We start from the raw sequence: 72,089 nt of genomic DNA on the forward strand, positions 1-72,089 counted from the left end.
TACAGCTTCCTGCTTAGGCACCTGGATGGCCCAAGTAGTTTAGTCCCCTGCTGCCCACAGGGAGGCCTGAGGAAGTTCCTGGCTCCTGGCTTCAGCCTGGCGCAGCCCTGGCTATTGCAACCATTTAGGTAGTGCACCAGTGTGTGAAAGATTTCTCCCTCTCTGTCACTCTGTCTTTCAAATAAATAAATACATCTTGTTACAAAAAGTGAAATTTTGCAAAACCTATGAGTATATTAAAGCCTCTACAAAGCCCTTGGTAAAGACTTGCCTAAGCTGGTTTAGGTCACATTTCTCACATCCATTTATCCATAGGGTTCCCAGCCCTCACTTCAGTACCTCACAAAGTATCCCAGGGAATGCACTTAGTTAGGCCCTGCTTCTGTGACATAAGGTTAAACATAAGAAAGGGAAAGAGGGACTCCCATTCATGGATAACTCTGGGGCCTTGCTTCACTCTCTGGGCTTTGGATGTACAATTTTATTTGATCCTTACAATAATCTTGCAGAAAAGCAGGCATCTTGGCCCAGTGGATTAAGCCATCACTTGGGTCTCCTGCATCCCATAAGGAGTGCCTGGTTCGAATCCTAGTCACTCTGCTTCTGATTTATCTTCCTGCTAATGTGCCTGGGAGGCATAATGCCTCAAGTGCTTGGGTTCCTGGCACCCATGTGGGAGATGTGGGTTAAGTCCCTGCCCCCCGGCTTCAACCTGGCCTGACGCTGGCTGCTGTGGACATTTGAGGAATGAACTAACAAATGAAAGACCTCCCTCTCCCTATGTCCCTCCCTCTCTCTGTGTCACTTTCCCTTTCAAATAAACAAATAATCCTTTCCTCAAAACAAACAAACAAAATCTATCCTGTGGAACAATATCCTATTATTCCCATTTGACAGATAAGGAAACTGAAAATACATGTGGAATTGATTGGGAAAGTTGCTCACAGTCAAGTGAAAAGAATCAGATTATAAATACAGGCATATATGCATTATATATAGTTGAGAGTTAACATTGTTAACTAACAGCCTACAGGATTTTTTTCCCATTAATAGACATTGACTGTCAATATGTAAAACCTAGGAGATTCCAAATTTAAGAAAAAATCGGAAGCATTAGTGTTAAGGGGCCACTTCTTGGGTAACATCAGCTGCCACTATAGTAGCTGTCTCTTTAGTTGAGAGCTGCAATCCCTACCTCCCCATACCCTACCTGGCTGACTTGACTCATGTCTGTGAGCTGTCTGGTCCAGGCCAACATCCAGGCGCGTGATGTCTGGTCTAGAAGGAGATAAGCAAATGCTCTAATACAGCGCTGTGGGTTGGTCCTAGATTATAAACACTTCAGAACAGCTCCTGCCCTAACAAACAATTAAAATTACTTGTTTGAGAAATTCTCAAATGGGAAAGCAAAAGGATAACTTGGGACTAGAGATAGGAGTGCTCAGGGGAAGTGATTTTAAAGCAGAGGACTGAAAGATTCATAGAAGTTATCTGGCAGAACAGAAAAGATAAAAAGTCTTACAGGAAATTAAGAGTATTATAGGGAGACCCCTATGAGTCTTCTATAGCAAAATCACTCAGACCATCAACAAGGCTGGGAAACTGCAACACAGATTCTGGTCTTCATAATGCACAAGGTCTCTAGGGCAGAGGAAATTGCAGGTGCCCACACCCCACAGCCCTGGGGAGCCCACAAGCAGAGCATGTATGGGACAGATACAGGGTCACAGGAACAGAGGCAGATGAGAGGGCTTTGATGTGGCTGCAGCAAGTGATGCATCTGTCCCTCCACGGTGCCTGAATGGTGGATCCTTTGATCTTGCAGTTATGTCAGGACAAAATACACTCCTGGCAATTTATGTATATTGTCTTATCTAATTTAATTTAATTAGCAAATAAATAATTATGTAGGAACTGATAGCCCATGTTCTAGAAGAGAGAACAGAGGCTCCATAGTTACATCCCTCACTGAAGGATCCATGCCAGTAGCAGGGAGAAGAACCAGACAGAACTTAAATTTTTTTAAACTTTTATTTAATGAATATAAATTTCCAAAGTACAGCTTATGGATTACAATGGATCCCCCCCCCATAACTTCCCTCCCACCTGCAACCCTCCCCTTTCCCGCTCCCTCTCCCCTTCCATTCACATCAAGATTCATTTTCAATTCTCTTTATATACAGAAGATCAGTTTAGCATACATTAAGTAAAGATTTCAACAGTTTGCACCCACATAGAAACACAAAGTGAAAAATACCATTTGAGCACTAGTTATGGCTTTAAATCACAATGTACAGCACATTAAGGACAGAGATCCTACATGAGGAGTAAGTGCACAGTGACTCCTGTTGTTGACTTAACAAATTGACACTCTTGTTTATGGCATCAGTAATCACCCTAGGCTCTTGTCATGAGGTGCCAAGGCTATGGAAGCCTTTTGAGTGCACTGACTCTGATCATATTTAGACAAGGTCGTAGTCAAAGTGGAAGTTCTCTCCTCCCTTCAGAGAAAGGTACCTCCTTCTTTGATGACCTGTTCTTTCCACTGGGATCTCACTCGCAGAGATCTTCCATTTAGGTTTGTTTGTTTGTTTTTTGGTTTTTTTTGTTGTTGTTGTTGTTTGTTTGTTTTTTTGCCAGAGTGTCTTGGCTTTCCATGCCTGAAATACATTCATAGGCTTTTCAGCCAGATCCACATGCCTTAAGGGCTGATTCTGAGGCCAGAGTGCTATTTAGGACATCCGCCATTCTATGAGTCTGCTGTGTATCTCGCTTTCCATGTTGGATCGTTCTCTCCCTTTTTTATTCTATCAGTTAGCATTTTCAGACACTAGTCTTGTTTATGTGATCCCTTTGACTCTTAGTCCTATCATTATGATCAATTGTGAACAGAAATTGATCACTTGGACTAGTGAGATGGCATTGGTACATACCACCTTGATGGGATTGAATTGGAACTTAAATATTTTAACCCCAAAGCTCATACCCTACATCAGGGGTTTGCAAATGACAGGTAAAGACATATTACTGTGCCATGACATCTACTTAGAGGCTTATAAGATAAGCATTTAAGTGAAATAAGTAATATTACAGGACTAAATAATCACATGAAGTATGCTTCCCATACAGTAATGCTAGAATGGCTTTTTGAAAGTTTCATTTCTGATTTACACGTTGCTGGGGTCCCTATGTTTTCTTCTAGTACTTCCATGACTTCTTTTGATAATTTAAATGTTTTGTCTGTTTGGAATTTATCCCACCATAAATGCTGATAAAAAGTTATAACTTCTTCCCCTCAGATATCTAGGCAAATGGTCCAACATTATTTTTTTAATTACTCCATGTACTCCATGTACTAAATTCCCTTTTATATTCAAGTATACTTCTGCATATACCTGGTTATTTCTGGATTTCCTTTCACTTATCTGCCTCTATTTGCTTACCTGCCACACTGTTTCATCTACTTCAAAAACTTCAGTTTCTAAATATGTTTTGATATTTAGTAGTACTTGTCTCATTTCCCCATAACCATCATCAATACTGTTTTTATTGAATATTCTACATTTTTTAAAAATTTATTTTTTTTTGAAAGTCAGAGTTCCATAGAGAGAAGGAGAGGTGGGGTTGGGAGGGTCTTCCATCCACTGGTTCACTTCCCAGTTGGCCGCAGTGGCAGAGCTGTGTCAATCCAAAACCAGGAGCCAGGAGCTTCTTCCAGGTCTCCCACATGGGTGCAGGTGGCAAAGAACTTGGGCCATCTTCTACTGCTTTCCCAGGCCATAGCAGAGAGCTGGACAGAAGTAGAGCATCTAGGACTCGAACTGGCACCCATGTGGGATGCTTTCCCTGCAGGCAGAGGCTTTACCTGCTATGCCACAGTGCCAGCCCCTGAATATTCTATATTTCCTCATATGAGCTTTGGAATTCAAATGTCCAGTTTCAAAAAAGAAATTTTTATTTTTATTTGAATTAGAAAAAAATTAGATCTTTATGATGATAAATATGTCTTTCCACTTGTTTTAAGGTTTTCCAATATACTCCTTTGGTGTTTCTTAAGAATATTTTTACATTTGTTTTGTTTTTTTAATAGATTTTTTTGAATAGATCATTTTTAAATAGGTCTTTCACATTTCTTCTAAAAATAGATTCTTAGGTATTTATTATCTGGGTTGCTACTATAAATACATGAGTTTTTCCATCTTATCTTTGTTCATATATAAAAGCTATTAATTTTTTATTAATTTGTCCTCAGTAATTACCAAAGACACCCTATGTAGTGTTTTTTTCAATTGACTCCCTTGGGGACTCCAGGTGAAAAATTATGTTATAATTGTATAACATATAACAATTTTATATTATATATATTTATATTATATATAACATATATTATATGTTAAAATTTCATAACATAATAATTTTATAATTATATAATAATTATGTTATAACAAATAAGCCCTTTCTTTTCTGGAATCTGCTTTGGCTAGTATCAAATAATGTCAAATTCTATGGTTGATTGTGGACTTCCTTAACTTGCTTTTTTCTTATGGTCTTTAAAAGGAATTCCTCTATTGTTAACATTAAACTTTATTCTGGTTTTTCTACTGAGCCAGTAAGAAAATATTTTTCGGGGCTGGCATTGTGGCACTTGCCTGCAACTCCGACATTCCCTTTGGGCTCCAGTTAGATACCCAGCTCCTTGCTAATGCTCCTGGGAAAGCAGCAGAAGATGGCCCAGGTTCTTGTACCCCTGCACCCATGTGGGAAACCTGGAAGAAGCTCTTGGCTCCTGACTTCGGCCTGGCCCAGCACCAGCCATTGCAGCCATCTGGAGAGTGAACCAATGGATGGAAGCTATCTCATTCACTATCTCTCCTTCTCTCTAATTCTGACTTTTAAGAAAAATAAACTTTTTTTAAAAAAAAGAAAGTATTCATCTATTCCTGTTCTATTGAATATAGGTGTTCATAAATACTTTTTAATGTTTGTCTATTTTCACCTTCTTGAAAAACAGATAAAGAGAGAGATCGTCCATCTGCTGGTTCACTCACCAAGTGCCTATAAAAGCCAGGACTGAGCCAGACCAAACCCAGAGGCCCAGAACTAAACCTTGGTCTCCGATATGGCTGGTAGAGACCCAAGTACTTGAACCATAATCCGCTGCCTCCCAGGATGCATTAGCCAGAAGTTGGATTGACCTCTCAACTTCCAGAACCAGGAGAAACACACTTTTGTTTATAAAGCCAGCCACCCCATGCTACCTCCTTAGAGCAACCTGAACAAACTAAAGCAGCAATTGGGACCCCGAAGTAGGGCTGCCTCTGTAACAATACCTAAAATATGGGGGCAACTTTGGAACTGGGTGATGGGTAGTAGCTGAAAGAATTTTGAGGTTCAAGCTAGAAGAAGCCTACATTGCCATGAACAGAAAGTTAAGGACAATCCTGGGATGACCCAGAAAGGAAAGAAGAGAAAAGAAGAGGCAAACTTGATCTTCTTCGGAAATGCCCAAGTAATTCTGAACAAAATGTTGGTAAAAATACTAGTGATAAAGGCTGTTCTGATGAGATCTCAGACAGAAATGAGAGGCATGTTATCAGGCAGTGGAAGAAAAGGCCATTCTTGTTAAACAGTGGTAATGAACTTGACTGAGTTAATGTTTGGGGCTTTCTAGAAGCAGTGGCACGAATCTCCCTACTGGATGTTCACATGACATGACCCTCCCAACAAACTCTCTCATTCTTTCCAATATGGATAGGCTGAAAATACTCCAAATCCTCAAATGCTGCTCCCCTTTGGATAAATGTTGGGAAAGAGTCTTATATACGCAGTCTTTGATCCACAGCTCAGCCGTGTAAGACAAGGCCTTGAGCCTAGAACACTTCTCTACCAAGAGATAAACTGCCATGTACCCTTCACCAAGCTTAACATCTCTTGTGGGAATATTTCTGCCTGTTTCAGATTCAATACGTGTTAGTTTATTCAGCTTAAGCATATGTGTCAAGGGCCCTCAGGCCACGCCCAGCTTTCAATATTCCAGACTTCACAAGGACAAGAGTTCTTCCTCCATGGCACAAGAGAAGTGTGAATAGGCAAACGGTCTCCAGGAGAGACCCACAGGCTGTGGGGACACAGGGCACACAGTTGAAGCTAATCTTGCTCTGTCTCTTCTCTACACAACAAAGCATCCTATGCAGCACTTGATTGTACTGTGCTTTCCTCAGAAATTCCAATACCAAGATGCAAGGGACAGAGGTGTTCCCCCTGGGATTGGGAACTGGTCTACAGTATTCTGATCAACAATTAATAATTCCTTCTTTAAATCACTTCTGTTTCCTCAAATTTTGTTATAAGCAGTCAAGAGGAAACAGTCTGCTCCTTCAATTTTAATTGGATATTCCCTCAGCCACATTTCTAGCCTGACAGTGCATTGATTTGGACTTCTTAGCCTCCAGAATTATAAGAAATAAGTTTCTGTGGCTTAAACACCACCTAGATTATGGTATGTTTTATGACAGCTTCTTAGGTTGGCAATATAAGAAGCCTCACAAACCTGCAGCTATAACACATAGAGCCCGCATGGAAAAATCATGCTTGGTGGCTATTCTCAATAGTTCCTACTGGATCCACGCTTCGGTCACCCAGCCCTTGCACTGGCCATAGACTGGCTATCCCCTGTCTAAATTTCTATGAAACCTGAGAATTGGATAAAATGCTTCCTATTTTACACCAAAGAGTTTAAAACAGTTATGAAATTATAATATAAAGTAGGAACAAACATTATAATTTGCCTTTCTTTGTCTCATTTAATGTTTTTTGGCCTGAATTCAATTTTGTCATATTTAGTTCATACCTTATTTTGTTTAAATTTGCCTCTTATGGTCATTTAATTATTTTCAACCCTTCTGAATAATTTTTATGTGTTTCTTTTTTTATTTTTTTTATTTATTTTTTGACAGGCAGAGTGGGCAGTGGGAGAGAGAGAGACAGAGAGAAAGGTCTTCCTTTTCCATTGGTTCACCCCCCAATGGCCCCTGAGGCCAGTGCGCTGCGGCCAGCGCACCGCGCTGATCCAAAGCCAGGAACCAGGTACTTCTTCTGGTCTCCCATGCGGTGCAGGGCCCAAGTACTTGGGCCATCTTCCACTGTACTCCCGGGCCACAGCAGAGAGCTGGCCTGGAAGAGGAGCAACTGGGACAGAATCCGGTGCCCCGACCAGTACTAGAACCCGGGGTGCTAGCGCCACAGGTGGAGGATTAGCCTATTGAGCCATGGCGCCGGTCATGTATTTCTTTGAATAAAGCATTGATTAAGATTTTTCTTTAGACCCCAAAGTAAAATTTTTTTTTCTTATTTAGCTGTGGAGTAAAGCTCATTTACAATTTTCAATATAGAACATATATTTTTGTTTCAGTTCAGTTGTATTATTTTGTTTTCTCTTTTTTTTTCGCCAAAGAAACCTTTTATTTAAGGAGTACAAATTCCATAAGTACAACTCTAAGAATATAGTGATTCTTCCAGCTATACCCGCCCTCCCACCCACACTCCCACTCCCCTCCTTCTCCCTCTCCTATTCCAAGTCTCATTCTCCATTAAGATTCCATTTTCAGTTAACTTTATACACAGATCAACTTTATACTAAGTAAAGACTTGAACAATTTGCACACACACACACACCCCTTGAGAAAAAGTTTTACAGTTAATTCTCATAGTGCAACTCATTGAGGACAGAGACCCTGCATGGGAAGTAAGTGCACAGTGACACCTGTTGTTAATTTAACAATTAACACTCTTATATATGATGTCAGTGATAACCCGAGGCTCTTGACATCAGCTGCCAAGGTTATGGAAGCCTTTTGAATCCATAATCTCTGTCAGTATTTAGACAAGGCCATAAGCAAAGTGGAAGTTCTCTCCTCCCTTCAGAGAAAAGTGCATCTTTCTTTGATGGCCACTTCTTTCCACGGGAGTCCCACTCACAGAGATCCTTCATGTAGGCATTTTTTGCCATAGTGTCTTGACTTTCCATGCCTGAAATACTCTCATGGGCTTTTCAGCCACACCAGAATGCCTTAAAGGTGATTCTGAGGTCATTACTTAAAGCGATTGTCATTCTATCAGTCTGCTGTTCCAACTTCCTATGTTCGAACACTCTCTCTTTTTAAATTTTATCTTTTAGTATTGCCAGACACTTCTTATTTATATGATCCATTTAACATTTAATCTTACCTATATGATCACGTTAACACTTTTTTTTTTTTTTTTTTGACAGGCAGAGTGGACAATGAGAGAGAAACAGAGAGAAAGGTCTTCCTTTTCTGTTGGTTCACCCCCCCAGTGGCTGCTGCGGCCAGTGCGCTGTGGCCAGCGTACCGCGCTGATCCGAAGCCAGGAGCCAAGTACTTCTCCTGGTCTCCCAAGTGGGTGCAGGGCCCAAGGACCTGGGCCATCCTCCACTATACTTCTGGGCCACAGCAGAGAGCTGGACTGGAAGAGGAGCAACCGGGACAGAATCTGGCGCCCCAACCAGGACTAGAACCCCAGGTTCCGGCACCGCAGGCAGAGGATTAGCCTATTGAGCCACAGCGCCAACCCACATTAACACTTAATATGATCACTTTAACATTTAAGAGGGCATTTTTACCACCCAGCCTAATGGAGTTTGGGGTCCCATGGCAAGTTTTTAAACTGTACACTTAGAACTAATTCCACAGGAACATATGTAGAACCATACAGCTTTACAGTTACAAACTTCCTCCTCCCCTCTTATTCCCACTCATTTTTTATTGAGAACAAGTTCAATTGACTTTATGCACATATGATTAGCTCTATGTTAAGTAAAGAGTTCAATAAATAGTGTGAAGAAAAAAAAGTTCCTCAAAAATTGAGGAAAGGGCTGTTCAAGTCTTTTCTTCTGGAAGTGTCAGTTGCACTTCTACAGATTTCCTATTAGGTACTCTGTTAGTTATCACAGATCAGGGAGAACATATGATACTTGTCCCTTTGAGATTGGCTTATTTCACCACGTATGATGTTTTCCAGTAATGTCTCTCATCAGGTAACCAGGGATCCCAGAGCACACAGAGCTTCTCACAGTGAGTGCCCAAAGTCCCAGCCACACCCTGAGTCTTCCCACGCAGGCTGTGTTTTCACAGTCCCAGCACACAAGTCTCCCACTGTCACAAGCACCCAGCTCCCTGTTTTCCCCCTACCAGACTCGTGTTCCCACTTGGCTGGTTGCTGGGTGCAGATACAAGCTAGCACAGCTATTACAAATGTCCAAAATGGCGTTTGCTCTCTATCAGCTTGTTACAGGATGCCATTGCAGGGTGATTGAGGAGAGAGAAACCTGCCCCCTTTTGTTTTTTACCCTCTACTAGTTTGGCAGGTGCACTATCCCTCAAAGGGCTCCAAGCCAGATTCCCTCTAGGCTCTTCCTGTAGCTTTTTCACCAGTGGCTTGGACTGCTGCAGTCTGGTCTCACCTCACTCTCCAACACTGGTGCAGAGGCTCTTGGCTGCTGGGGTCCTGAGTTGTGCACATCCACGCACTCCACATAGGTCCACTGTGTCCCTCTAATTTGTGTAGTTTCCTCTGCTGTTTTCTCCCTAACTCTTCCCTGAGACTGTATTCTTTCCATTTCTTCAAAACTATCTTCCCCTAGACCAGAACAGTAAGCGCTCTCTCTGCTCTGCCATCTTAATCCAATCTCCTGTTTTCTCTTTTCAAGTTTAGTTTTTCACTGTATGGTCAACTTTTGAGAAGGAGTCTCACAGGGAGAAACCCTGTGTGTTTAGGTGCATATAGTTATTCTATTGTTTTAAAAAGCTTTATTTCCATCGATTACACTATGAATATAACTTTATAAAATACTCTTGGTCTTCTACATTTTTTGAGATGTAAATGTTTTGGGGATTTTTTTGTTAATATAAAGAGAACAGATTTCATGCATTCCATTGGTACAGTTCCAAGAAGACAACCACACTTCCCTCCCTCCCCTCTGTTCCTTTCATCAGTTTTTGCAAAAACATAATTTTAATCCACTCCGTATTTAAAGCCTTAACTTACCATTAACAATAATATTCAACAAGTAAAAAGACCACAGTTCCACAAGAGATGGGTCTTCTATTTTTAAACATCATTTATTCACTCCTTACCATTTCTTCTTCCCCCTCTTCCTTCTCCTCCAAATCTCTCTCTCTCTCTCTCTCACTCACACACAAACACACACACACACATACACACACACAATGGAACATCAATATTACCTTTGTATGTTTAAGCAACTGTTTCGTTTTTATAGTTTATTTTACAGCTTTAAATAAAGTAGTTTGGTGATCAGTTATTACCAAGGAGGCCTGAGTAAATTTATTCTACTCCCTAATTTCTGTTCAGCTTTATTTTTTCCATTGTAGTTAGTTGTATCATTCTTTCATTGTCACATATACAACACTTGGATTCTGTTCTATCACCCTAATTTCCACAATTTTCTTAGTTTTGGATCCACATTTTTTTTGACAGGCAGAGTTAGTGAGAGAGAGAGACAGAGAGAAAGGTTTTCCTTTTCCGTTGGTTCACCCCCCAAATGGCCACTACAGCCAGCACGCTGCGCCAATCCAAAGCCAGGAGCCAGGTGCTTCCTCCTGGTCTCCCATGTGGATGCAGGGCCCAGGCAATTGAGCCATCCTCCACCGCCTTCCCGAGCCAGAGCAGAGAGCTGGACTGGAAGAGGAGCAACTGGGACAGATTCCGACGCCCCAACCGGGACTAGAACCCGGAGTGCTGGCGCCGCAGGCAAAGGATTAGCCAAGTGGATCCACCTTTAAACACATGAAAACAATGAATTTGGACCTGTATCTTAAACCATAAGCAAAAATTAACTCAGAATGGTTCAAATAACTAAATACAAGAGCTGAAACTAAAAACAGATGGAGAAGTACAAAAAGCAATGTTTCATAGCATTGGATTTGCCAGTGACTTCTTGTATATTATGCCAAAAGCACAAACAACAAAAGAAAAAATAGATAAATTGCACTATGTCAAAATTTCAAAATTATCTGTGAGTCCAAGGCCCAATCAATGAAATGAAGAGATAATCCACAAAATGAGAAACACTAGCAAATTTTATATGTGATAAGTGATAATAAGTAGTTAGTATCCAGAATACGCAAAGAATGCCTACAACTCAACAACAACTCCAATTAAAAAATGGTCGAAGAACCTGAGTAGGCATGTCTTCAAAGAACGTATATAAATGACCATAAAACACATGAAAAGACACTCAACAGCGCTAATCATTAGGGAAATGCAAATCAAAACCACAATGAGATACCATTCATTAGGTTGACTACTAGTTAAAAAAAAAAAAAAAGAAACAAATGTCAGTAAGAATATGGAAAAATTGGAACCCTTTGTAAATTGTAAGAATGTAAAATGGTGTAATGGGCATGGAAACAGTATGATCATTCTTCAAAACATGAAAACTAGAACTAACATGTGATCTAGCAGCTTACTTCTGAGTACATATTGGATCTTGAAGAAGTATTTGTGCATCCATGTTCATAGCACCATTATTCATGATACTCCTAAGGTAGTAACCCAATGGCCATAGAGGGATGAACGGAAAACAAAATTGTGGTATATATGCACAATGGAATATTTTCCACCCCTAAAACAAAGGAAGTTCTAAACATGCTGTAACAATGATGGACCTTGATTAAATTATGCTAGGTCCAATATCCAGTCACAAAAAGATAATTATGTGATTTATGTGATCCTATTTGGGGAACCTAGAATAATCGAATCCATAGACAAAGAAATAAGTTGATGATTACCATGATATGGTGGAAGGATGAACTAGGGAGTTGTTGTTTAATGAACATCAAGTTTTAGTTTTAAAAGCTGAAAAGAATTCAAGAAATTAGCTGCACAACAATACAAAAATACATATTACTACTGAACTATACATTTAAGGATGGTTAAGATCTTAAATTCTTATTACATATATTTTATCATGATTAAAAAATAAAATTTTAAAGAAAATGTACATTAAAAGGAAATCTAATACACATTCAATTGCATTGCATGGCCTTATTTAAAACTCATAAACAAATCAACTATTTTTTAAAAAAATAGTTGAAATAAGCCAGTCCCAAAGGGACAAATACCACTTGTTCTCCCTGATCGGTGACAACTAACTGAGCACCAAAAAGAAAACCTGTTGAAGTGAAATGGACACTATGAGAAACAGTGACTTGATCAGCCCTTGTCCTGACTGTCGAGGAACAACTTAATACTTTATCCCTTTTAGTATTTTTTTTTTGTTCTACTTAATACTATTGGTTGAACTCTGTAATTAACACACAATTATTCTTAGGTGTTGAAATTTAACTGAAAAGTGGTTTCTGTTAAATATAAGAGTGGGAATAAGAGAGGGAGGAGATGTACGGTTCAGCACATGCTCAAGCTGACTTGCCCCAAATGGTGGAGTTAGAAACATGCCAGGGGATTCCAATTTAATCTCATCAAGGTGGCATGTACCAATGCCATCTCACTAGTCCAAGTGATCAATTTCTGTTCACAATTGATCATAATGAAAGGACTAAGAACCAAAGGGATCACATAAACATGAATAGTGTCTGAAAATGCTAACTGATAGAATAAAAAAGGGAGAGAACGATCCAACATTGGACGCGAGATACACAGCAGACACATAGAATGGCAGATGTCCTAAATAGCACTCTGGCCTCAGAATCAGCCCTTAAGGCATTCAGATCTGGCCGAAGAGCCCATGAATGTATTTCAGGCATGGAAAGCCAAGACACTCTGGCAAAAAAAAAAAAAAAAAAAAAAAAAAAAAAAAAAAAACGCAAACCTAAATGAAAGATCTCTGCTAGTGAGATCCCAGTAGAAAGAACGGTCCATCAAAGAAGGAGGTACCTTTCTCTGAAGGGAGGAGAGAACTTCCACTTTGACTACGACCTTGTCTAAATAAGATCAATGTCCACAAACTCAAAAGGCTTCCATAGCCTTGGCACCTCATGACAAGAGCCTAGGGTGGTTACTGATGCCATAAACAAGAGTGTCAATTTGTTAAGGCAACAACAGGAGTCACTGTGCACTTACACTCCGTGTAGTATCTCTGTCCTTACTATGTTGTCCAATGTGAATTAATGCTATACCTAGTACTCAAACAGTACTTTACACTTTAGATGTCTGTGTAGGTGCAAACTGTTGAAATCTTTACTTAATATATGCTAAACTGATCTTCTGTATATAAAGAGAATTGAAAATGAATCTTGATGTGAATGGAAGGGGAGAGGGAGCGGGAGAGGGGAGGGTTGCGGGTGGGAGGGAAGTTATGGGGGGGGAGCCATTGTAATCCATAAGCTGTACTTTGGAAATTTATACTTATTAAATAAAAGTTAAAAAAATTTATGAGACAGTCACAGAAATATGATGTTGATATTTAAGATATTAAGCAATCACTATTGTTTTTCAGGTGTGATGATGGTGCTGGCACTGTGATTTTGAAAATTATTCCTTTTGTGTTGTGATAACACTACAGAAGTAATAGGTGAAAGGTCTGATAGTAAAAATTCAGTTGGAAGACGAGGAAAGAATGGCCAGGGGAATGCTTAAGACCAGATTGACCATGATAACTGTGGAAGCTGAATAATGGGCACATGGAAATTCATTCCATTATTCTCTCTGCTTTTGTAAATTTTGGACTTTTGCCTAATAAAAAATTCAGTTTCCAAAAGAAAAATAAAAAGCTCATTGGCAGTTTGTTCACCAGCATTATGCAAGCCTCATTTGATTGGCAGAACTTCTCTCTTTAGTTTCTTGAATTCACAACAGTCCCATGGCAACAGTGTTTCCTGAAATCTTCCCTGTGCAGTTTGAGTGGATCTAACAATTTCGACTCACACGTTCCCTGAGAACTTGGTGTTGCTCTTCTACCTTCTGGTGTTGAATGTTGCTGTGGAGATGAATACGATGTCAGCCTGATTTTTTTTTTCTACTCCAAGTTAAGTCATCCTTTCGCTACACAAAGAATTGTTTTATCTTTTTTAGGGTTCAATAGTTTCACAAGGATATTGCTTGTTTGTGATGGCCTGGATCGACGTTCCTTGGCACACGAAGTGCATTGCCAGTTATGTGGAGTTCTATCTTACACTGTTGGGATTTTCTTCCATTGTTCATGTTTGTCATAGAGAACTCCAGTTTGAGAGTCTGGACTCTCCTTTTCTTGCCTCTTGTGTCCATTATTTATATCATTAGAATTTTTAAGGTATATTTTTTTCTTTTTTTAAAAGATTTTATGTACTTATTTGAGAGGTAGAGTTACAGACAGTGAGAGGGAGAGAGAGAAAAAGATCTTCCATCCACTGGTTCACTCCTCAATTGGCCACAACGGCCAGAGCTGAGCCGATCTAAAGCCAGGAGCCAGGAACTTCCTGAAGGTCTCCCACATGGGTGCAGGAGCCCAAGCACTTGGGCCATCTTCTACTGCTCTCCCAGGCCACAGCAGAGAGCTGGATTGGAAGTGGAACAGCCGGGACTAGGACCAGCGCCCTTATGGGATGCCAGCGCCACAGGCAGAGGATTAACCTACTGCTGCGCCACAGCACTGGCCCCAAGGTATCTTTTTTCTTCACGTTGTTGTGTCTTCATTTCATGATTACTCATTCCCTACATTGTAGTTCAATTTTCCCATTTACCATTAACTTCTTACGTCTCTTCTGGGTCCCTATATTTTGCCATTTGGGTCTTCTTTCTTCAAGGTAATTGTTCTGTTGAGTACATTTGCCGTTCTAATTCATGGAAAGTCGTTCATACATGGCTTTCACCTGCTCGCAAGCGTTCTCTACCTACCAGGTAGTTAAGTTGCTCTTTCCCATATTTTTTCCATATAGGATCTTTCCATCAATGCTTTTTTTAAAACTGTTCATGACTGAATTAATTGCCGTGTCCTAAGCCAGCTATTTCCCAGGGCTCTTTTATCAGGGAGGGGCCAGGTGACCTTCCAGGCTCCACTCACTTCTCTGCAGCCCCAGAAAACACTGCTTTCTGCAAAGACAGCTCCCCTCTGGAGTCCCCATTCAGCCCTCTCCTTATTTCAGGGTGCCAAGCAGAAGAGGAGCACTTGGGCATTGGTCCTGCAAACCTCAATTCCTGAACAATCCTGCTAACTTTAGCACTTGCCATGAGCCCTTCATGTTCAGGATGAATATTTTTGCTGGCACTCTGCGATCTGCCATCTCTCAACATTCTCTGTGCTGCTGCTTTTTACTTCCTCCTGTGCAGCTACTGCCCAATTTCAGCGTCCCTTGGCAGCCTTTACAGGTGTTGCAGAGTCTATATTTGTCTCCTTTTTTTTTTTTTTTGAAAATGCAAAGAATCTTCATTTTCTGTTTGTTTTTCTGTCTTTTCCTTTTGTATAATTCCTAGGACAAGAAAGGAGGAAATGCTGCTATATGAAGTCTGGTTCATACCAGAAAACTGACATTTTTAAGAATATACTCTTGAGAAGCTTTATGCTTTCCATTTTCTTGTGGTTGCCTTTCGTTTCGTTACTCTGGTTTTAATGAATTTACCCTCTATAAAAAGAGTTCAGTTTCTTATCACACGCCATGTGTATAAAACTTGTTTAGTCCATCAGAGGCTTTCTTAGTGAGAGTACACCATCTCATCTGGGAACGCATAAAAATAATGTAAAGGGAATGATAAGCCCAGATGCAATAGAATTCTTCCACTCAGTCAGTCCTGAGACGGAAGCAGGATTATTGCAAAGCAACTTATGATGCCTTACCAGCTGCTGCATTGGATCCTGCTTAAACTCTGCAAGATGACAGGATGAACTTATTCTCTTTCATATAATGAAACCAGGATCTTTCATGGTCAGTAAGAGTGTGGAAGCATCTGGATTCATTGACTGCAACAGACCTTAATAGTGTGTAACTCGCTGGGGGAAAATTGTGTGTATCATATTGTCATTTTGCATCTGTTACTCTGATTAGGATCATTGTAATACATTCAAATTCATTAATGGTGGCTACTTTGGATCCCTAAATAATTAATGAAATCATAGGTGTTTCCCTAAGCAACAAGCTGATGCCACTGTGTATTAGGCAGTGCCGTGAGCTCGAAATAAACAGCTCTGACACAGTTGCAGCTGCTTTGCCACACACCTCCCCTTGTACCAGCTTTCCTTGGCTAAAACTAGAAAAACAGATCAAGGGACAGCAGTACAAATCAAAGAGGAGAGTAAAGCAGGCTATGTGAGTGGTGATGGCTCTAAATGCAGAGTGCCAGGCCCCAACTCATCCACTGACAACCTCTGGATGGTAGGGTCTGGGATCACCATTTTAATAGACAACACAGTGAATTTTTATGCCGTATATACTGAGAAGCTCTAGTTAGAGACCTCTCTCCCAGAAAAAGTCAATAAAATAGAGAAATCTTAGCCCACCAGTACACAGACTTTTCTAACTCCAAAAGCCGATATGATTGCAAGACATAAGGAAAGAATTTATCTTCATTCTGAAACATAAAAAACAGGACCAGAGTTGTGGCACAGTGCGTTAATCTACCACTCGTGGTGCCTGCACCCCATATCCAAGTGCCAACTTCAGTCCTGAATGGCTGCTTCTGATTCAGCTCCCTGCTAATGTGCCTGAGAAAGCAGCGGAAATTGGCCCAAGTGCTTGGGCTCCTATCATCCACATGGGTGACCAGGATGGAGTTCCTGTCTCCTGGATGCAGACTGGCCTAACCCTGGCTATTGTGGCCATTTAGAGACTGAAACAGCGAATGGAAGCTTGCTCTCTCTCTCTTTCTCTCTCTCTCCCCTCCCTCCCTATCTCTGTCACTCTGTTTTTCAAATAAACAAATCCTTAGAAACAAATCTTCCCCTACTCAATTTTGGTGATTGCTCCTCCCACTTCAGTTTCACTCTGTGAGTAGCTGCCCACATGTGAGGCAAAAGTGTTAATATTCTGAGGCTTATCCAAGAATAAGCTTAATGGAATAAAAAAGATAAGTCAGTTTATTAGGCTGTGATTAAAAAGGCACACACAATTAACTGTGCAAGTGCTTGTTTCCCAATTTCCCCAGGACAGTGATTCTTGGCAGAGTATTCAATTTATCTGCATTTCATCAAAACGGGAGACCCTACAAATAAATGGCAGTGGCATATCCTGGGGCACTGAAGAGGTCATGAGACGATCTATTATCCACACAGACTGCAAGTGCTAATAAAGACAATGCCCTGGAACTATGGGCTTTGGGTGTATTTCTAAATATCTCAAGAGGAGATGGGGACATGAGAAGGGAGGGAAAGGAAAATAGAAAGTGAAGTTTGGGTAGGTGAGCAAGAGAAAAGACCAAGGCACTTAGCCCAATTCACATCTGAGAAAGCACTCTGCTGGGGGAGGCACTCAGTCTGGGTGGCCTTTCCTCCTGGCTGCACCTTTAAAAAATGGAAAGTACCCACAGGTGAGCTCAGTAGTCTCTGCCACTACCATCATTCGAAAATCAATCAGCTGCACATGGAGCTAGGAGGCCCAGAGGATCAGTGCAAACTCCAGGTGTCTACTCACACAGCAAACTATGCCATGGGCCCACAAGGGCTAAGGCAAGGAGCAGGGCTTGCAAACGGAAATGAGTGTTGAGAAAAAGCAAATGTTAGCAAAATGTTACTAATAGCTGCCATTTGTCAGGCCTTGCTAGATGTCAAGCACTTACAGACAATCCTGGACTTAGCACAGTTTGACTTAAGATGCTTTGACTTTATGATGTTGCTAAAGCAATAAGCATTCAGTAGAAACTGCACTTGGAATCTTGAATTTTGAGCTTTCCCCAAGCTGGTGATATGTGGGGTGATGCCGTCTAGGGATGCAGTGGCAGTGAACCGCGGCCCCGGCCAGCCATGCAAGCACAAGGGGGAAACAACTGATGTTCTGCATTGTGCTGTGTTGCTCAGCTGGGACATCCGGCAAGTTAGGAGTATTAAATGCACTTTTGACTTCAGGTATTTTCAACTTCTGATGGGTTTATCAGGACTCTGCTCCACTGTAAGTGAAGGAGCGTCTGTATCTATTGAAGTTTAATCCTCACAAAAACCTTCCCAGCTTGCACTCATTTTACTACTGAGAAAGTGAAATGTGTAATAAGGACACTCATGTGGTGAGTAGCAGAATCAGGATATGGACCACGTATACCTAATACCAAACTCCATGCTATTCGTCACAACTCTACTACAGAAGATGCTCTGTCTCTTGAGTGGTGTCTGTTTGCCCCTCTGGTGAGTAACACAGGAGGAAAGCATCTGCATCCATGACTCCACACTCAATCTAGCTAGATGAGGGATGCTCAGAGATACAGAGCATGGCCTGTGGCTGACTTTGGCCATGACAGCACAGCTGACCTTCTGGATGAGAACTGAGATCAGAAGTCAAGAATCTCTGCTTCCATTACGTGTAAGCTATGTGAAAAACAACAAAATTCATTAAGTATATGACTTATTTTTTCTTTCTTGATCATATGATCACAGTGTTACACATAATATAGCCTGGCACATAGTAAGTTCTCCCAAATTGCATGATGAATGAATCAATTCACAAAGAAATAAACATCTACATATTCCTCTGCAGGAAGTCATTGCACATGGGGCAACACACCAACCTCAGCATCATTCATCCTTTTCACCATATGTGTGCCCCAAACTTCCCCACCAGTAAAGCGAGATGGCTTGGTCATAGCTAATTACATAAAGTGCCAACAGCAATAATACATAAGGTTCATGCCTTGAGAATTCCCAGGCTAATGACTCACACCGCCAGGGTTGTTTGTACCTGGCCATTATTTTTTGGCTTTTCCTCGCATTTCATTTTTACTATAGGAATCAATATAGGCTTCTAATCATTTGTTCTTTGACCTGAATCATATGGATTTACACACACTTTTCAAGGCCATGGAATCATTTTCTTGGATTTTCCACAGTATAAGGATCAATTTTAACTAATCAGAGCTAATTAGAGATCACAAACCCTCCCAGTCTTTATCTAGAACCTATGCAAGTTTTAAAACATTGACATGATTTTCCAGCTGACTCAAAGTTTATTTCATGGCAAGTATTAAAAGGACCCACATTTAGCAAATAATCTTTAGCTGTGCACCTTTCAATTGACAGATGGCTTAATGAGGCGAGGAAGTACTAGAAGTTATACCTCCTAAGATTCAAACATGTTATCACTATCAGATGTATGATCTTATTAAAAGAAATCACTAAGCCACACTAAAATTCAGTTTGCCCAACTGAGACATGAAGTGTTAAACTCTACTAGTTTTAAAAAAAAACCTTGATGTGTCATTTCATTTGATCTTTCTTATTCCATTAGTTTGCCTTGTTTACCAACAAGGTTGGAAATTACCTGAGGATACACCATTAATTTCTTGCTTCAGTTCCATTGCTTCCAGAACACTGTTAAACACCAAAAGCTGATCAGCAGTCAGCTAGATTTAAGTAAATCAAGGTTTCCTGTGTTTCCCTACCACAAATGGAAAAGCCTTCCCAAATTTACATAAAGAATACTCTTCGAGAATCAGAACAATATGTTGCATTTATATGGGTTTTCCCTTTTTGTTTTATTGCTCAGATACGTGTACTCCTTTAATGAATGTGTGTGTACATACTTTAAAAAAAAAATCTGTGCTTCCTTCTCTCTTGGTTAAAAATTCTAGTGGTGTTTACATGATTTCTCCAAGTGAAATTTTCATTGAAAATGGAGAATGCTCAATTTCTGCTTGCACTCAGTAATTTAAAATTCATGACAATTAACAAATGAGTCACAGGCATCCCTCCTGTAACTAATGCATTGGAAGCCAAATTCATCAATTACAGCAAGGATACAGTATCTACTTAACCAAACAGCCAGGCTTCTTAGACTTTGCACCGTTTTTGTTTGTTTGCTTTGCCATTCTCTTTCTATGTGTTCTATTCACAAATTGTCTCCCATGAAGGTGTTTCCCCACTGTATTGCCACTTGGCTGTCTATACATAACTGCGTGGTAACGCAACAGAAGCACAATGGACAGAGCCAATTCCAGTCTTCTCAATTTGCAACTACAGCTTGAGAAGAATCTTGTATCAGGGTGTTACATGCTAGCTTTAATGTGAGTGTTGTAGTCTGAAACGAAAATTATTTGTACAGCTGGAATATAACATTTGCATAAGTTACAATTAAAAGGGAAAATATAATTACAAATTTTCAACTTAATTTGAATGGTTTTTGAAATGCTCATTTGGCATAGGCAACAGCTTGCAGACAAACAGAACACACTCTTGGAGTTGCAGTCCTTTGTCTGGGTACCAGTGGCATAGTGAGCTCATTTTAAAGGGCTTGCTTTAACCCCTCAATCGCAACAGCAGCAAGCACTGAGAACCGAAAGTACAAGACACTGTTTGTTTTCAAAACAAGATTACAACATACACAGTGATTCATAAATATTTGCATCTTTTAATTGTTTCTAAAAATGAAGTGGCAAGTGGCATCACGCAGGAATGCTATTTCTCCCGTGGAGCGAATGAGCAGCAGAATTTTAACTAGTTTCATTCCCTCTCAGCTCTCAAATCTGAGAGCTTCGGTCGCATCTCCTGTACAATGTTTCCCTCATATCACAGTCTCTTTAATGGCTCCTGTTTCCGATTGTTTTTCTCCTTAATTACATGTCTTTTTCTTATAGTTACTTCCTGCTGAAGGCATGTCATTCTTCCCAGACGGTGTCCGCTAGGTGTCCATGGACTGAGTCCATTCGTTCTTTCATTTTCAGAATTTCTTTCCTAAGAAGCAAAGGGATCCTTTTATTAGCTTCCAACATGAAAAATCAAAATTCTCATGAAATACATTGTTCATCATGTTTACATGCAGCCCAGCTTCCCCAAAACCATGATCACTGTGATTATTATGTAACACGCATTGTATCGCATCAATGAGGATTGAAAAAGAGGGGAAAAGGAGAAAATTATTTCGTTCAGTCTTTCCCAGGGAAAAAAATGCATTCAAGAAGACATAGAAACCAAAAAATTACACAATTACGCCTTTTTATTTTCCTGATCCTTTTTTCACAGCTATATCCAAATAATGAGACACCAGAAGATACTCTCAGAAAAAAAATGAATTATGAAAACTCATCCTTTGTTCTATTTACCCCAGAATCTGAAAAGAAAACTCTCTGGGGAACAAAAAACCATGAAGAAATAATATAACTTTATTTCATTTCAGCCTTTCCCTAAGAAAGCACAAAGATGCTCAGTGATCAAGAGTATTATTAAGTAGCATGATTCTTTTTTACTCTAAGCAACTCTGTCTACTTAAGGAATAACAAATGCAGGACAATGAGAGGTCCACCTCACCACCTTCAAGAAAATTCTGCTGAAATACTTGCTGAAACTAATGAGGAGACTACCTATATGAAGTCCTATTACACAGTCATCTTTTGGGCAGCAGATTTAGAATAACTTTGTCTCTCAAAACTGGGATATAAATATAACAAATATATGGTAAATATATATGGATAAGTGTAATTGACATTGGAAAAAAATTCCAAAGCTTTAGCAAATTATAGCCTGGAACTATCTCTTGGGCCAACAACTTTCCCTTTTCTTTCCTCTTTGATTCATAATAGATAATTGCATCAGACCCTAAGTTCAAAGTCATAAGTCAGAACAAGTCATTTCCTAGAACAATATTTCCACAATGGTAGAACATTTACCACCAGTGAGATATGTTGCCTCATTTCCCAATATTTCAGTGGCTATCTGTTCATTTGTTAAACTATGCCATCTTTTGATTCCACCAACTTCATTAGTTAGAATAAGGCTAAATTATTCCATTGCACAAAGATTTGAGAAAAATACCACAAATGGAACGTAGGTATAACAAAAATCATGAAAGAGGCACACAAATGACTAAAGTCGAGGAGCGCATACCAGAAAATCACTTCTCCTTCAGGGGCTGAATTCCTAAGGGGGAAAAATGTGCTTCTCAAAAAAAAAAAAAAAAAAAAAAAAAAAAAAAAAAAGGAAGAAAATTAAAACCGCTGGGAAAAGCAAAGTATTTCTGATTTTTGCCTTTCTTCTTGATTCACAGAAAGCATTTCTCAAAAAAGACTAAAAGCACCACAGCACAGGGATTTTCTTTGAATGCTAAGAGAGGGTTTGGGCAGAAAGGCGCAGCACTTCTTCCTGAAGAAGCCTTCCAAGAAACTTTGGGGCAAAGGAGAGCCTCTGCCAAGTTGAGGAGGAGCTGTGGGTTGCTTCTGCTGGCTCTACTGGTCTCCTCAGGGCAGGGTTGCTGTGATGCTGCCCAGCAAGCCAGGGCTGCCTACAAGTGAGAGGACTGCATGGGATTCCTGCATCTGGGAACAGATGAGGGTGGTGAGCCAGGCAGCCATCTTTATCTCGTGGTGCACCCACCTTCCACATCTCTTGCTCTTCCTCCCCCTGTCCTCCCCTTCCTTCCATTCCCTTTTTCCTCTTCTGTCTTTGGCCAGTTGAAATGACTATGACTGTATAGAAGCCTAGCTTTTTTATTTTTATTTTTATATAAAACGTTTTGCTTTAAATCTGGGTAACTTCATAGCTTATGATTCTGATTCTCCAAAGAGTCTAGAAATAGATGAAAAATAGGTTTTTTTCGCTTGCATATGGTCCTAGGATAGATACATTGTGTGATTCCATACCCATTCCCACCCTAACCACAGAAAATGGAGAAACAAGTAGTCCAAAGGCAAAAGAATGATGATTCCCCCCTTGGAGGGAAGAGTAGCACTTATAACACATTATAAGAGTGACTGCGGGGCTGAGGCTGTGACGTAGTGAGTAAAGCTACTGCCTGCAGTGCCAGCATCCCATATGAGCACCGGTTTGAGTCCTGGCTGCTCCACTTTCCATCCAGCTCTCTGCTATAGCCTGGGATAACAGTGGAAGATGGCCCAAGTCCTCGGGCCCCTGCACCCGCGTGGGAGACCTGGAAGAAGCTCCTGGCTCCTGGCTTCAGATCGGCGCAGCTCTGGCTGTTGTGGCCAATTGGAGAGTGAACCAGCGGATGGAAGACACTTCTCTCTCTCTCTCTCTCTCTCTCTCTGTGTGTGTGTGTGTGTGTCTGTAACTCTGACGAAAATAAATAAATCTTAAAAAAAAAAAAAAAGAGTAGCTGTGGTGAGGAGTGGAGGACAGGGGAAAAAGAAGACCCTCAAGAAGGGCACTGCAGATAATCCCTGCACTGTGTATTGTTTGTACTCTCTAGAAGGAGCCATGCCACTTCCAATGGTAATCAGGGAACTCTAGAACAATTCACTATTAATACAAAACAGATCAAAAACAGATCCTTCATTAAATGTTTCTTTACACTCTTTCACATAAGCAACACATCATAGAGCAAATGTCAAAATGCATGTAGAGGCCAGCGCTGCGGCTCACTAGGCTAATCCACCTGTGGCGCCAGCACCCCAGGTTCTAGTCCCTGTTGGGGCACCAGATTCTGTCCCGGTTGCTTCTCTTCCAGTCCAGCTCTCTGCTGTGGCCCGTGGCGGCCATGTGGGGGGTGAACCAATGGAAGGAAGACCTTTCTCTCTGTCTCTCTTTCTCTCTCACTGTCTAACTCTGCCTGTCCAAAAACAAACAAACAAAAAAAAAATGCATGTAGAGGGTAGAGCAAGGTTTTTCATACCAGATTCCTTAGAGCCCTACAGGGAGGTGGGAGCTGTAAGGTGGAAGGAAGGGACATCAGGTAGAAAGCTCTCCAGGATCTATCACCCCCTTAAACTCACAGCTCCACTTTTATCTCTTTTATTTATAGCAATCACTGAAGATTTCATTTGATTTTAAAAAATATAATTTTAAAATTTGAAAAAATATTTGTGTGCCTAGATTGACCATGGGAAAATAGGAAACAAATTTTAAGGTTTGTGAATGTTTCTTCAGACTGATCATTTCTTATCAATGCCTCAAAAAGTTCAAAATAAATGCTGCTCTTCTGTGGGATCCACTTCCATTAGCCTTGTGAATCACACCCTACTCCTTTTACCTCCAAGAACTTGAACTGAATCGGGGAGAATTGCTGGAGCAAGGGGATACATGGAACACATCAAATGGATTGCTGTCCCTTTATGGTTTTATATAAAATTGCCAAGGTACTAAGACTTGTGTCTGACATGAGTCACATAAGTTTAAATATTTCCTTCATACAGAAATGACAACATTCAAGAGTAGTTTAGGTAAAAGAAACTCATTAATTTCAAACAGGAAATTATTCCCCACAGGAAAACATTCTTTAATTGGAGCATTGTGATGGCACAGAAAAATATCATGAGTGTACCAATTAGAAGGAAGTCATGAGAGTTCAGGCAATGAAACATGAATAACTTCAATTCAATGTATGTGAAAAGTGGAGAGGCTCTAAATTTGTTAGAGATGACCATACGTGGCAGGTGGCTTCCAGGGCTAAGGCTTACTGCCTTCATGATCTTGACAGCTAGGAAGAAACCCCAAAGGCTGCTTATCCTGGATAAAGCCATTCCAGACAAATGGGAAGACTGTCATCTGCATGGATGAGGTCTTTTAGAGCCATGTTTCTAGAACTTCTTGGAATCATTCCAGTGGAACAATACTCAGGAATCACTTCCACTCCTCCTGGGGCATGAGTGGGAGCAAGTATAGAAGAGTAACCCTTTGTCATAAGGAATGAGGAAAGGGGAACTGGTTTGGATAAGGGACATTGTAAATGTCAGTTCACATTACAACCACAAAAGTGGAGACCTGCCCTATCAGAACTATGGCAGGTTAGTCCACAGAACAGCCACAGAACAGCAGATGTCAGATAGACTTTCAGCCACAGACTGGAAACTGTTACCCAGCAGGACTATTAGTGAATTTTTTATATCTGTTTGCTTTCTTGTATGATACGTGCTTTATACTGGGCCTTCAGTCTGGTTTTGTCATTTCCAAAGTTTCTGAATGACAGCATCATACCCACCTTTCAGGAAGAGTTCAGCCCCAATTCAAATTTCCCTTCCTTCCCCAGAGTTCATGAGTCCTCATTTGTGTTACAGGCACTATTCAAGCCTCTAGCACACCAACTTACAGGGAAATGAAGGGAGAGAACAGTCCTTGCTTGAACCAAAGGGCAGAATAAGGACATACATCTAGCAAACCCATGGTATGCACCCGGGATGCGTGCAACTGTTGTCACTGACTGGATTACAAGACCCAGGATGACAGGAGAAGAGAGACTGGGGCACTGTGTGGCATCAATCTCTTGTATATATCCCCATTCTAGCCTCTATGGATGGCTGCTTGGGTCCTTTTAGACAGATGAGTAACAGCATGGATTCTAAAGCCAGTTCCCTGGTTCAAATCTCAATTCTGTCACCTACTGGTTGCCTTGAGTGAGTCCGTTAACCTGTCTGGCCTCAATGGAGAAGATAACAACTCATGCCTCACTAATCTGTTGTGAAAATTACACAAGGTAATGTTTGTAAAGCTCTTCCAGAAGTGACAGACACATAGCAAGCATCATGTAAGAAAGAACTATTATATTTGGGAAGAGAGACAGTGGAAAGTAAAAAATGAAAATTCTTCAATTTGGGGACAGAAGCCTCTCTTATTCAGAACCATTGAGAGAAAACTTGTCAAGAGACTGATCTACCTAACTCTGTCATTGACAGGAGCCTACGGTGGTCCCAGCAGCAGTCTCTGTGCTTTAGAGAGGCAACGATCTTTGGATAGATTGGCTCTCAACGGAGGCACAGTAGCCTGCAGCAGAAGCAATGATCATCGCCAAGGGTTGTCAGTGAAACCCAAATGTGGTGTCACAGATATCCAGGGTATGCAGTGGAAGCAACCAATGAGACTGAAGGAAGTGCTGACACCCAGTGGAGATCTGTACAGTGTCACAGTAGGCAGTGGTCAAAAACACAAAAGTAATCAGTACTCAGTGGACAGCACAGGTGTGTCCATGACACATGCTCACGGGGAAACTCTAGGTCAACCAGAAACACTTGGATGTATGGCTTTGCCTTTGTATAGTTTTGTTCTGTGACTTCAGTGTGGTGACATCCTAGAATTATCATTGGTGTGGCTTTGTCTTTACAGAAGAGAAACATTGAGAAATCACTCAAAGCCCAAGCTTTGGATTCAGACAGACCTGTATCCACTCAACTGAGACTATTTACTGTGCATTTCTGCTGTGCCACAGGGTCTGCTGCAGCTGCTGAAACTGCTACAGTGAGCAAGGCACAAAAGATTCCCCCTCTCACAGACAGGGACATAGCCAGTAAACCAGTAAGGGAATAAATTAGTGAGATCTCTCCTGTGGTGAGAGCTGCAAAGGCAGTAAGGAGGGCCACCATGTGTGAATACGGAGCAGGGGGAGCTACTTACACCTGGCAGCCAAGGCAAGTCTCTCATTCACGGAGAGGGCTCAGGGGCCAGGAAGAGACAGCTCAAGGCAGGGCTGCAGATAGAGTGAGGGACCTCAAGGAAGGAAGAACTTGGTAGACTGAGAGAACCAGGAAGAGCAAGGCTAAAGCAAGGTTGAGCAGACCATGATCCGGAGGCCATGTCCAGCCTGCTCTTATTGATATGAATGAAGTGTTACTGGAACACAATCCCATTCATTTGTTCATTTATGCTGCTTTCATGCTCGAATGGCACAGTTCAGTAGTTGTGACAGATATCCTATGGCCAGAACAGCCTGAAATATTTGCTACCTGGCCCTTTACAGAGATAGCATGTTGACTCTGGCCTAAAGCAAAGCGTGACAGCAACAGAAACTGGCATTTAAGGGGGAATGGGAGTGGCAGACTCTGCAGGACCTTGTAAACCATGGAGAAGGCCTTGGGTTGCGTTTGAAGTGTAATTGGAAGACACTGGGAGGGTTCAAGCAGGGGAGGCCTGTGATTTTACCTGTGTTCTTACAAGGCCACTCCGGGAGCTGTGAGGAGATGGACTGTAGGGGCAAAGTGGCAGCAGGGAAGCCAATTAAGTGACTACTGCTGAGCCCAGTGAGAGATGAAGGTGCCTCTATGAATGAGGATGGTAGAGTGTGGACAGGACAAGTAGTCAAGATGTGTTATTGCAGCTGTAACGCGCATGAGAATCCCAACTTTAGTGTAACCATAGACAAGTTACTCAAACTCTTTAAGCCTCAGTTTCTTTCCAACAAAAACCCTCAAAGCACAATTGCATGATTAGATTTAAAAGTGCACATGAAGCACCTGTCACAAAACACATGTTCAATAAATGTTGGCTCTGATGACTTTAGCTGTGGTTATTGTTAACTGGAGAGGAGTTGAGGACACGCTCATTACTCTATCTCCCCAAAGATGTGTGTGACACATCATAGATGCTTCATAAATGTTCATTGATTAAATTATTATTTTTTTAAGAGGGGTAGAAGCTGGCACTGTGACATAGTGCCCTGCAGTGTCAGCAATCCCATATGGGCACCAGCTCATGTCCTGCTGCTCCTCTTCTGATCCAGCTCTTTGCTTATAGCCTGGGAAAGCAGTAGAGGATGACTCAAGTCCTTAGGTCTCTGCACCCATGTGGGAGACCCAGAAGAAACTCCTGGCTCCTGGCTTCAGATCGGCTCAGCTCTGACCATTGCGGTCATTTGGGGAGTGAACCAATGGATGGAAGACCTTTCTCTCTGTCTCCTCTCTCTCTCTCTCTCCTTTTCTGTAACTCTATCTCTCAAATAAATAAATAAAATCACTAAAAATGAAAGAAAGAAAAGAGGAGTATTATTCACTGTACTGTTTTTGCCTGAAGTGCTTTTTTTTTAGGATTAACATAGTATGTTTTCATGAAAAATTCTGGACACACAGTGCTAGTTGTCTCTAAAGAGCTGGTGTCCAGCACATTATGCAGTGCTAAGGAAATCTCAAATGCTACTCACTGGGAAACCTCTGGCTTGATGAAATGTATTCATGATTGTAATAATGTGTTAAGTCTAAACTACAAAGTCCACAACGCTCCAGAAACTCAATCATATCAGGTACCTACATATCAGGAATCTGCCACAGAGAAGACCCAACATGAGTCAAAAGCCATTGTTCTAAGGTATCAAGCTGTTTCCAGCCTTATTTTAAACCAGTTGGACATTCTGATCCCTGTCCAGCCTTTTGAAGAGGCCCTACTTTCTATCTTTATCTTCATCTTTTTATTGACTCATTATGCTGCCTACAAAAAGACATTTATTAAAATTGGAACTTCTGAATTATTTGTCAACTTTCTTATTCTTTGGCATCACCACTTGCCAAGAAAGACTTGAAATCTGATTTTAAGAAGTTAAATTTTATCATCCTGAAATGATCAATACCATCTAAACAATGATTTCAAATGAAATTACATTTGACATATATATTTTCAAATGAAAAAAGATACCTATAAGGCAGATATATACTTCATAGTGACTTCTATTTTTTTAAAGTGGTTAAATATCACAATGGTCATACAGTACAAAATTATAAAATCTTTAAAACGCCAACAAAATAAAAATATTACAAGGCTCATTTACCTGTTGTAGTCACCATTACTGAAGCTGTCCCCACCATATACATGTTGCTATATCTCAAAGGTAACAAACTAAGACTAAATGAGAAAATGTTTTAGAGTGGCCACCAAATCAACAGTAGTAGTAGTAGTAGTATGCAAACCTATCAATTATAACTAAAGTACTCAAAAAATATGGGAAAATAAGAAAAACATTTTAAATGAAGTGCATTAAAGATAAGAATTCCTTATGATAGTAAAGAAAAGGTAGAAATCCTTGAAGCATCAGGGAACAGCCATAGGGAGGGAGTTTTTGTGTTTTGTTTTTTTTTTTACACGAAGCCTGGCATCTCACAAATAACGTATGTTCCATATTATGTGGCAGTTGCTATGGTAACAACCTTTATTTTCTGAAACAGTACACAGATGTGTACAACATACTAACTTGCTGGTTATAAATTACAGCTTTTCCCATAGTTCAATAACTTAAGAATTCCACGTTTTTGAAGTCTCAGAAGTTCTGTTGTTATTAAATTTCTTATACGAGATAATTTTCTTGTACTTTCAAAATGAGAGTGTTCCCAAGCAGGCCAGAGAAAGGAGCAATGAGACAAGGGGGTACGTGGGAGAGCAGCGGTGGACTGGGGACCTTCCTAGAGAGTCTGCAGGAAGCCCACCGAAATGAGGAGGAAATGCTTTTAATGAGTTAGACATCATGTACAAGAGCCACGAGACATCGCCAGCAAATTGATGTCACAAATAAAGTCATAAATTGATTTCTTATTACAAGGTGCCACATTTACAGTTTTTAAATAAAGGAAAATCATTTCCTGGAAATGTTACAGCCTTAACATAACTTCACAAGCATAATGGTGTGGGAGAATGAATTAGACAGGTGACTTGGCTTCAAATGAAATTTTTTGGAACTTGCAAAGATCTTACTGGGAGAGAAAATTCATGTTATTTTGTTTAAAATACAAAGTTGACAGTTTATAAAGCAAAGGTCAGAGTTTTGCTGATTGGTCTGTTTATCTTTTCATAGTCTAACCTTAATCAACAAATATGTATCGAGTGCTCTCTACGTGCAGGTAGCTAACTGTCCGTGCCTAGATGCATATCAACACGTGCAGCAACATAGTTATTGAAAAGCTCTGTTCTAAATGTGGTTTGTTCCTATTGTGAAAATCTACATTATGTTTTCCATGTGCAGGATCTGAATGGTTTCTTTAAATAGAGCATTCACACTGTAGATTTTTCAATCTTCAAAAAGCTTCAACCCTGCAGTGTTAATCAGGTGGAAGCTTATTACCTGGGAAACATGTGAAAAATAAGGTTATGTAGTAATCATTTGCAGTTTAAAAATAATTTTCTAAAATAAGAAAAATATTTCTAATTATAAAGAAATTATAAGAACGCTTCTATAAAAAGCAAGGCACCCTTAACTTAGACCGTCCAGAAATTATACTGCTAATGGATTTTCCTAACAAACATAAAATACTTGGCAATGCTATTTCAAGTCACAATACAGTTACATTCAAATTCAAAATTGTCTTACAGCAGCAATGACAGAATGAGAAATAACTGAATATCATGCAGATAGGAACAAATCATTTTGGAAAGCTTGCACAATTAAGTGGTTGTTAAAATTTTTGCTAATGCTTTCCGTACACACTCCTCTCTCTCTGTCTTTTGGAGGACCATGACTAATCCATTGCAATCCTTACGTTATCAGAGTGAGAGAGAGAGTTAAGTTATCACCTAATGGGAGCTCAGTGGCTAGGACTCCCAACCCAGCAGAAAAAGAGTATTCACTGTTAGATGCATTTTAAAAGTATGACTTAAATTACATTTAAGTCATAAGATAATTATGAACTTTCTTCTCTTTTATATTTATATGGCATATTTATTGAATTGCACAGTATGCTTTTACAATCAAGTGCTTTTTACGTTGCCGCCTTTGTTCATCCAAAATAAAACTGACAGTTATCCTTTTATAAGCTATTCCGAGAACATTTTCTCTTCTTTGAAGCTGATTGATGCACTACTTTAAATGTTCCTGCAAATATCTTTTCAATTCAAGTTTTTGCATAATGTAATAAGAAGATAAAAGAATTCTATACTTCAACAAGAGACATTACAAAGCAAGTAGAGACATTATCAAGGGCATTAACATGCTCCTAATAGCAATAAAACCTTTTAACTGTCTGATGTAGAACATGCTCCCACCAACCACCACAGATTATGGTAATTGGCTCCAATTTCTGAATCTTACATTGTAAAGTTCCAAAGAGTTAGGGAGAACTGAAAAACAAATCTCGAATACTCATCTTGTTATCGGTCCCATTATAAAATGTTTGCTTTCTACCTCTGACGAGGATTGGGCTTGTCCACCGCACTGTGCCTTGCTGTGCTATCATAGTTTTGCATCCTGTCTCATTTTTATTTCTTCTGACTGATATGAATACATTTTTTTCCCAAATAACCCTCTTCTAACTCCAAAACATCACAGTAACACAAATAGCATTTTCCTGCGAGTTTCAGTGTAACAAATGGGTTCTCTGTGCATGCCTGTGTCGCATCACATTCACTTTATGTGTTCTCTCATAACGGGGAGATACAACGGGGAAAAATATTCCATGAGGACGCTTTGATTTTTCTTTACAACACGCTAGTAAATTACACGAGTAGCCGTTCCATCCTGGCGGAGAGGAAATATAATTTCAAACTGAAGTTGAGCCCAGGTTCTGTTAAATTAAATAGCAATGGAAAAATAGTCCCTAGCTCTGGTGGTCTTAGGTAGGAGGCAGGGCAGTGGGGAATTGACACGAGCCGCTCCTCGGTGATTAACCTGCGGTTTCTGGTTGTGTTTCTAGGTGACGTGCCCATCGTGCAGGAAGCTTCTCCGAGGCTGGCGAGAGCAACTTGTCTGATTTGAGAAGTGCAGATCTATCAGCACCCAGAATCGGGCTCTGAAAAAGCTGTCATCTCATGTCTCTAAAACCGCCTCTGATTTAATGTACAAGATGTCAAGAAGTAAAGGACAATAAAATAAAAACCAAAAGAGGAGAACTATTTCAATTAAGAAGCGTTGCTATACCAATTCTTGTATATCACACAAAATAAAAGCTGTCAGAATCAATCTGTGTTTAAAAGGTTGATGCTTGTGATGCTTACATACAACATGCAAGACAGGGGGAAAAATACAAACCATTAACACAGAGCAGCTGAACTCCAAAAATTCTCTTCTCACCGGATGGATATTTGGTTGTTAAATTTTCCTAATGGCTCAAGGACATGTTTGAAGGAAAGGTGGTAGGGGCTGGAGAGAGAAAGAAAAAAAAAAAAAAAAAAAAAAACAGAAAAGTCTGACACATATAATATCCAGTTCTATTTAAAAAAAAAAAAAAAGGCAGATTCACACATTTGCAAGAATTTAATCTTAGTCAATAACTAAAAGCCTCATATAAGATTCTAGGAAGTTACCTTTTCTTGCTATGATTTTCCAATGATATTTGAATGTCTTTTTTCAAAGAAAAATAATTATTTTTTTCAAGGACAGCCCTATGACCCTAGTAATCAAATATCCTAAAGGTGAATTCAGAAAAAAATCTTTATGAAATTTGAGACAACCTTTTAGCTGAGAATATAATAATATTAAATCAAGATCTAAGTATTGCCAAAAATAAACAAATAAAACTCTTATTATGAAAGACATCACTTTGTTTTTATTTGTTTTCTTTTTCTTGAATTCATTGATTTTTTAAGCTAGCAGATGAAATTGTGCTTCTGTTGTGCAGGTGACTTTTCGAGTCCATGTGCATTATGGAATGGTAAATCCAGCTGATTAAAATCCACTCATTTGTTTTTAAAATATGCTATTTAGAAACATACAGCTCCATCTTGTCCCTGTAATTTGTATTGTGCTTTTTTATTGTATATTTACTATTGAAAAGGATGTTGGGCAGTGAAAAAAAAATGAATTCATTTCTATCCCACAATTGATTTGGGTGCTTCAGGGATGTACCTTTTCAATGGTCTTGAACCTTAATTTAAAAAATAAAATCAAGTTTTTCTAAAGGAGAAAACTTACAGAAAAAATTCTCTCCCCTATCATCAAGAACTTTTCTTAAAGTAATTTTCCAAGAGCAAAAGAGAACCAGCCTAAGTCCTGCCTCCAATCAAAAGGAGAAAAATAACTAAAATCAGCTCACCCATGATTTCCTTAATATACTTAAAAGAGATAAAATCCCATTGATGCTCTAAAAATAAAAATGAGGAAAGGGCAACTTTATTGATTCCCAGCAAACCAACGAACGTGTAGCTTATTGATAACACTAAACACCATCTAAGCCTTCAGTGATTTTCAACCAAAAGTCTGCCGCGGAATGAAGGTTTAAATCATCGTATTAATATATTAGAGGGAAAATTACCATGGGAGACACTTGGAAATTAATTAAAAACCCTGCACTCAGTTTGTTTGTGAGAGAAGATAAATATCACACATGGGAAAAGATGCCTGACAACCACCAGAGTTTTCAGATCCCAAATTAGACCCTGACAGCGATGTCTTTGTAGGACTCTCCTTGGGGTATGATAAGTAGAGATAGAGAATATGAAGATTTCTGATAGAAGTATTTATTACTGACACTTCGGAAGCATTCCATGTGTGGCACGGCAAAGCATGCTTCACCTCAGACAGAAATGTCAGGTTTTCTTCCAAGGTTTTTTTTTTTTTTTTTTTTCTTCTCTATTCCTCTTCTCCCATCCCCACTCCTCCCTCCCCCTCCGCCACTACCCCCCCCTTCTCCTCCAAAATCTGATCGCTTTTAGAAGTTCAACAGCAGCCCCTGGTGGAACTCTGCAGTTGTTTCATCCTGAGCACAGTTGTTCCTGTAACTCCATCCCTTCTGTTAATCGAAAGGAGTTTGTCGGTGTGTGCATTAGCACGTTTGGGGCACGCTCTTCCTGCAAGGCGGTGATCAGAATGCGGCCCAGAGGTACAGGTGTGCCGCTTTGTAATGGTCATTTCCCCAATTTTAGGAGCTGAAGTTTTGAAAATAGCTGTGTGTGTGTGTGTGTGTGTGTTTGTGCGTGCATGTGTATAACCAACAAAAATACTGCATTCCTTTTATGTATGAGGACCAGTAAGTAACTGCCCACTGCCCCTGTACAGTGCTTACCACAGGCTGTGTCCAAATGAAGAGGCTCCACACGGACTAGCAGGCGCTCACCATTTTGTTTGGCTCATGCGGTGTCACATTCAGCTTTGTCCCTTAACAAAATGAGCTACACAAAGTGGCAAAAAAAAGATTTCTCTGGGTCAGAGCTCAGAAGCACCACAGAATGCCCCTATGTGGTCCCATCAGAGTGCTGGCAGGGCTGACCCAGAGAGCCCCTGCCAGAGGTCATGGCTGCAGAGGTGGCAGCCATCGAAGACCACTGGCAGGCAAAGAGGAAGTGTGTCCAGGAGACTCCTAGAATGACACTCGCTCTAAATAACACTCTGACCTCAGAATCAACCCTTCAGGCTTCCTGGTCTGGCTGAAAGGCTTGTGAGATCATTGCAGGCATGGAAAGCCAAGACTCTGTGGCAAAAAAAATACCCTACATGGAGGATCTCTGTGAGACCCCAATGGAAAGAAGGGGCCATCAAAGAAGGATGTACTTTTCTCTAAAGGGAGGAAAGAACTTCCACTTTGCTTATGGCCCTGTCCAAATACTGATGGAGTTTGTGGTCACAAAAGGCTTCCATAGCCTTGACAGCCCATGGCAAGAACCTCGGGTGATCATTGATGGCATAAATAAGAGTGTTAATTGTTAAAGTTAATTGTTAAAGTCACTGTGCACTTCTCCCCATGTAGGACCTCTGTTCTTAATGAGTTGTGCTATGAGAATTAATTGCAAAACTTGTTCTCAAATTGTACTTTATATGTTGTGGGGGGGTAAACTATTGAAATCTGTACTTAGCATAGAGTTGGTCCTCTGTATATAAACTAAAAATGAACCATAATGAAGAAGGGGATGGGAGAGGGAGTAGGAGGTGGGACGGGAATCAGGGTGGGAGGGCAAGTATGGGAGAAAAAACCACTATATTCCTAAAGTTGTACCTATGAAAACTGCATTCATTAAATAAAAGCGCTTTAAAAAAAAAAAAAAAAAAAGAGGAAGTGTGTGGCTCTGTGTTTTCCATGGACAGTGTGAGTCTGCACTTCAAAAAGGTGCCCAGCAACAGGGCTCCACTCTACCTGCACCTGCTCTGGGGTCATCTGCCTAGAGGACAATGGCCTTTTTCCCAACCCAGAGGCACAGTCCTGTTGTGCAGCCTTGTCTTTGGGGCTGCATTCCTCCAGAGGGAGCTGCCTTCTCCATTCACATGGAGATGCCCTACAGGCTAGTGACAGCCTTGCTGTGGAGCATGGAGAGGGAGAATTATGGAGGGAAGAAAAGTGCTCTCTTAACAGAGATTCCCCAGTGTGCCTGGGCTGGGGACACAGATGCATTCACCCTCCCTGAGGCTATCATTAGAACAAAGGAACAATTGGAAGTTTACTGGAAAACACCAAAAGGTTTACTTTAGTAAATGTATTAAGTATCCTTATTTTGTGTGTTTTGATTTATATAACTTTTTATTTATATAAGGTGAACAAATTTCATGTATTTCCTATATACAGACTTAGAAGCATAATGATACTTCCCACCCTACCCTCCCTCCTGCCCACATTCCCATCCTCTCTCCTTCCTTTCTTGTTCTTTCTTTTAATTTTTACAATGACTTTTCTTAAATGTGGTTGCTTATTAAGAGGAAAAAGAAATAGTCCTTTAAATCTTGAAATGAATTTGTGGTGAATACTAGAGTATAGAAATATCATTTTGGGTAGAAAAAGCATTTTCGCATTTTCAAAGTATTGTCCTTCACCCGCCACAGAGACCACATGGATCTTTTCGCTGAATCAGCAAGCTGACATGTCAAGACAAGAGAAAATCTTCCATGACAGGCCACTTTGGGTGCCAAGCAGGGGGAACAGGTACAAAAAGAAAGAAGACTTGGTCTTCAGGGAGTTGTGATCTAGTGGAAGAAATAGATAGCATCTACATAGTTTTTCTATAATGTGATAGCAGTATACAGAGTCCTAAGAGACACACTGGAAACAGGAGGTCATTGAAGGCTTTCTATTTGGATGACATCTGCCCTGAGTCCTAAGGAAAGATTAAAAATTCATTCTAGAAAAGAAGGAGATTGTTTATGGCCATACCACCCTGAACGCACCCAATCTTGTCTGATCTCGGAAGCTAAGCAGGGTCAGGCCTGGTTAGTCACTTGGATGGGAGACCGTGTGGGAATACCGGATGCTGTAGGCTTACAAAAAAGAAAACAGAGGGAGAGAGGACATTGCAGGAAGAGAATCACTTTGACTCAAGGCGTGAAAATGTAAACCTGCATGTTCTATCCAAAGAGCTGCAGGCAGCTTGCTATTGCCAGAGGACACAACACAGGACAGTGAGTGACGGGAGTAGAGGCTGGACAGGTGGGTAAAGCCAAGAGAGGCTTGTCTGTCCTGCCAAGGAGATCAGAGACATTGGGGAAAGGATTGACGGTGGGGAGGAAGAATAGAATTGAAGATCAAAGGACTGAGCAGGATTTTGTCGTGATTACCCAAGAGAAAGGGAAGGACCTGAATTCAGGTGGTAGAAATGGGATTGGAAAGGAAATGGTTAGTTGAAGAAATATTGAGAAGTCAAAAGTAGGTGCCCTGTTGGATATAGACCTTGAAGGAGATGTCTGGGATGACTCACAGGTTTTAGAAGAGGAAGACAACAGAGATTGTGGTGTAATCAACCAGGCTAGAGATTGCAGGGGCCACACAGCTTTGTGGGAGAGAAGATGGCACTCAAAGTACTTCTCAAAATAAGTTCTCTGCTGTCCTCCGCAGGTCTGCACACAGTGCCTCGGAACACTGATGAACACTGTCCTCAATGGAACAGCTGCAGAGGGACCTAAAAGATCATTACGTCCTGTCATTTTCAAATATTGTGCCATAAGGACAGAGTGGGTGGCAAAGCAGGCAGAGGTGCCCACTCTCTCCCCAGATTCAATGCTGGAGGATCTACTTGTACTTGTTGTGTATATTTGAATCCTTCCTAAGACTTAGTTTGATAAAAAAAAAAAAAGAAAGAAAGAAAAAGAAAAGAAAAGAAAAGAAAATCACCATTTGAAAGCCACTGACAACCTCTTCCTTCTTTTTCCCCTTGGATTTATTTATTTGAAAGGCAGTTAACAGAGACAGACAGAGACAGGGGAGAGAGAGAGAGAGAGAGAGAGAGAGAGAGAGAGAGAGATCTTCCACCCACTGGTTCACTGGTTCACTCCCCAAATGGCTGCAAAAGCCAGGACTGGGCCAGGCCGAAGCCAGGAGCCAGGAGTTTCTTCCAGGTCACCCATGTGGGTACAGTGGCCCAAAGACTTGGACCATCTTGCACTGCTTTCCCAGGCACATTAGCAGGAGTTGGGTTGGAAGTGGAGCAGCCAGGACTTGAACTGGCTTTACCCACTATGCCATCATGCCATCTTTCACAGAGAGGAAACTGAGGCCCACAGGAAGGAAATAATTTGTCCACAGACACGAGTTGGGAGCAGAATCTAAGCTAGATCTATGACACTTACTTCACCACATGTGAGTTCCAAGTGTCTTCTAAGCCATAGTTTCCTTCATAAAGAAATTGTTTGATTTGTTATGTTTTGTGGCTCTAGAATCAAAAATCTTCTCATTAAAAACTCTCAGGCTGGCGCCGCAGCTCACTAGCCTAATCCTCCGCCTGCGGTGCCGGCACCCCGAGTTCTAGTCCTGGTTGGGCCCTGCACCCGCATGGGAGACCAGGAGGAAGCACCTGGCTTCTTGATTTGGATGGGCGCAGCGCACCGGCCGTAGTGGCCATTTTAGGGGTGAACCAACAAAAAAGGAAGACCTTCCTCTCTGTTTCTCTCTCACTGTCTAACTCTGCCTGTCAAAAAAAAAAAACTCTCAGGAATTTTTTTAGTTTTATTCATTTGATAGATTTTTTTTTAATTTCGTTTTTAATTGACACATAATTGTACATATCTATGGGGACAGTGTGATATTTTTGATGCTTGTTTACATGGTAAAATAAGCAAATCATGGTATTTTATATATTCATCACTTCATAATATTTACAATTTCCTTATGGTAAGAACATTCAGAATGTTCTGTTCTAGCAATTTTCAAATATTTTGTATAATACTGTTAACTATAATCATCCTACAATGTAATTGATTGCTGGAACTTAAATATTCATCAGTTATCTTCTGCCTACCAAAGACTCTTCCCAACTACTTGACCATTTCTGTTTGGATCTCCACTGTAAGTTTTGATCCTTGAATAGATTTTTCGTGATCCCACCAATTAGTATTGAACAAGGGATTATTTTCATCTCAAGTAAATAGGATTATTATCAAAGGCATGAGTTTCCTAAATCACTAGAGAATTATAATTTATTTATATTTTAAGATTTTTTTGATAATACAGTTTTTAAACCCACAGAGTTCCTAAGGTATAATAAGGTGTAATTTTTCAAAGGGATTACTTTCATGTTACATTAATCTTTCCATATGCATTACAGAGCTCACTAGAAATAACGCACCCAAACTCAATTAGCCTAACTTGATGGTACTAATAACTGATACCTGAAATAATTACAGTATAAGATGTTTTCAAAAAATGAGAATTTGAGCCAGAGTTGCCACCACTTACCATGCCCTCATCCCATATGAAAGTGCTGGTTTCAGTCATGGCTGCCCCTCTGATCCAGCTCTTACTAATGCCTGGGAAGCAGCAGGTGATGGCTCAAGTACTTGGGTTCCTGCCATCCTTTTGGAAGAACTGGATTGTGTTTTTTGCTCCTGGCTCCAGACAGGGCCAAACTCAGCCTGATCATGACAGGTGTTTCTCTCTCTCTCCCTCTCTCTCTCTCTCTCTCTCTCTCAGAAACAAAATCATTTTATAAAGAAAATTTTGAGGGGCCAGCATTTCGGGAGGATTAAGTCGCCACTTGCAAAGCTGGTATCCCACATGGGAGACAGTTTGAGTCCCAGCTGCTCTACTTCCTATCCAGCCCCCTGTTAATGCACCTGAAAATGCAGTGAAAGATGGTCCAAGTGCCTGGGACCCTGCCACTCACCTAGGAAACCAGGACTGAATTCCAGGCTCCTGGATGGAAGACCTCTCTCGCTCTCCCCTTGTCTACAACTCTGCCTTTCAAATAAATAAAATAGATATTTAAAAACAAAAGTAAAAGAAAAAAATGTGTGAGCCTTGGCTTCTTCATATATGAAGGATTCATCATAATGCCAAATTTATAATTGTTTGAAAGGATCAAATAAACTCTTGAATCTGGAGAAAAAAAGGAATATGATTCACTAAAGTATGCAGTTAACGTTGGCTATTATTACTATTCCTTTTTTGAACATTTCAACTTGCTGCTTATTACCAGGATTAAAAATATTATACAACACCTACAATAAACCTGTAAACATTAGCTTTAATTACCATGTTAGATACTAATGTACCAGATGTTAAAAAAAAAAGAAAAATTTAATATTATCTTTACTTTCCCTGGTTCCTAGTCCTTTTATTAAATTTACTTAGGATAAGGTTGAAAGTCAAAGCAAACATCCTGTTAACTAGCAGCATTCTACTTTCCCCAGGAAAATCTTGTTGATTTGAGAAACTGATTACAAGGTGGCCTAATGATTCCTTGAAACACCTCTAATAGCAATCCTTTTTTTTTTTTTTTCCTGAATTATCAGAATGCTCTGGAACTATTTTATAAGACAATAACCTCAGTAAAATTTAATTATATGTCTACTGAACATATATTTTATATAAATACTGAGGATAAGGCTCTGAGAAAAGGAAGAAATGGATTGTACATCCCTGTCCTCAACAGACTTGCTGTCACCAAGAGCTGTCAGCTTCCCCCCGAAGGTTTTCCTTCCATACATTTCCCAAGACAACTCTGAATAAAGCTGAATGAAACTGATTTTTTTTCCTAAACTTTAAAAAACCTTTGGTTGAACTACTGTATCTTGGACCATAGCTTCAAGAATGTATTTTCCTTTATGCATTTTGATATTTGAGAATAATGAATGCAAAAATTACTGGGAAGAGAAGGTCTGTAATTGACCGCCTAGGGAAACTATGCAAAATCCCTTCAAAATTCCCACCAGGAGTAGAAGAGAAGTGGATTCAGATACAGTCTGAAACCTTCCCAAGCTTTCTCCACTGGAATTCTAATTAGTAAAAATCGCTTTAAGCAATTTGAAAGCTGCTTAATTTAAATACAGGAAGTGTTTCCTTAGGCTCCATAATACTTTGGCAGAGCTGATCCTATTTCCTCAGATTAAATAGAAGAAAATTCTTTCCTCGGGAGATTGAACCACACACAATAAGATCATTCATTAGAATGTTCATATAAATTCAAAATATAGCAGGGGAAGAGCAAATGTCTTCTTCATAAAGAGTAACACCCTAGAAATGGACTCATAACTGGTTTTTCTCTTGAGTTTTGGCCTTCGTGGAATATAATTCTCCAGGAAGAATCACTAAGGTGATAACTCATTTGACAATGAAACCAAGTGTGGGACAGCTTTTTAAAAAATTAAATCATTTTTCCCAAATAAAAAATGTCTGTCGATATTATTTGCACCTTAAGAGTTTCATTTCTACTCACGAAAATAAAAGCTGTACCTTCTGTATTCTAATTCTGAATCCTCTTCGTACCACGTATGACTTAGCAATAGGAAAATCCCATAAACTTTTGAAAGTCTGCACTTGCCAGGAAAGGAGAAGCTTCATTGGAAAACCTGCTGCTCGGATGCCTGCTTGATCAGGGGGTGGGAAGGATATGCTTCTAAAACTTCTTTATTGTCCAAGAACACAAAGGGGAGCACTTTGCAATCTCTCTCCATCCTTCTGCAAATTTACATCACCTTACTAAATTTGATAGCTAAATCGTGTTCTGACAGGGTTGTTGAGACTTGGGTGTCAGATTTAGAAATGTTATTGTTGAGGCTTACTTTGATGGTGAGATTTTAGAAGCCTATTTCCCTGCTAAACAAATGTATTATAGAGTGATGGATAACAGAGATTCAAAGGATTACAATGAGAGATCAAGGAGTTCACCTGCAATATCTATCGCATTGACAGCCGACTTTATTGAAGTTTCACAATATTAACTGCCTCTCTGTGGACTGGCTTAGCTGAGGAGGTGATTATCAATTTATCACCAGTCAAAACACAAATTGCTTCATGTACAGTGTCTGTGCCATAATCATGTACCTTGAATCTGATCAAGCTGAAATGATCCTACTAGGAAGATTCTTGTAAGAGTGAAGAAGGAACATCATCTGGGAACTTCTCTAATGAAATTGTGTCTAATTCTTGGTTTGATTGACCCTCTTTCCTGAAGCCTACAGTATGAATGCACCACTCCAGCAGGAAATAAAGATGAAGCCTGAGAGACTGATGGAGAGAATTTTAGAGGCTGTTGACTCCCTCTTCCTGAGTCTTACTTCCTCTAACCACCCTCACTCCCACACCAGAGATAGCAGGTAAGAAATTGATGAATCCTAGGCCGGCGCCGCGGCTCACTAGGCTAATCCTCCGCCTAGCAGCGCCGGCACACCGGGTTCTAGTCCCGGTCGGGGCGCCGGATTCAGTCCCGGTCGGGGCGCCGGATTCAGTCCCGGTTGCCCCTCTTCCAGGCCAGCTCTCTGCTGTGGCCAGGGAGTGCAGTGGAGGATGGTCTAGGTGCTTGGGCCCTGCACCCCATGGGAGACCAGGAAAAGCACCTGGCTCCTGGCTCCTGCCATCGGATCAGCGCGGTGCGCCGGCCGCAGCTCGGCGGCCATTGGAGGGTGAACCAACGGCAAAGGAAGACCTTTCTCTCTGTCTCTCTCACTGTCCACTCTGCCTGTCAAAAAAAAAAAAAAAAAAAGAAAGAAATTGATGAATCCTTACAACTCCCTTCACAGTGGAAAGACTTTTACTTTTACCCTGAAATTCCATGCAGCAGAATAGGAGCTGACTGAATTACATATAGAAAATTATCTGGGACAGCAATGAACCAGCATTGAGATGACTGCATTATCTCTTTGATGCCATTTGTCATTAATATAGCAAGAACCTTTATTTTATAACTCCACCTACCTTCCTGATTTTATACTTTAATAAGGTCTCTTTCTCCACATACTAAGTTCCAACAATAGTCACTCCAATTAATATTTATTAATTGCAGGCATGGAGGGAGAAGATTTGGCCCTTAAGTTTTGTCTGATCAGAGCAACAATTAACAGCCGCCAAGCAGACACACATGGACCACTTACTATATGTCAACTACTATTCTAATAGGTAGATAGATGATAGATAGATAGAAGAGATAGGTAGATAATAGATTTGTCTAATCTTCTTAACAAGCATGTGAGGAGGCACTATTATTTACCCTGCATTTCAATGAGGAAATTGATGAGCAGAAATATTTTGTAATTTGACCAAGATTATCCAGCCTGCAAGCTGACTGACAGAGATGACCCTAGAACCTTACAGTTCTAAAACTCAGCCTCCTTTCAGTCATACACTGATTAGATTGCATTTCTTTGCCCAACTCTAACTGCTTACTGTCATACAGAGAAAGATAGTATGATATACATTCTCTACAATTTTCATGCAAAATGTCCAACATTCAACAAAAAAAATACCAGACATAACAGGAATTAAAGGAAAAATAAAACAGACATATGGGACCAGTGCTGTGGTGCAGCAGGTTAATGCCCTGGCCTGAAGCATCCCATATGGGCACCGGTTTGAGACCCAGCTGTTCCACTTCCAATCCAGCTCTCTGCTATGGCCTGGGAAAGCAGTAGAAGATGGCTCAAGTCCTTGGGCCCCTGTGCCCGCATGGGAGACCCAGAAGAAGTCCCTGGCTCCTGGCTTCGGATCAGCGCAGCTCTGGCCATTACCATCGGATGGAAGACCGATCTCTCTCTCTCTGCCTTTCCTCTCTCTGTGTAACTCTGACTTTCAAATAAATAAATAAATAAATCTTTAAAAAGTAAAATAAAATAAACAGACATAAAAAACAGGCCACAGAATGATCCAGATAATAATGATCAAAAAATATGTCAAATGGAAATTCAAGAACCAAAAAAATTAATAATAAAATACCGATTCAACAGATGAGCTAACAGATTAAACACAGCTAAAGAGACTTGATTCTAAAACATACCTCAGCTGAATATCCAGGGTCTGCCTCCATGGCACAGCAGGTTAAAGCCCCAGCCTGCAGATTTGGCCTCCCATATGGGTATCGGTTCAAGTCCAAAGGTGCTCCATTTCTGACTCAGCTCCCTGTTAATGCACCTGGGAAAGTAGTGGGAGATAGCCCAAGTTCTTGGGCCTCTACGCGCACATGGGAGACCCAGAGGAACCTCCTGGATCATGGCTTTGGATCAGCTCAGCTCAATCCATTGCAACCGTTTGGGGAGTGAACCAGACAATGGAAGACCTATTTCTCAATCTCTCTCTCTCTCTCTGTGTCTCTCTTTCTCTCTCTCTATCTCCCTTTCTTTATAACTCTTGCAAATAAATAAAAATAAACCTTTAAAAATATCCAAAGCACAAAAAGAAGATATGAAAATAAAACGTTAAAAAGAGAGCAAGAGACAATAGGAGATAACAAAACCCTAATGTAAGTGTGTCTGAAGCTGCAGAAGTGAGGTAGAATGGAAATGGGGGCAAAAGCAACATTTGAAGAGAGATATATGAGAATTTCCCAAAACAAATGAAAGATATCTAACCTTGAACATGGCTGGTCATGTCATAGTGAAATTGCCACGTGACAAAGACAAAGACTACACGCTAAGAGCAGCCAGATAAAGAAATGTCTGTCCTTCAAAGGAGCTACAGCAAGGACAACTAAGTTCCCAACAGAAACCAGGCCAGAAGAAAATAGGATGGCATCACAAAGTGCTGAAAAAATCATTTGACAACTTTGTAGTGTACACGCAGTGAAAACATTCTTCCAATTTGACAGCACCGAAAAAATACTTTTTTTTTTAATCAGCAGACTTATACTTGAAGAAATCCTGAAAAGATTTCTTTAGTCAAGAGGCAAATGATCCCAGATATAAGAAGAGACATTAAAAATGATAAAAAGGTAAATATGAATATCAATATGAGTGACTGACTACAAAACATTTAAATACATGTATAATTAGAATGTGTGAAAGCAATAACTCAAACAAAGGAGATAAATGAAATGAATGTGTCCTTAAATACTAACATTGTCTGACAATGCTACTAATTGATATTATAGTCTGTTAAGTAATGGAGGCATATTATTATATCTAGTGAATATAATGCCAGAAGCAAACATTTGGTGTAGAGGTTAAACCTCCAGTTAGGATATCCATGTCTCACAATAGAGTAGCTGGGATTCATTTCCTGGCTTTCAGCTCCTGATTCCAGATTTCTACTAATCAGACACTGGGAGACAGTAGTGATGGGTCAAGTAGTTGGGTTCATGCTACCAACATAGAAACCCTGGATAGAGTTCACAACTCTTGGCTTTAGCCCCCTCTACAGTTGTGGTCTTTTGAGGACTCAATAAGCATATGAGAGCTCTGTCTTTCTATTTGTCTCTCAAACAAATTAAAAATAAATGTTAATATACATAATTCCAAATGTATCAGTAATTACATTAAATGTAAATGGGTTACATGCTTCAACTGAAAGGCAGTTTGTCTAATTAGATTTAAAAATAATAATTAAACTATATGTTGCCTAAATAAGTACATTATAAATACAAGGACTCAGAGAGGTTGACAGTAAAAAGAATGGAAGAACAGATATGTAAAAACCATTAACAGGGTCCAATGCAGTGGCACAGTAGGTTAATTCTCCACCTGCAGTGCAAGCATCCCATATGGGCACCAGTTCAAGTTTTGGTTGCTCCACTTCTGATTCAGCTTTCTGCTATGATCTGAGAAAGCAATAGAAGATGTCCCAAGTGCTTGGGACCCTGCATCCACTTGGGAGACCCAAAGAAACTCCTGGTTCCTGGCTTTGGATCGGCACAGCTCTGGCCATTGAGGCCACCTGGGGAATGAACCAGCAAATGGAAGACCTCTCTCTCTCTCTCTTCCTCCATATCTCTGTAACTCTGCCTTTCAAATAAATAAATAAATCTTAAATAAAAGCCTTTAAGAAACACAATAAGAAACATTTCATAATGATGCTTAGAAATTAATCTACCAGGCTGGAAATGCAGCTCACTAGGCTAATCCTCCGCCTGCGGCGCTGGCACCCCGGGTTCTAGTCCCGGTCAGGGTGCCGGATTCTGTCCCGGTTGCCCCTCTTCCAGGCCAGCTCTCTGCTGTGGCCCGAGAGTGCATTGAAGGATGGCCCAGGTGCTTGGGCCCTGCACCCACATGGGAGACCAGGAGAAGCACCTGGCTCCTGGCTTTGGATCGGTGCAGCACCAGCCACAACGCGCCAGCCGTAGCGGCCACTTGGGGGGGTGAACCAACAGGAAAAGGAAGATCTTTCTCTCTGTCTCTCTCTCTCTCACTGTCTAACTCTGCCTGTCAAAAAAAAAATAAAGAAATTAATCTACCAGATATGAGAATTTCAAATTTTTATTCTCTCAAAACTTTAAAGCAGAAATAGATAAAACTAAAAGTATAAAGAGATAATTCCACAATAAAAGGATAGAGATAATTTCATACTTTCCTCAATTCTTTGTTAAACAATCAGTCTAAGTGATATTATTTCTAACCTTGACATCAGTAATACCTAAAAATCTGCATCTATTAAAAGAACATAGAACATTTACCAACCTGACCATATGCCCAGCCATAAAACAAGCCCCCAAACCCAACAAATTTCAAAGCATTGAAACCTTTAATATATTCTCTGAACCAAATCAGAGAAATCAACAACCAAATAATTAGTAAAATATCCCCAAACATTAGGAGATTGGTAAAAAAAGAAAAACCTTGTAAATCATATACTATTTTGAACGGAATGATAATGAAAACATGACATTTCAGTGACTTATGAATACGGGTCACTCTGCTTAGAGAAAACCCAGTGACGGCGGTTACCCTGGGAAAGAAGGTTAACAACCAAGAGACAGCCTAAGTGGGGGCCTCTTGGGTACAGAGATACTCTGTCTCTTGTGGCAGGAGGCAATTACATGAATGTGTTAGTTTTTGGAAAATTTGACCAAACTATACATTCATAATTTGGTCATTTTTTGTTTGCTTGTTATACTTGAAGAAAAATTTATTAAAAAAAAACACTAGAAATTATTCCTGACCTCTCATTTTGTCACTTCCCACATCCAGATCATCCACGTCTCCTATCAGCTTTAATTCAAAATATCTCCAGCATCCGCCATTTCTTACTACCAGCTGTCAACTTGCTTTAGGTCGACAGCATGGCTTCATGTCAAAGCTTCAGACTGGCCTCCCTGCTTCTGCCTTCGCTCCCTGTAGCCTGCTGTCCATATAGTCACCTGGGTGAACTGTTGAATCGAAATCAAAGCATGTTACCAACCTCCGCAAGATAGTCCAGTTGGCTTTTCATTTCACTCGTGAGGCAAGCCAAGTGATTGTCATGACTTCTGTCTCTACATAATCTAGACCATCATCCCCTCTCCTACTTCATCTCCTACTGCCCCATGTCTTGCTCACTCTGCTCCAACCTTACTACCTCCTTGCTCCTCCCTGAACATGCCAAGCACATTCCTGCCCTCACAACATTAGCATTCACCATTTGTTCTGCCTGAATGTTTCTTCCCCTAGATTCACATAGTAGATCTCTCAAATGTCACCTTCTTCCCTATTGTCTGGCATTGCAAATTCCTCCACTCACAGCAATCTCCAATCCCTCTTCAGTTCATTTACCAAATATTTATCAAGAGTCAGCCAGGGACTGCGCTAGGTGCTCAGGGTAAAATAGCAAACAAACTAGGCAAAGATTCCTACATTCACGGGGTATAAATTTTAGTAGAGGAAAACATACAATAAGCATAAATGCATGAATGATACGATGTGTGAGAAACAGATAAATACTATGGAAATAAACTTGAGAAGGGGGTAAGAATGGACTCACTTTATAAACAGGGTGCTCAGGCAAGCTTTAGTGAGAATGACATCTGAGCAGTACTCTGAAGGTGGTAAGAGTATTAGCCATGTAGATATGGGAGGAGAAACATCCAGAACAAGGAAAACAAGCAAAAGCTCATGGTAGGAGAGTACCTGACATGGCTGAGGAACTGTAAAATGTCAGGGGCAGCTGGGGTGATGTAGGGTGAGCAGCTGTCCAAGTTTTCCAAGGACTCAAGAGTTCCCTGGGAAAGATGACTTTCAGAGCTAAAACCAGGAATATACAGGGTAAGCCAAGATGGTTAGTTGGTCACCACTGAGAGAAAAAGTTGTTGGAGTTGAGGTCAAAGCGGTAGTAAGGGGTGGGATTGGCACAAGATTACAAAGAACCATGAGAACCATCTTCACTTTGAGACTGAGAAAAATGAAGGAGTTTGGAATGTTTTGAACAGGAGAATGCAGTGATCTGACTTAACACTTGAAACTTGTGCCTGCTGTGTTGGAAATGGGATGCAGAGACACAAGGCAGAAGAAGGGACAGCATCTCAAGTAGAACCACAGCCACACAGGTGAGAAATGTGGCAGCCTGAACCAAGCAGGTGTCAGAAGATGCCATGATATACTGCATAATACTTCCTAACAGATTGGATGAGGGATGTAAGAGAAAGAAGAAGAAGAACTTCCAGGGTTTTTATCCAAGCAACTGGAAAAACAGAATTGCCATTAGCTGAGACAGTGAAGACTGATCCCAGAGCAAGTTTGGTGGGAAAGAAAATCAGTTCCTTATTAGATATTTTATATTCACTTCTTAGCAATATAAAATACTATATATCGTATTTATTTATATCTATATTCACCCACTAGACTGTAATCCTCAAGAAAGCGAAGATTTTTATTTTGTTCTACTATATCACCATTATCTAGAATAAGTTCATATATTTCATAAATATCATGGAGTCCCTCCTAGGTTACTGGGACTGTGCTAGGTTCTATGAACATAATAAAGCACATCATGTGTTCTTATGATTGCCAGATAAAATATAGATTGGAGAAGGGAAGAAATAAGGAAATGAAAAGGGGAGATATGCCTTAAAAGGCTTTCTTAGAAAGCAATAATGAAAAAAATTGAGGAGCAAAGCTCTACTTGAAGAGTGGAGATTGGGAGTGCTTAAAAGATGTGTTCTCCCCAGAGAGAGAGGCAACAGGGATGGGAAGGCGCAGAAGAGGGCATTCTGTATGGCAGAAACAGCATATTCCCAGGCTTTGAGGGAAAGAAGGTAAACAACGTAAAATGCAACTGTGTGGTCAAATAAGATAAGGTCTTAGAAGGGTTTATTGGATTTAGCAATTAAGAGGTCACTGGTCATTTAACCTCTTTGTGCTTCAGTTTCAATACTTGTTAAATTAAATTGAAAAATAATCTCTAAAGCAACTTACGCTCAAATGCTCTCACCAGGTGGGGTCTTTTACACACAGAGACACAACCGCTTCCACTCACTCCCACACATACACACTAATATTTTCCTTAATCTAATTTTTCTATCTCTCTGCAGCTATATTTGCCTTTGGAGAATTCCAGTTCTCTTTGTTTAATTACAATAATGCTTTGAAAAGATCAATTATAAGAGTCTACTGTGCCTTGATAAACTGAGCTGCTGTACAATAAACTCGTTAATATCAGTCCCTATAAACATTTCCAATGCCTTATAAATACCTTTTACAATGCAATAAACTCTTTAGAATGTGGATACCAGATATTAAATTTTTTCTATTTTATTTTATTTGAAAGGCAGAGGCACAGAGAGAGAAAGGGGGAGAGAGAGAGATCCCAATTGCTTTTTCACTCCTCAAATGCCCACAATAGCTGGTGTTAAGCAAAAACCAGGAACATGGAACTCAGTCTGGGTCTCCCATGTGGGTGGCACGGACCCAACACCGCCTCCCTGTGTGTACATTAGCAGGAAGCTGAAATTGCGAGTGGAGCCAAGACTTGAATCCACACACTTCAATAAGCGGTGCAAGCATCCCAAATGACATTTTAACCACTAAGCAAAACACCTACCCTTATTCTTTTAATTAATTTATTTATTTGAGAGGCAGAGGGTTAGAAAGAAAAAGAGGAATGAGCACTCCATCTGCTGTTCATTCCCCCAAAAGCCCACAACAACCAGGGTTGTTCAGCCAAAACTGGGAGCTGTAAACTCAACCCAGATGTGCCACATGGGTGGTGAGAATCCAGTAATCTGAGCCATCACTGTATCACTCAGGTCTGCATTAGCAGGAAGCTGGGGTAGGAAGCCAAAGGCAGGTGTCAAACCCAGGTAGCACAATATGTGATTCAGGCAAGGCCAAACTCCCACCTCGGAATCATGCTTTTAATTGTCTAAAAGAAGATTACATTTGAGATGATGGATATACTAAATACATTTATGATATTATGTTTGTGATAAGTAGGTTACACAATATATCCTTCTAATCAAAGCATCACACTGCACCCCATAGGTGTGAAGAATTACTAAAACAACAAAAAATAAGAATATAAATGAAACCAATTATATTGGAATGAGATTATTGTTTTCTAAATTAGTGATATAGTAACACATGTACGTCTTTATTACATTAAGTAATAAGTCAAGCAGTTCTAATAACTACTATAATTTTGAAGTAGTGATGATCATACACAAGACATTAGGGTGCTTAAAACAATGTGAATGTACCATGAAATTTCACAGAAAATACATATTGTGAAATTATGTGTGGATTTCAAAAGCGTTGGCAATAAAATGAACTTATTTCCAAATCTGTGTTCCACAAACATTTTGAAGTCCTCTCCTATAGGTTGTGATGACAATATCTGTGATTTCTAGTGATGACAAAGTCACAGTCATGGCTAATGAAACTGTGCTATGTTGCCTACATTCATCATTCCACAAGCCTTTGAATTTTACTTACAGGCTAATCCAAGGGAAGATTCTGTTTTCTACCTGACTGCATAGGCCCCTCCCCACTGTCCTAGGGTGTTCAGCCCAGTCAGGACTTTCTCTTTGAATAACATAGCTCTGTGGTACAGCTCCATCCCTGCGACGCCTCAGACCTGCAGCTGCTCCATTACTAGGGGCACACTGCCCTCCCATGGTGTCTCCGGAAGAGGTTAGCACTAATGCCTTCTGCAACAAAGCAGCCTTTTAGGACATTAGACCCAACCTGCAAATTAATACACTGGTTCATCACAATTCATTAATCAAACTCAGACTGGATTTAACAACAGATTATTAAAGACTCAAAATTATATCCACAGGGGCAAAAAAAAAAAAAAAAACAGCTTCCAGAGGGTCAAATGTAATGTGAATGGCTTTGCATAAAACCATAAACCTGCTATTAAATTAAAAACAGGAAAAATTATGTCCAATCCTTATCTCCGTTTTTTTTTTTGCAAAAGGACTGCCACAAGAATTTATTTCTTCACTGTCCCTGGCTACACAGTGAAAACTAAAAGGCTAAAATGCAGTGGTTCTGATGTTTGGTTGGTAACTTACACTAACACATACTGACTGAGGTGAAGACATTGAAGAAATTCTTCCCATAGTTCATTGCTAATAGAATGCTGTCACTGTTTTCATCTGGCAAATTTTCCTCATATGCTGGGACAGCTCAGGGACAGGCACACTGGCTGGGGGACTCACTCCCTGTGAGAGTGCCTAACAGTGGAGGACTTGCTACCTCATCCTACCATTTTCCCATCTCTCACCTCAAATGTGCTTGCTCCAGACAAACAGGTCTATTCTTCTATGAACAAAAACAGAAGGGAGAAGCTATGACTTCCATTTTTTCCTTTCTCTTCAGGGAATTCAGATAGACCCACTGGGAATTCCCAAAGGCATCCAAACCCATTCAGAATACTATTATTTGGCATATCAGAATGCTACAATCAACTGTGCAATGAATTTATTTTTAAAAGGTTACATTTTAGAGTAGCAATCATAAAGAGTATAATAATAGGTATGGTAAAGACAAATATAAAAGACTGAATGATTTTGCGCCATCTTTACTCTTTCCTCATTAGGATTGAATCATTAGTTCTTGTTTTTGCAGAAAGATTTGTGAAAATTACTTGCACTCATTAAGGTAGATTGACATTTCTGGAAACAAAAGTGATTTATTCAAATTGTGTACCTGTTTGATATTTATAGGGTGTTTTTGTCTTAGTACTGTCCATTATAAACTCAAAACTCCTGAACAGGGACTGTCTCTTTGTTATATACCTGAAAGTAATGAAAAACCTCTCTGTAAAAATTAGCTGCTATACACTGTAGACACCAAGATATATAAAATGATATTATAGATGAAGTGAAATATACCAAAAATAACATAATACATGAACAATGTAGTATTGTATTAAATATGTAGTGTATATATTTATATATATATATATACATAAATCTGTATATATTGAAGTCCAAAATACTTGACATCTTTAAAGAACTTTATAAATACAATGAGATTCTAATAGAGCAAGACTCAAGTTGGGATTTTGGTAACTCAAAGCAGCAAATACCTAGTCCGATTTTGTCGCCACCTCTCCCAACGTCCAGCACTCTTTCCCAGCAGCTTGGGTTCATCATTCATCTTAACACAGCATTGCAGACACCTCCATTAATTGTTCAGTGGTCACTTGAAAGAAATTGCGTCCACTCTACCAAGGCATAGGTCCTCCCACGTAGTAGATGATCCACAAATATTCATAGCAGAAAACAGGAGCTCCTTATGCTGTTTCCAAATGAAAATACATTATGTTAGCACTGTCCTTCCAAACCCACTTAATCCTCCTAATTCCCAGGAAGAGTTATCATAGAGATTAACTGCAAAAGAGTGTCTCATAAAAATATTTTGGACTGATGCACTGAGCCTCGGATTTCAAGTAGATGTTTTCTATTCTATCATGAGGGAAATTGTATACACCAGAAAAGAAAGCTACATTCACTTGAAAACACAACTATAAAACTCATATCATAGAAACAAGGGACATTATAGGCAAGAATGATTATCAAAAATGAAACAAACCTTAACATTTGAATGGTAGTGCTCTGGCCAAAAGAGTGCTATTGAGACTCCTTCCTGCTCTAAGGTGAAATAAGTGGACAAATTATAGTAATTGCTACAGCGTAGAAAGCTCTTACTTACGGCTATCTGCTGTTAGGTGACATGAAACAACAACCCTTGATGCACATGATGTAGGCATTAGCATTGCCACCTCACTGAGAGCTTCAGCAACTCGCCTGAGGTCACACAAGGCAGTTGTTGAGTCAACACTCAATGTCCCATCCAAATGTCCCATCCGGCCAACTCCAAAGCCCCCTGTGACGTGACTGCTCTCTCCTCTGCCGCTCGTCCTCAGGTCCTTTCTCAAGGTACCTCTCCAAGAGCTCCTCAGGTGGAAAAAGTAAATACCGAAACAACAATCTGGGGCCCTTATGGATCTTTGGGCCAGTTCTCTTTAGACAGCCTACACAGTATAAGTGGCAGAATAGCAAAGTAGTCAGTGGCTTGGGCTTGGAATCAGATTGCCCAAATTGGTTTGCCAATTCTAAACCTTCCATGTATGACAATTTTCTTATTTTCTTTGTGCCTCAGAGTCCTCATAAGTAAAGTGGGTGTGGCAGCAATAATTAATGGGGCTGGCTGTAGTGATAATTAAATGAGTTAACCAAGATGAACTACTCAGTGCTCAACACATAGGAAGTGCTAAGTGTTTAAATATTAGACAACACTTTTTAGCTCTTGTGACTGTAATGGAAGGCAGATTCAGTCACCACAATTCAGTATCTTAGTGGAATAGTTTTTAATTAGCAGGTTTTGTTGAGCGTCTGAACCCCTGCAGCTAAACAACATAGAACGACAGTGGTCCTACTCTAAGACATGAGTTTGCAAAACCTTCGACACAAGGACCATTTGGCAATTCCTCACTAAGTCCCAACAGCACTCAGGGCTGCCTCACTCCACAAAGGAACACTGGATTCTTTCCCAGGGAATTCATAACCCACACAAGTTGATCTTTTTCTGCTACAGTTTTTTTTAACTGTTCGGTGTTTTACCCCCAGAACTTTGTGGGCATACATAATAGTGAAATAGGCAGATATTTGGCATGGTGGTTAAGATGCCATTTGAAACACCTGCATCCCATGTCAGAGTGCTGGGGTTCGAGTCCCAGTTCTGCTCCCAGTTCCAGCTCCCTGCTAATGTAGACCATACTAGGCAGTGGTGAGGGCTCAAACAGGTGTGTTCCTGCCACCCACATAGGAAACCTGGATTGAGTTAACCCACACTGACTTCAGCCTGGTCAAGCCCCAGAGATTGCACGCATTTGAGTAGTGAACTAACAAATGAGATCTCTCTCTCTCTCTCTCTCTCTCTATATATATATATATATCTTCCCCCTCTTTCAAATTTTTTTTAAAGATTTATTTTATTTATTTGAAAGACAGAGTTACAGAGAGAGAGGTCATCCATCTGCTGGTTCACTCCCCAGATGGCCACAATGCCTGGAGCTGTGTTGACCCAAAGCCAGGAGCCAGGAGCCTCCTCCAGGTCTTCTGCGTGGGTGCATGGGCCCAAGCACTTGGGCCATCTTCTACTGCTTTCCCAGGCCATAGCAGAGAGCTGGATCAGAAGAGGAGCAGCCAGGAGTAGAACCAGCGCCCATATAGGATGCTGGTGCTTCAGGCCAGGGCGTTAACCCACTGCACCACAAGACCGGCCTCAAATTTTTATTTTTTAATTAAGTAAATAATACTAGTGAGCAGTGGGATTGGGCACATGGTCAGTAAAAATAGGACAGGGAAGGAAAAGGTGTCATAAATTTTGTTCATGAAATCCCTGGAACTTCCAAATTAATATGTTCTTTCGAAGTTGAGGGAACAGGGAACCAATACTTAACCTTGCTATATTATTTCAATGCATCAGTGTAGAAATTGGGGCCCAAGATCACCAGCCAGTAATTACAGTATTGAGATTTGAACCCACAGTTGACTCATCAGGTGCTTATTATACCTATAACCTCAACTTGCCCTTCTAATGAAAGAAAAAATTCGAATATTTTATATTATCATTATCTCTTAGCTACAAATTTTTTTTTTTTTTTTTTGGACAGGCAGAGTGGACAGTGAGACATAGAGAGAGAGACAGAGAGAAAGGTCTTCCTTTTGCTGTTGGTTCACCCTCCAATGGCCGTGGCCGGTGCGCTGCGGCTGGCACACTGCGCTAATCCGATGGCAGGAGCCAGGTACTTATCCTGGTCTCCCATGGGGTGCAGGGCCCAAATACTTGGGCCATCCTCCACTGCACTCCTTGGCCACAGCAGAGAGCTGGCCTGGAAGAGGGGCAACCGGGACAGAATCCGGCTCCATGACCGGGACTAGAACCCGGTGTGCCGGCGCCGCAAGGTGGAGGATTAGCCTAGTAAGCCACAGCGCCAGCCGCTACAAATGGTTTTAATACATTATAACTGTTAGTTAAACACTTTCAGCCGATCACAAAATAAGAAAATTAAAAACATGTTGATAGCAAAGAAACCTGTCAACAACACTTTCTAACTGGCTCCAATACGTGATAAAACCAAGTATCTAATTTTTTTTTAATTTTGGTAAATCTATTTTCACTTTCATTGGGGGAGGAGGAGATCTTCCATCTTCCATTCTCCAAATGCCCACAATAACCAAATACAGAGCGTACAACTCAACGCAAAGCTTCTACATGGTTGGCATGGACCCAAATACTTGGGCCATCACCTGATGCCTCCCAGGCACATTCACAGGAAACTAGATTGGAAGCAAAGTCAGGCTTCAAACTGAGGCACTCTGATATAGAATCCAGGCATCCCAATAAGCATCCTAACTGCTGGACCGAGAGCCTGTCCCTACGTATTGAAGAATGATTATTAGAGCTGATATAGTACTAAGTAAAAAATTACCCGCATACAATGGTCACACCCATCGAACCTGAATCAGTGCTTGGAAACATCACATTCATTTAACAAGTACTTGCATTCTCCACTAAGAGGAAATTTTTTTAACAGTACTCCAGGCTGGAGGAGCCAACAAACTCTCTAGATACTGGTGGCAAAGACTCTCTAGATCCTTTCCTATTGCTTGGAAAAGTGAAGGGATTTTATTAGTTTATGGGAGAAGAAATGAGAACAACACAACACAGCCATCTCAGATAACATATAAATTCCCTCTCCAAGGAATGGGTCCCCTCATACCCTGAGTCACTCTCAGACACAGCTGTCTAAATGACAGAGGCCTTCACTACAAGTCAAAAATCCACATGGCCACAAGTGAACTCGGATGTTAAGTCTCATCCTAAGCTATATTTCATAAAAGCATTCTCTCTGGATCAATAAAATGCAAATGCTAAAAATTATCTTGTTAACCATCAAAATAAAAGGAAACTTGAGAGTCAAGTTGTCATTCTTAATTAGTGTGGGCTCTTTAATTCCTTCACTCTAACTAAGTAAAGTAGATATTAATACTATAAACACTTAGCTAACTACAGAAAGATTCTATCCATACCCTCAATTAGGGAACACTTAATTTATACATGATGCAGCTCATAACTATTTAGCAGTGTGGTTGGGGTAAGTCTCTTCGGCCTAATTTTTAAATGATTAAATACTCTCAGTCCTGCTGAATAAATGCCTTCAGAGTTGCATTTTGCATGCTAAAACATTCTTGAAACCCACAAACCATCACTCAGATTGAAGAGGAAAGAAATCTGAGCAATGGTACATTCATTATGTCTTTATTAAAGCTGAACTTTTCCACAGGGTTATGTTGCAGCTGAAAATGGGACTGAGTTTAATAACAAAGCAAGCATTCTTAGCCCTACAAAAATTATAAAATTTTAATGTTTATTGTGTTCCTTAATTATAGAAATCTCTACAAAGAATAACATCCTTGAAATTTACTATGCAAATATCCTTAATTTATGACAAATTGCTCCTTAAAACACAAGTATTAAATCTCTATTAGATTTGTTGAAGTAATGTACTATTATGCATCACTAAGGTCTTAGATTTCTAAGTAGCAATACTGTTTGTTAGATGCAAATAAAGATTACCTTAATTAAAATGCACTATCCTCGGCCTCTCAGTAGATTTAGCTCAGTCTTTATATAGGACAGGTTCATTATCTACCTCAAGTTAATAAAAGTATGACCTACTGTGGTTATTTCTTTTAAAATTTAATTTTAATTACTATTTTGCAAATGGAAATAAAGCACTAAAGAATTGTGAGTATGATCCAAAAGCAATTTTGAAAACTTAATTAAAATACCTCTTGAAAGCTTCAAAAGGAATTTAGCACTAAGATGGTTTGATAATTGATGTCCTTGCAAATAGAGCATTAGATATAAACTCTATATAAAAATATTGAATGAAATACATATTAAAACTATAATGCTTCCTTAGTCTGCATCTTGAACTAATGATCTAACTAAATATGAGTAGGTGTAAACATAAAACTTTTAATTCAAAATTTCAACATTAGACAAAGGCTCTTAACAAAGAGATGAAATGAGTAACCGTTACACAATGCTTTTACAATGCATAAACCTTAAGTGCAGTCAGAATTTTTGCATAAAACCATCATGGTTTATTCCCGAAAATCGCAGATGTTTTCAGTTTGTCTTCTGGTCCTACGGGACCAGAATATAAAATTAAAAGGCTGGTATATGTTGTAGAAAATGCAGCACCAGAGTTTTAGTAGGCAGCTTCCTCTCCAATCTAAATTTCAAAGGTTTACACATATATTATTGATCTTATCTGTGAACATATTGGTTCAGTAAGGAGTCTTTAAACATAACACAATCCATCGATTTTATTGAGACTCACTGCTTCTCATGAATAAGATAAGCATATGAGATGAAGGGTGTAACAAAGAGCCTGCTCCAGGCAAGAAACAATCTTTGTGATATTCAAAATATACTTAGCATCTCTTCTATTACACACCTACCAATGGCATTGTTCATAATGCAATATGTGTTTTTGTACCAGACTACTTGTTCCAGCCAGTAAAATCCCTGAATTCATTAGCAATAATGATTTTTGTTTCTTACAGATCAATTTAATGAAAAAGGCATTTTTGTCCACCACCACGCCCAAATTTTTTTAAAAAATCAGTATAGCATTCTGTTTAGCATAAAGTCATGGATCTAATCTTGTAATCATAGGAGTTTCAAGTTCAGAAATAAAATTAGGAACAAATCACTAAAATGATGGGATAACAATTAAGTTGTTACTACCGAATTTCTATAATTCTGTATTAACTTATGATTTAGATTCATAGCCAAAGATTTGATCTAATTGCACTAATTATGTAGATATAGGAGAGTCCACCTTAAAGTATTTCTTTTTATTAATCAATATAAAGTTGCTTTCCAAGAGTTTATTTACATGTCAGTTTTTTTAACTTAACATGAGTGCTATCCTAAAAGTTATAAGTAGTGATTAGGTTTATAATATATATTTTAGATATATATATGTATACATAAAAGCTTATCAGCTTTATAGCATAGCTTGAAAATCTACAATGAAATATAGTAGAAAGCAAAACTATTTCCATACTAGCAATTAAAGTCAAATTGAATAAAAGTTTATTATTCTTAAATACACTAGAAATCATAGATTTAATTGGAAGAGAAAGCAAACGTAGATGAGAGATTTGTGAGCTTCATGAAGAGGACTTTGGAGCTGCTTTAAGGTCTTTGGAGGTTATTGCCACAGTTCTGAATAACAGAGAGTAAAATTGTTTCAATACTAGTAATTAAAGAAAATGGAAAGTCAAATTGAATCAAAGTTCATTATGCTTAAATGCTCTAGGAATAATAGATTTAATTGGAAAGGAAAGAAAGTATAGATGAGCCATTTGTGAGCTTTCTGATGAAGGCTTCAGCACTTTCTCACAGTCCTATGAAGATTGTCATCACAGTTCTGTAGTAGGGCTTAATTTCCTGTGAATATATAACAGCATCTCTGGATTGTTCAGCTACAGTAAGTTTAAAAATGCCTGTCTTTCCCTTCCCTTGTAATAGATACTCCCTATATTAACTCCATGTTTATTAACAATGATAAGAGTAATGTTTAACTTATAATTGAGATGAGAAAAGAGCAAAGAAGAAAGGTTTGTCTAAAGATAAGTATGTATGCATTAGAAGAAAGGAAAGGAGGGAGAAAGCAATCATGGCAAGAAAAGAGAGAGGGGTGATGGGGCTTAAGAAGGAAGTACGAACACATCAGAAGTGGTGACTTCTGATTCATTGATTGATGGAGTTTCACTTGAGTTTTTAGTTTTTATTGTGTGTTTATTGCGTGTTGTGACAGGTTACCCCGGGGCACTGGAAAAGTCCCCAAGCTAAGAGCAATGCAGGCTCTCCAGCTCCACCCAGAAATACAAATCACTTACCTGGGAAAAATCTGTTGAATGTTGGGAGAAACACCCTAATGAAGGGACCACGGCTACAAGTATATAACTTCAGATTACAGTCTGTGTTGTAGCAGTACCCAGCTTCTAGCTGTGTTGCCTGCCTGCTGCTCCCTTGCAGTGTTCAATAAATCTAGCTCTGCTCATTCTATCTCACTGCTCTGGTGAATTCCTTCACCACTTGTGACACCAGCCTTAATCGGTCACTTCCTGTGACATGCGTGTGTGTGTGTGTGTGTGTGTGTGTGTGGCTATGTGTCTGTGTGTATAAAACAAGGAAGTGAAAACCACATGGTATCCAACCCTTACCATTGAAGTTAGTTTTTTTTGTCTCAATTATTTCTTTTGAAGGCAAAATGTACCAAAATGGCAGTTCAGCCAAAGGATCCCTTAAGTACAAAATATACTGGCTTATATGTTCATGTCAATAAACATTAAGAAGAGGCAAGACAAATACACTTCAGAATAATTCAGAGTTTTTGAGTGAAACCATACAGTTTAGTTATATTATTGTAAAACATTGTGTTTATATTTTGATCTTCCAGGACCTATTCAAATTATTGACTAATAATGTTCTCCATAGAATTCAATACCAGAGCTATTTTAGTCAAGGTCAAAAAAAAAATTCTCAGGGCCTTTAATGTGTTCATGTGCGTGGGAACTCTTGGGGAATGCAGTGCTTCCCACACAAGCCTGAAGTTTTCTCAAGGGGTAGCATTCTATGGAATAGACCCTGGGAAGAACTGAGTTAAACTTGAGATTGAGACAAGGATCCACACTAACACCCCTGTTGTCCAAGGATTCCCATGTAGGGGCAAAGGAATTCTTCCCTCCCCCTCTGAAAGTTCAAGTCTGCTGGATTACACTGGCTGTCAACTAACAGGATAAAGAACACGCACACTTTCCACCTGCAGAGGGGATCACAGGAGAGTGAGCACTCAATAACCCACAGAGATTAAGAAACTTAAATATCCCTCTTGATAAGGGAGAGGGGAATGGGGATGTGAGAATTTAGAGGGCGACTAAGTGACTTTTAGGGGAGATAAATGGGGCAAAGCACAGACAATATCCTGACACAAATTTTTTCTGGTCTCCAGGGAGATGGCACAAAATGATGGTAAGGTGAGAGGCGGAAATGCACTTGGAGCAAAGGTTGTCTTATAACACAGACATAGCCTCTCAGATAATCCTCCAGGGCTGCCCTCAGAAAACTCGTTGAAAAGTCTCCGAGTGTCTCTTCTCCAGTGATTAACTCCAAAATTGTCCTTCATTCAAATGAGTTAACTTCACAGAGAGAAAGCCCCTCCCTGCACTTGGGCTAGGAGGCAGAAGGTACAGAGCACACAAGGGAAAGGTTTAAGAGAATTTGGCTAGGCCGGCGCCGCGGCTCACTAGGCTAATCCTCCGCCTAGCGGCGCCGGCACACCGGGTTCTAGTCCTGGTCGGGGCGCTGGATTCTGTCCCGGTTGCCCCTCTTCCAGGCCAGCTCTCTGCTGTGGCCAAGGAGTGCAGTGGAGGATGGCCCAGGTGCTTGGGCCCTGCACCCCATGGGAGACCAGGAAAAGCACCTGGCTCCTGGCTCCTGCCATCGGATCAGCGCGGTGCGCCGGCCGCGGCGGCCATCGGAGGGTGAACCAACGGCAAAGGAAGACCTTTCTCTCTGTCTCTCTCTCACTGTCCACTCTGTCAAAAAAAAAAAAAAAAAGAGAGAATTTGGCTCTTTATTTAAAAAATATTTATTTATTTGAAAGGCAAAGTTACAGACAAAGAAGAGAGAGATTTTTCTATCCACCAGTTCACTACCAGCATAGCCACAATGGCTAGGGCTGGGCCAGGCTAAACCTAGGAGCCTGGAATTCCATCCAGGTCCCCGACATGGGCATCAGGGGCCCAAGCACCTGGACCATCCTCTGCTGGTCTCCCAGATGCATTAGCAGTGAGCTAGATGGGAAGTGGAGCAGCCAGAACTCGAACTGACGCTCATGTGGGATGCCAGCATCCATCGCAATCAGAGACTTAACCCGCTATATCACAATCCCAGCCCCTCTAGGGCAGCTCGTAAGGTTTCCCAATTGCTTACTATTCAAAGGAATCAGTATATCAAAGTATTACACTTTGAGATATCATTTTCTGAGCCCCAACACCCATTAACACTCCTATTTTCCAACAGTGTTCGGAGGATCTAGCCAATCAACACTATAAAACAAAATAAATGTGACATAAATAAGAAAGGAATAGACAGTATTTTCTTTTTGTTTTCAGTTGACATTAGAAAATCCAAGAACATCAACTAAAATTCCTTAAACCTAATAAGAGTTCAGAAGAATAGAGTAAGATACAAAATTGATAATTTTCATGCACACCAACAACAATCAGTTGGAAAATACAATGGGAAAATATTCCACTCATAAGAGAAACTTTAAAAAGAAATGGAGAAAGCACCCAAAAGAAAAATGGGCAAAGAATATTAACAAGCAATTAACAAGAATATGCAAATAGTCAATTAACATATGAGCAGATGTTCAAACTCAATAATAATCAAAGAAATATAAATTAAAACAAGATGCCATTTTCCCCTTATGAGAATTGAAATGATTGAAAATGTAGTTTATAGCGTATCTTGACATGAAATGTGGGAGGAAAAGACACTCACACAAGTATTACTCAGAGCCCAGACAGGAGACAAAAGAGCATACTCAAATTGGGTCATTTGGAGAATAATTAACACAGAATTGCTCCTAAGGGTGTGGGCAGGGTAGAAGGAACCCAGGAGGGGTCGTATGGTCCCCAAGGCCACCAGCCCAGGGACAAAATGATGACAAAAGAGGCTGAAATACTACAACTGTGACCTTCATGCAAAAGAGGCAGCCAACCACATCAGCAACCTCACAGGGAAAGCCTGGAGAAGCAATCCCTCAAATTAACGCCCCCCATTCCCTCTCATCCCTCCTGGTGCCTCCCATTGAGCCAGCCCTACCTCATCCAGCAGCTGAGGGACTTCTACCTCCAGGCCAGTCTCCCAGCACAAGCGGGGTGAAAGAGAATACATGGTGCCCAGGTGGGCCACAGAAGACACCAACTTGCGGTGATAGAAATGAGCACATCCACACTGGCAACAGCTCTCCAATCCAAGTAACCATGTATACCATGATATCCAATAGCTCATTAAAAAGATAAAAGAATAACATCAAGCCAGTAGACACAGTATCCCTGGGAAGGATTGAAATGCAGGATCCATGCTCTAGTGTCAGCCAGATCTGGGTTTTCAGCCTGATTCTAGTTGTTCTGTCAATATTCTTTTGACCAAAAAAAAAGGGGGGAAAACAAAGAACTGACATAGGGGAAAAGTTTTGGTCAAGGCTCACACACCAACCCAAGGGGAAACCAGGGTAGGTGTGATTCAAAACTGTGCGGCTCCAGGGACTCAATCCCCATCGAGTTCTCTCCCTTCCATCCCTTCCCAGAGTCTACAGCGCCACCTCCTCACATTGACTTCCATCGCTTGGGCCGGCAGCTCATACAAATTCAATCCTGGGCCTCAGGGCACTAAACTTTAATTCTTCAAGCCTCAGGGCCCAAGAGAAAAGGGTGTCCCTTGTGGTTCAGTGGAAATCATCCCAGCAAATGCCACTGAGTGGGCAAGTCTGGATCACATGGCCAAACACAGACAAATCCCGTGGCAGGGCAGGGAACAGGGCCTAGTGTGCAGCTTCTGGAGCAGCCCGCAGCCCAAGGCTATGAGCATTTTGCTGGAGCCCCACCACAATCGCGTGTTAGGGAGTCAGGAAGCACAATTCCCCCATCGGAGACTTTTTCTTCTGTGCCAGAGAAAGGTAAAAGGACTGTATAAATGATAACCTGGTGAAAGTTATTTAACATCTCCGCTTCCTTATATATAAAACACAAAGGGATATGATGGTATCTACATCATGAATGTGTTAAGGGATTAACTTGGTAGGTTTATCGTATTATCTTTGTTTTTCATATTATTTTTTAAAGAAGACATGTTACTTTTAATCATGAATAAGAAAAAAGTTTCCATTTTGAGAAAAAAATAAGTCAACAATGCTAACTGAGGAAGAGCTATTAGGCAAAGTAATCATTATTGATTTAAAATATGTGTTGCCTTGACAGTCACCATCTACAAAGAACCTACTATTAACAATTACTGAATTGTGTGTCTTACACATATTATAAAATTTAATCCTCACAAATACTTCATGAAGTACATGTAATTCTCATTTTACGGAAACAACCAAAACTCAGAAAAGTAACTTACTCAAGGACACAAAGCAAAAATCAACAGAGCTGCTTCCTAAGCCCACGTCTGCCTGATGATGATAGGGATCTGCAAACTAAAGCCCCCATGCCACATCCCACCTGCCTCGCATTTGGCCACAGCTGTGAGCTGAGAATGGCTTTTCCTTTTTTCAGTTGTGAAACAACTAAAAAGAATATTTTGAGACACACAAAAGTTACATGAAATGCAAATTTCAGTATCCAGGAATAACATTTTATTAGAACAGTCACACTCCTTTGTTTACATCTCCCCTGCAGCTGCTTTGGTGTTAACAGTGGCATCCTGGTGACAGATCATAGGGACCACAGAGGCAAAAATACTTCATCTCTGGCCCCCTTCTGCTGAAAAAGTTGGCTGACCTGTGGTGTAAATCCAAAATGCCTTATCTTGTAAGCACCTCGCACTGCCTAAAAATTACCTACCAGAAACTGGTAGGTCTCTGGTGGCCATAGCAACAGTACATCCACGCGAGAATGAGCAAGTTCAACTTGGAAGACTGAAGAGGAGGCCTTCAGGGAAGTGACTAAGTCATGAGGGCTTGGCGCTGGTGAGTGAGATTAATACTCCTAAGAAATGGAAGTGAGGATGTGGTGTCAGCCCTTCTGGAGGGGAGTGGAGCACAGGTCAGCAGGTGCCATCTTGGAAGCAGACAGTGAGCTCTCACCAGATTCTGAACCTGCTGGCACCTTGACCTTGGACTTCCCAGCCGCAGAACTGGAAGAAATGCATTTCTATTATTTATAATGTTTCCAGTCTGAGCACTTTGGTATAGCTGCAGGGGTGGACAAAAACGGTGTCACTTGATTCTACTTCTCACAAATATGAGCTCCCCTCAAAGAAGTAAGAAGTTATTGGGCTCCCAGAGAAGGGACACTGGACTGAAGACAGGTCAGGGACTGACTACCACATATTATCTGCTTGATCTTGAGCAAGTTACTTAATCTCTTGTCCTCCACTTTATCTATCTGACTGATAATACGCAGGATATGTATTAAAGTCTTCTGTGAATGGCAAAGCATTGTAAAAGATGTGAGCTTGCATAATTGTTCTGAATTGTTTTCTTTCTTTTTTTAAGTTTTTATAGAAGTTGTTTTTAAGTTACTTGTTTATTTTTATTATTATTATTTATTAGAAAGGCAGCTAGACGGTTCACCCCACCAAGTGCCTACAACAGCCCCAGGCCAAACCCAGGAGTCCAGAACTCAATCCAGGTCTCCCACACAGGTGGCTGAAACCCAATTACTTGAGCCATCACCTGCTGCCTCCCACAGTACACATTAACAGGAAGCTGGAATAGAGAGCAGAGTCAGAATTTGAACTCAGGCACTCTGATATAGGATGGATGGAGGCATCCCGGTACAGCTTAACCACTGTGCCAATGCCTGCCCCCAGTGATTTTCTTTAGTTTCAAAAACTAATTTGGTATACTTCCCAGATAGAGCTGGACCATTTTCAAGCAAGTTTCTATGACTACTTAGGGTTAAGAAAATATGGCATATACTTCACATGCAATATTACAAGTAAAAATTAAATAGCAAAAGGTTGATGAGTTGAAGGAAATAAAATACATCTTGTTCCAACTAACTCACTTTTTTTTTTTCTTTTTTGTCTCACTGGGCTTGATAAAACTACAGTGAAGTCTTCATTGGAGATTGCATTTTATCTGGCAGGTTAACCTTTCTATACTACAGGATTTAGGTTCAAAAGCTGATGACAAAACCACCTTGCGTCTATACACTGATCCACTCAAAGCAGAAGTGCTGTGCCTGTTAATTAACCCCTGAATCCCATCAAGGCAACTGAAGCATAAACTTAAGATGAAGATTTCCATGGCAGATAAAGCAAAGAAGTTCAGAGCATGTATCGGCCCACCCTATGCCCTCTTCTCTCTCAGTATGACAAAAGCAGGTTCCACAGCTTTAGCTCAGATCTGCAGAAAATAGTAAACTGGGCACTTTGAAATCCAACAAAAATTTAACGCCTCAGATAATATTGCCAACTACACATTTTACAGAAGTGTGCTCTTACCGCGTTTTCTTGTTCTTGTAAGTGCGTATGTTTTATGTAGATAAACGATACAGATTCCATTATTGTCTTACTCCGCTAAACACTGTAGTATGAGGCCAATGATAAGATATCAGCTATTTTTATTTAGAAATTATTTTAGTTATAGACAATGATCTGTTTGGTTTCGCACAGAATCAGCTCCAGGATGATCCTTCTTATATTTCCATTAACTATGAAATTAAATAGAGGAGGCAATTTTTAAAAGAGAAATATTGCTTTTAGCCTGAAACCCTTAAGTGTTGAATTTCTGCCTGCAGTGAGCTTTTTCAATTAAATTATAAACCATGGGTAATAGAGATTTATAATGGGAGTGCTGATACAATCTTAACTATAGGGAAACCATCCGACACGCTCTATCCAGTATATGGATGGATTATTTGCATTAAATTATCTTTAGGAAATGCAAACAAAACAAAGAAAAATGTAAAGCTTGTCTCATTATTAGCATAAAATTAAAGTCCTTGAATGCATAATTGTTCCATACCCAAAGCATTAACGGATTTTATTCCTAGAGTTCAAAGACCTCCTAATTAATATGCAAAATGGCTTCATTTTATAAGCAAGGTTTTTTTTTTTCCTTCTCAGAAAAAGAGACAGTTCTTTGCTGGAGGAACACAATGAAGTTTAGAAAACACTAATATTGATATAAAAGCCCATGCACTCATATGGCCAAAAACAATAACACTGGATGCTATTAGAATGTTTATAATTCTTAAGTCTATGGATGACTATAAATTATAGAATTAACTAAATAATATTTGGCTTAGGAAGATTAAGCCTAAAATATTTTAAAGGAAAAAACAGTCTGTCTAAAAAGCTTTATCTATTTTTATAACAATTTTTAAACATATATATATGTATATATATACATATGTATGTATATAGTGACCAATTTGTGTTTGTTTTATTTGATAGGCAGAGAGACAGAGGCACTCTATCTGCTCATTCCCCAAAATCCTGCAACAGCCAGGGTTGGGCCAGGTTGAAACCAAGAGTTAACTCTGTTTGGATCTTCCTGGTGGATGGCGGGGACCCAATTATTCCGGCCACTTCCAGCAGCCTCCCAGGATGCACATTAGCAGGAAGCTGAAGTGGGAGTGGAACAGGATATGGAACTCAGGCACTTTGATATGGAATGTGGCCATCTCAAGTGGCTTCTAAGTCACTGCTCCTACCATTTAGCCCTAAAAGAATTATTAAAAAGAAAGTAAATTCAACAGAAAGGGGAATTCTGGATCTAGTAGTTTATATCTAAATCATGTGATTCCAAACCTAATTTTAGAAAACACTCATGCTCCAATTTACATGGCCCAAGTTGTCAAGATTTGCAACAAGAAAAACACAATAATGTTTAAAATATATAATTTTTGAAAAGTGAACTAACATACAGATAATTCTCCAGAATTCTAATTTTGTTCTTATTTTTCTAAATAAATATTAGAATACTAAAATTTTTGAAAGTTATTTATAGATTTTCTTTAATAAATTTCTTCCCAGTGTAGATAACACTAAACAACTGATGTTTATTGTGAATATGTGTGTATTTTTCAAAGAAGTTATGCTTCTCAGAATATTTGACACATGTTACAAATCAAGCTATAATCATCAGAATATTGTCATAATTTATAAAATACAATAACTTATTTTGACCAAGAAATAGTGTTCCTACAAAACAGATACGAGGTCTTAAAACACAGTGCAGTCTCAAAGTGTCTCACTCATTGCACAGTGGTACATAAATCTGTCAAACCCTAATACAGTGGTAACACAAAGTTCACTGCCAAGATTAGAAGTAATACACTACTTATGTGCAATATTCATATCACAAATATTGATGGAATCAACTGTGCTGAGGCTTGGATGTGGTTTCAGCGGGTCCCCAAAGGATTCATGTTTTTGTGTGCATGGTCATCCATGTAGGCCATGTTGGGAGTTGTGAGCAGCCTTGAAGAAGTGATGCCTAAAGGAAATTAATTAGGTCATCCAGGGAAGTCAGGCTGAACACTTTATTTTTAAAGATGTGCTAAGTAAACATCTTTTATTTATTTTAAAGAAAAAAAACAGCCTCAGGTATTTTGTTATAGTAATAGATAATAGCCTAATACATACTATGTGTTGTGGAGTGTGCTGGACTTTCATCCTACTGTTATCCCACTTGAACCTCATGTTTCCTGCACATGTATTTTCACTTTATATTCACCAGCTGTAACATACTGTTAGGATGTTAGAATCCCTCATTACAACATTCAGAGTATAAATTCATTCTAACCACATTAGAAAAAGTTATTATTTTCAAAAAATTTTCTGGAGTTAAGGAAGAAAGAAGGAAAAACAATTTATCAATATATTTTTCAAGTCCTTAACAGTTATTCAATATTAAAAAGCAACTGACAGTGAATGAATCGCAGATGACAACATTAAACCATTTTCAAGATAGGTCTTTTTTTACTCAAAAGTAGTTAAAGCCAGAAAAATTTAAAAGTGTACTCTAAAATGGGGCCAATGCTGTGGTATAGCGGGTAGAGGCATGGCCTGCAGTGCTGGCATCCCACAGGGGTGCCGGTTCCAGTACCAGCTGCTCCACTTCCCATCCAGCTCTCTGCTATAGCCTGGGAATGCAGTGGAAGATGCCTCAAGCCCTTGGGCCCCTGTACCTGTGTGGGAGACCCAGAAGAAGCTCCTGGCTCCTGGCTTTGGATTGGCACAGCTCCGGCCGTTGTGGTCATTTGGTGAGTGAACCAGCACATGGAAGACCTCTCTCTCTCTCTCTCTCTCTCTCTGCCCTGCCTCTGCCGCTCTGTAGCTCTGCTTTTCAAATAAATAAATCTTAAAAGAAAGAAAGAAAGAGAGAGAGAGAGAGAGAGAGAGAGAGAGAGAAATGGAAGAAATACAGTTTAATGTTTCTTTAAGTTATATGTCTTTATTTGAGAAGCAGAACAAGAGAGAAAGAGCTTCCATCCACTGGTTCACTCTCCAAATACCTACAACAGCTGGCACTGGAGACCGTAGACAGAAGCAAGGAACTCAATCCAGGTCTCCCACCTGGGTGACAGAAGCCCAATTATCTGAGCCATCACCACTGCCTCCCAGGGTCTGCATTAGTGGGAAGCTGGAGTCAGGAGCTACAGTAGGCTATAGAAGTCAGGCGCTCAAAAGTAGGATGCAAGCTAGGCTAAACAGCTCTCTCCAAATTACACATTTGAAAAACTACTTTAAATGTGAAAATGATTCTACATATTAAAATGTCTTGTTTATGGGAGATTCTGCTGTCGTCTCATTGAACAAGCTATGTACAAGTAAAAAATGACTTTTCTCATTTACTTTAAAAAAAATCCAACATTGGGGTGGCACTGTGGCGCAGCAGGTTAAAGTCCCAGCCTGCAGTACCGGCATCCCATATGGGTGCTGGTTCAAGTCCCAGCTGCTCCTCTTCCAATCCAGCTCTCTTATACGACCTAGGAAAGTAGTGGAAGATGGTCCAAGTGCTTGGGCCCCTGCACCCACATGGGAGACCCAGAAGAAGCTCTTGGCTCCTGGCTCCAGATCCACTCAGCTCTGGCCATTGCAGCCATTTGGGGAGTGAACCAATGGATGGAAGACCTCCCTCCTCTCTCTCTCTATCTCTACCTCTATATGTGACTCTGTCTTTCAAATAAATAAAATAAATCTTTTAAAAAAAAATCCAACATTACTAGATAATTCAAAATGTGTTCAACTCAGAAAAGGTCCATATCTCAGCAATGTTTTTAAGAGCAGGCATTTGTCACAATGGTGAAGACACCACTTGGGATGCATGCATTCCATACCAGAGTAACTGGATTTGAGATCTGACTCCACTTCCCATCCAACTCCCTGCACACCCTGGGAGGCAGCAGGTGATGGCTGAAGTAGTTGAGACCTTGCCACCCACGTGGAGGACCTGGAAGAAGTTCTCAGTTCCAGACTTCCGCCTGGCTCAGCCCTGGTTATTGTGAGCATTTGGTGGTGAAGCGGCAGACAGAACACTCTCTCCCTCTCTCCTTCAAATAAATGAAAATAAATCAGTAATTTTTGCAAACTTTTGTATGCTTCTAGTTTTTATATGTTTTTGTCAAGGAAAAATGACTAGCCTTTTTGCTAAATCTGCAGATGCAAAGACTGAAATTAGCATTGTATGAAAAGCTGTAAAAAATGCAAAAAAAACACATTATTTGATAGTTTGCTATATTTTAAAATCTTAAAATGGGATATATCAAATTATTTCATTTATAAAGCACCTTGTGGTTTACCAAGTGTTTCCATACACACATCCTTCTTTTAAGGAAGAGGGATGAAGCTTCCGTGAGAAATTACTGCCCACAGATCACTACCCATGACAGGTCTGTTGTATTTCTGGTTAGTTAAACCTTGGCTATAGCATAGAATTCAATCCTGGATGCCACATTTTAAGAGAGACATTGACCAATTAGAATGTAATGAAAAGGAAATGTGCAGGTGAATGGGAGAAGCTATAATTTTTGATAAATTATTCAAGCAACCTGGGAGGTAAAGAATAAGAAAGGCATAATATCTCCTTTCAAATATTTGAAGGGCTGTCATGGAAAGAATAATATACTAATTCTGTGTTGCTCCAGAGGCCAGAACTTGACTGAAAGTCAAGGAAAGTCGATTTTGATTCAATGCAAGAAGCAATTGCTATCTTCTGCACTGCCTAGTAGCAGTGACTGCTGTGTCGAGGGGGAGGCACTGATCTCCGGAGTGTTCTGAACGAAGTTGCACGTCTATCGCAGTTAGGACTTCGAAAAAATGAGTGTACCGAATGGAAAGTTGGACAGAAACTTTCTAAGTTTCTATCTAAGTCTCAGGTTCTATTTTTCCATATAAAATGAAATGTATAAATGTAGTCCAAAAGGAGATTTTTATTGTATGTTCATTTCTCTAACTGTAAACTATTTTTGATAAAGTTCTTAAAATATAGATAAGATTCTGAAATACATAGAATGTTTACTCACAAAGAAAAAGTCACTTGATCGTTAAAATACCCAATGTGTATAAAACAAGAATTGTGGCAAGTTACAGCCATGTTCTATTCATAATTAAACCATTGCAATTGTAAGACAACGGCTTTATTTGTGAAACAAAACCTTTGTGACTCAATCATGACTATAAATTTAGGGATAATTTTACATAATTCATACATAAAGGAAATTATCTCTCCTCTCTGATCTGCCGCAACAGAATGGAGCAACATTTTCCCTAGCAGCCTGTAACTATTGGACAATAATTGTACGCTGGCCCCTCGAGTTCTCCTTTAACGCTCTGTAGGACTCCAGAGAGGTGATGGGGTTGGCACTGTGGCATAGTGGGTAAAGCCACTGCCTGCAATGTCGGCATCCCACATGAGTGCCAGTTCGAGTCCCAGAAGCTCCATTTCCAATCCAGCTCCCTACTAATGGCCTGGGGAGAAAAGTAGAAGATGGCACAAATACTTGGGGCCCTGTTACCCGCATGGAAGACTCAGATGGAGCTCCTGGCTCCTGACTTCTGCAGATCTCTCTCTCTCTCTCTCTCTTTGTCTCTCCTCCTCTCTCTGTAGCTCTGACACTCAAATAAATAATTTTAAAAAAAAAGAGCAGATAGAATTGGCTCTCAAATGTCGATTTATAGACCTACTCCTGGTTTTGCCACCAGATGTGTGAGTGACCTTAGCTAAATCACTTCAGTATCTCCATTTAAAAGAAAAGCTCTTGGTTTGGAGAAATTTTTAATTTTTGTCTAGTCCTAAGGTCTCTGACTTCTATATGTATGATACCCCACATATGAAGTCAGGCACTGCTGAACTTCGGGAAAAATTCATGAACCTAAAAATAATCTTTAAAGTTTGCAATCATAAGTGGAATAAATAAATGGAAATAATAAAACGAAAAAGGAGATGAAGCTTGAAAAGACACATTGTGGGGGCCAGCATTGTGGTGAAGTAGAATAAGCTGCCTCTTGGGACACCCACAGCACATATAGGAGTGTTGGTTCAAGTCCCAGCTACTCCACTTCCAATCTAGCTTCCTACTAACATGCCTAGGAAGCAGCAGATGATGGCCCAAGTCCATGAGTCCCTGTCACCCACCGGGAAGACCAAGATGGGGTTCCTGACTCCCGGTTTACCCCCCAGCCCAGACTATTATGGCCATTTGGGGAATAACCAGCAGACAGAAGCTCGCTCTGTCTCTTGCTCTGTGTATATGTGTGTGTGTGTGATTTTGTGTGTGTGTGTGACTTTAACTTTCAAACAAATAAATCTTAAAAAAAAAGGAAGGCACATTGTGATTAGTTGTCACATTGATTGAAAGACACACTCTATCTAGTGGTGATGACTGGAAGAAGCTAAGCCCTGTTTCAAATATATTTGAGTGTAAAGAAAGGAGGAATGTTTGAGGTAATGGTTATGGTTACCCTATGTGAACATTACACAATGTATGTATGTATCTAAACATCACGTAGTACAACTTTTAAATTCTACTTTAAAAACAAAAGGTAATATAAAAACAGAAAAAAATTAATTAATTAAAAATCATAAATTGTATTTATTTGAAAGACAGAGATACCCCATTTAATGGCTCACTCTCCGAATGCCTGCAACATCATGGCTGGGCCAAGCAGAAGTCAGGAGCCAAGAACTCAAACCAGGTCTCCCATACTGGGGACTCAAACACTTGAGTCATCTCCTCTGCCTCTCAGGGTGTGCGTGAGCAGGGAACTGGAATATACTGGAATACAGCCAGGACTTGAACCCAGGCACTCAGATATGGATGCAAATGTCCCAAGTAGTATCTCAACCACTGTACCAAGCAACCACTTAAAAATCATAAGACTTAGAAAAATTGACAAGAAAGGGAAAAGCAAGACAGTCAAAGAAGGAAAAAAGTGTCAAAGTTGGGAGTGGGAGGGGTGGAAAGGAAAGAAATCAGTAAGTGGCCAGTCTATACAACGGTGGAGTGTAAAAAAAGCGTCAGAAATGGCAAGTATGAAAAACAGACAGGAATGAAAGGAAGATAGCAAAAAAAATTTTAATAAATAAATAAAGAGGAATGCACCCACAGGAATATGAAAGCAATGGGGTCATACAGTGGGAGTGGAAGCTGAGGCTCCACCCTGGCAGACCTGGAGAGAGCTTCCTAGGATCACAGGTGGGTGGAATTGGGGCTGCGAGTGGCAGCTCCAGTGCCCTGCACTTAGATTAGGGGCAATGTATTCTGTTTATAAGAGGACTACAAAACATTCTAAAAATATTTCATTTCCAAAATGTTTCCAAAAGGGCCTTGTCATTAAGGAACTAGCTTTTGGATCATGCAAAGCCTCATTCATCTGAAGTTAACTTGCATATGGAGTGGTTTATGCATATAGATGTAAGGACAATTTATAAATAGATATAAATAACTTCATACACGAGGGCCTAGAACAAAGCCCAACTCTAAAGAAAGCAAATGCATTCTGCCCTTCTCCCTAGTCTCTTCCTACTTGAATTCTTGGAAA

General features: G+C 40.1%; 1 long non-coding RNA gene and 1 pseudogene across 1 annotated transcript; one reads left to right on the plus strand and one right to left on the minus strand.

Annotated features, from left to right (window-relative positions):
- Window positions 1-20,509: 20,509 nt before the first annotated feature.
- On the minus strand, window positions 20,510-51,505 carry LOC149125610 (uncharacterized). Its single transcript, XR_016237176.1, has 3 exons — window positions 51,295-51,505; window positions 31,767-31,877; window positions 20,510-20,842 (listed from the first exon to the last, which is right to left on the minus strand). It is a non-coding gene; the product is annotated as an uncharacterized LOC149125610 (long non-coding RNA).
- On the plus strand, window positions 35,798-35,917 carry LOC127493764 (5S ribosomal RNA; annotated as a pseudogene).
- Window positions 51,506-72,089: the final 20,584 nt, after the last annotated feature.

Source organism: Oryctolagus cuniculus, chromosome 7, assembly GCF_051225735.1.
Source record: "Oryctolagus cuniculus isolate XC-2025 breed Fujian yellow rabbit chromosome 7, ASM5122573v1, whole genome shotgun sequence".
Taxonomy (NCBI): Eukaryota; Metazoa; Chordata; class Mammalia; order Lagomorpha; family Leporidae; genus Oryctolagus; species Oryctolagus cuniculus.